This window comes from Meriones unguiculatus, chromosome 3 (genome assembly GCF_030254825.1).
Source record: "Meriones unguiculatus strain TT.TT164.6M chromosome 3, Bangor_MerUng_6.1, whole genome shotgun sequence".
Classification (NCBI taxonomy): Eukaryota; Metazoa; Chordata; class Mammalia; order Rodentia; family Muridae; genus Meriones; species Meriones unguiculatus.
The window spans coordinates 94,152,472-94,224,560 of NC_083351.1; the positions used below are offsets into that span (position 1 = coordinate 94,152,472).

Here is a 72,089-nt window from a genome sequence, read left to right on the forward strand (position 1 = left end):
TTAGCTTAATCACAGGGCTTTCCCTATCTGGTTCACCCAGCAGTTTCTTTAAACTGCGAACTTGAAATCGCAGTCCTGTGCCGTCCTCAGAAGTTCACTCAATCAAAAGCCAAATGCTGAGTAATCACAGATCTTAAATAACTAGAAGTTCTGACCCCAACCACAAGAGGATTAAACACCCAGTAGCCAGAACTCAGTTCTTCGATCCAGGGAGCGCCCGAGCATAATGAGAAATCCCCGAAGCCCAGATCACAGCCCTGTCCTCGGCCAGCGCCGAGCTAAGTGGAAAACCTCTTTAATTCCTTAGGAGATCCTATCTGCCTGATGGAAATAGATATTGGCTTCTGTGTAGCATGATTAGAGGAACCAGGCGGATTAGCAGAGATGTAAGGGAAAGCTCACTCCAGCTCATTTGCATGGAATCACCGCTGACAGGTGATTCAGGGGAGACAGACGCCCAGAGACAGCACCAGGCCTGGGCCAGACCCACACTTACTTACTCAAGTTAGAGGGGGATTAGGAGCCATTTATTTTGCCATATTCAATTTTTGAAATCTATTAAGCACTTTGATGCCTACTTATTTTCTGAAGCAAGAAGCCAAGCCAATTTGGAGAGATGTTGATTTCCATTCAAAACAACCTGTCAACTGATTGCACCTGAAATGTATGGGGATGGAGCTACGATGCTCTCTCTGAGTGTGACGGGATGAATAAAAAGTATTCCTATTTATTTAGAGCATGAGTACTTGAATGCCGCGAATTCTTTAGCACTATGCCATTGCTCGCTCATAGCTGCACAGTGAAATATGCACACACACACATACAAGCACATGTGTACAGTGTATGTTCCAAACATGTATCCACACAGATATGGTGCAACATAGTGTATCCGGTTTCATTTTATTGAACCTATTGCTTGTATTGGATTACTACACCTTAAACAGGCCTTGAATTTTCTGTCCTGTAAATATGCCTTTAGCAATGAAGTTCAAACTCCCCAGAGATGACAAACATTCAGAAAGGTCAGTAAGATTATAATTTTTATGATATATTGTGCCACCTTTTATGTTCCTATACCTTGCTTTCTCGGATTAAGTTAAAAGAAGAACTAGTTACAGAATACAGAATCACTCAAGTGGTAAGCTCCCACCCTCTGCCCTGCTACTGCCGTTTTCTGTCATTCACAAGCAGAATGCTTTCACACTTGGAGTGTTCTCAAAAATGACTGCAGCTTCCAAATGCAGACCATTCGAATATAGTATAAAAATTGTATTTTATAAAGGTCTGATCAATTCATGAATCATGTCCTCAAACCAAACAAGGGGCCTGCTCACTCACATTGGGATGAGCAAACAAATAACAACGTAGCCCCAAGGCCAGTCAGTGAGGCTGCATAGTTTGCACTAAACTGGGCCTCAACATGTTGAAAAAGCTTTTAAGGAGGAGATGTCAAAATCCAAAATAACTGTATATTTAAAATTAAAAGCATGCAATAAAAAGAATTATTAAAATAATTTTTAAACAATTTATGAGTAGACTACTACAAACAATGACAATGTGATACACATACATACATGAAGGCAAACACACAGACTCAGTTTATACAATACCAAATAGTTATTCTTAAAATTACACAAGTGCTCTCCATAGTAAATGGATTCAGCAGATTGTATTTATATATTTATATACATATTTCTTTGATTATAAAAGCAGGAAAACAACAGTGTAATACTGGAAAGCACATTTTATTTTGTTTGTTTTTCTGTTCTGTGATTCCTGAAATGGGCTCGCTCCCTGGCTCCAGTAACTTTTTGTTGATTCTGTGAGATTTCTACATTGATAATCATGTCGTTGGGGAATGGATGGCTTTAGTCTTCCTGAAATGTCTATATGTATCACATTTCTTTTCCTATTCTTACTGCATTGGCCAAACCTTTAACTTCAGATGTAAGTGGTGAGACCGTTGAGGAAGACAGAATTCATTTTTCTTTCTTGGGAGGCTGAGGACTGGATCCAGGTCAACAAGCATCAGCCATTGGCCACTGGTCTGTACCTCCAGCCCTTCATCCTTTTACATGAAACATGATGTCAGCAGCAAATTTCTTGCAGGCACAGTTTTAAGTTCAGAAATCAACTGTCTCTGTGTGGTGGGAACTAGATGCTAGTAGTATAAATTTGGAGAACAAAATTATTTGTTTCATTGGTTGATGTTAGAACTTAAAGCAGAGTTCCATCTCTGGCGTGAAGCCCACATAATCACTCAATAGCACTATTTCAATACTTGAGTTGTGAATAATGCATTGATTTCTACTTCAACATCCTTCATAGATACTGTTCTCTGGCTTTCCAGTATTACACTGTTGTTTTCCTGCTTTTATAATCAAAGAAATATGTATATAAATATATAAATACAATCTGCTGAATCAATTTACTATGGAGAGCACTTGTGTAATTTTAAGAATAACTATTTGGTATTGTATAAACTGAGTCTGTGTGTTTGCCCTCATGTATGTATGTGTATCACATGTGGACAGTGCTCAAGGAGGCTATGCAAGGCCATTAGATCTCCGTGGATTTGGAGACATGATGAGCACAAAGTCCCATCCTTACCTGAAAAGCTCTTGGCAATCAATAGCTGCTGGGAGAGAAAGAGTCAGTTCACTTTAAGAAATAGCCCCTGATAAATTGACCATGCTCCAATAGAAAGACACACATGCAGGAATAAATGAGCAGCACAGATTGGATGTGGAAGATTTCAAATATTTTAAGATACCACATACTTGAATCATAAAACATGGAAAAATCAAGCCAGTATTCACCTGGATGTCTCATGCCTTCTGGCAAGTTTTCATAGGGATGGCATGTGCCATGCATGGTACCAGAGGAAAAAAAAATGAATCATCAGTATCACCTGACTGTAACCTCCAAGAACTACATGCCCACTGTTGCAATAGTGGCATGAAAGCATGGGGGTAAACAAACGCTTTCTGTTTGGATTTAAGAAATACTCTAAAAGATGAAACCCATACTGGGCATTATTATTGGCCTATTATTGGCATATTATGGGATGAGATATGCCCCATGCCCTGGAAAAGAATGTGCTACTGTTATGGTGTGCAATGCTATATCTTGTCATTAGTGGCATTCTCTCAATGACTTATTCCCTCAGTTACTCTGGAAGTTTTATAATTTTATATTTTGCATATATTTCTATGATCCATTTTGAGTTAAAGTCTTGTGATAAAGTGATGTTTCTATGTATGTATCTTTTCATTTTGGGACTTATTAGTAGAAGCTCAGATGTTCCTTCATAGTCTGTGAAACTCTTCTGACTGTATCACATTCAGTGTATCGGTTCATGCCTATGTTTAGGCTCCAAGTAATCTTCCATCCACCCTGTGTGTTAACCTCCACCCCAGCACTGCTATCTCCATATCATTTCTTGCATTTTGGCTTAGAACGGATTGTTATAAGTTTTCCACATTTGTTCTTCTTCTTCCAGCTCTTGTGGATGGTAGTAGGCATTTTACTTTCACACAGAGCTCACAAATCAATTTGTCAATATGTGGAACAGAGCTTGCTTGATGAGATTTTACTCGAGATTGCTTTTTAGTCGGTATGTCAGTTTGGGGAGCATCCACATGACACTAACAGTGAGGGTGAGACCTCTGATCACCTGAACCCACCACACTGCACTAGACATTTCTGCTGTTCAGGCAGCACCTTTAGGAAAAGGAGAATAGCAGTCTTGCCTAAAGTGCTCAAACAAGTTCTTCCATGGGAAAAGTGGCAAAGATACCGAGAGATGTAATACTGTAAGATTTTAGTTTGAAATTGGTAGTGAAATGATTCATAAGCTCTGTGAAAGCAAACATAATAAATTAACAAAGCCAATGTTCTGGTTTTCCTCACTGCTGGGAACTGGAGCCACGGCCTTGGGTCTGCTGGGTGAGGAATCCACCACTGAGGGAGAGCCCCAGGGTGTTGAGGTTCCCATGTACCCAAATCAGTGGCATCGTATAATTTTTCAGTAGATATCCGATGTTGACAACCAAGGTTTTGCTTTAGAAACTGAATCAACTGTCACAAATAGCAAAAGGTCACAACTCAGTTTCTCCAGATATCTGAAGAGACTTCTGCTCCCTGTATCCCACCAAGCTCAAAATCATTCAGCCCTATTGGCTTAAAAGATGTTTCTTCTGTCTGCTTACAATATAGACCCATCTCTATGAGAAGCCCTGAGTTCATCTAAGAGTAAAATCCAGTAACACCCAGAGCCGTGGGAACATATTCACCTGTTTTCAGGGGATACTAGGGAGTGAAGTTGAGACACTGACCATATCCTCCAACGGACATCATTCCATTCTCCCACAAACTTTTAGCACAGACCTAGGTCTGCCTGGGCCTGACCTGGCCTTTCTTATGTGAATGTTCTCCACAAAGAACCAAATAAGACATATTTCAGGACAAGTCATATGATTCACAAATATAAAGATTACTTCAAAAATTATCACACAAACAGAACACTGTGGAGTAATTGGGAAGATGCTTAATTTTATCAGGGTAGCAGTCAAAATCTAGAATTCAGTATAACCCAAACTGTGGAGAGATAGACAGTTCTTTCTATCAAGGACCTTATGTATTTGCTCCTTGAGTGCACATTCATATTCAAGCTGCTGCAGCATAAGGTTCATACTTGGAGGCCTATCATTACTACTACGCACTACAAACAAGCAGTTGATGTTGTCGGGTGATGTCCAACCAGGACACCCAACAAACAGCCCTTGCAAGAAGTCCTTACTACCCAATGGTTAGCAGATCATATGCAGTTAATTCTCTCTTGATTGCAGGTAATTTTTCTCTCAGTTGGCAGAAGTTGTGAACGGAATAAATCTCTCCCTCAACAGTGCAAGCTCCTCTTGTCTTGGTATTGATATTAATGCCAACAAAATTAGTAATTTGACAATTAGTTCACCACTTACCTGAGAAGACATGAAAGGAAGAAAGAAAGTATTTTAACCAGATTAAAAAGTGGCTCTGACAAGCCAGGATCCTGTCGTGTTACAGTCTTCCAACTTTAACATTTTCATGTCTGCTTGGCAGGTTATTAAAATAAATGAGGGTGCAATGGGCTGCTATTCCCCTCTTCCCTAATGGGACTTGAGGAATTTGCAAGCCACCGATGTAAATTGACCGACCCAGAGACTGAAAGGATTTAGCTAAAGTGGACAATTAGGATCATTCTGCAGAGCTGAGTGAAATATTCCTTGCTATTTTAATAATTCAGGCCCAGGGTAATTTTCGGAGGCTGAGTTTGTCAAGATAATGTGCCTGGTGCTTGTCTGCTTGTCATTTTTAACTCAATCTCACATGTTACAGGTGCAGCCTAGCTTACCAAATAGCAAAATCATTCACTGGAGAATTTGCATATGGAATACAGATAAACTGCCCAGAGAAGAAGCAGAGCCTGAGATTGACAGGGGGCTGCAGTGTGGAGACTCCATGATGGGGACAGTCTGGATGGTGGGCCGACGCTGCTGAGCTCTGCTGATGCAATTATGAGCATTTCTGGGCAACACGCACGCACAGGAGTGGACTTTGAGATGTGCGTTGCCCTGTGGATCTCACACAGCTTCTGCCGTGGATTGTGTGAAGGCTGAGGTATTCCCTCATGGAGCATGCAAATACTTTCAGCTGAGCTTTACATTACCAAATGGTGGCATAATCCCTTTAACTATGGGTCACAATGTGTGCTTGGGGAGTCATGGCTGACTTTCACTTGAGACCAGCAAGTTCATCAGGGCAGCTCTGCATATTTCAGCAGAGTCTGTGGTCTCCACAGATGAAAACATCACTCATGATTACAGTGACTGTTATAAAACCAGAAACAGCCCATTCTGCCAGTCGTCTGGCAGGATGTGGGAAGGGTCACATTACCCTGAAATGAGGAAGTTATTAAAATAGGGTTCTCACTGAAGAGTCCCCCTCAAGACAGCTCTGTTCACAGCTTGTTGCTCAAGGACTGTGCTCACTGATGGCTGGGTGATGGGTGACCTCAAGTCAAGAGTGCTTTAACCCTTTTCTTTCTATGACGGTGAAAACAAATGTTAGGCTTAAAATGAATGTAAGGGGAAATGACACCAAGTAGGCAAGGAGTTAGACAGGGGTAATTGAAGAACTGTATCTGACCCTTGGTAGCTGTGTCTGCACACTGTCAGAAAGCCCCTCTGTGGTTATGCATCCTTGAGGCTGCGGCTAAGTTATTCCCTCTGTGTCAGAGCTTTGGGCTCCAGGACATTCTCCTGAACATGTGCTGACACGAAGCGTCTACATCCTGAAAAGCATTGTGTTTTCGACACACTTGCCTTTTGTGGAGAGCATGAGAGGAAATGCCCTAAGAGAAAACTGGTCTACCATGATTTGGGAAAGCAAAAGAATCAATTTACTCTATGAATATGCCACCCAGCTCAATGCATATTCATAAATCTACCATACAGCATCTACTCAGATGGTTCCTCCATTGAGCAGCTCCATGTTTGTTTGTTTTTTTTTTCGAGAGATTGTTTTGCTTTGCTCAATGAACTTCTGCTCAGTGTCTATGCTTCTTGACTGAATTCTTCCTTTCAGGAAGACAAGATTAGAAAGTCCCCACAACATCCCCATGGCCTCTATCACACTTCACTGGGACATCTCTTTCTCTGGCATTTATTTATATTCATCTGTGTGTGTGATACAGGGGTCATATCTAGGGCTCTCTGCTCCCTAGGCAAGTATACCACCTCCCCCCCCAGCTGTGTCTTCAGCCTTGTCTGATTTGTTCTAACATCCCCAGGTGCTGCTTTTTTTGAAGGTAAGATTTGTGGTGAATATAATAGCAACAAAATTTCAACAGTGTTGCTTTACAAAAATTTTTGTTTCCCAGAGTAAGGAAACCTAAGCGTGGAAACTCAGTGCTTAAGCATTATTAGCTCAGTGACCTTTGTATGGATTGTTTGTCACGGAGACACCACTCTGCGCCCTCCTGTGTAGATTCAGGAGTTGGCTCAGTCAGCAAAGCACTTTCCTCACAAGAGGATCTGAGATTGACACACAGAACTTCCACCAAAACAAACAAACAAGCTAGGTGTATTCGCTTGTGATTACAATCCCAGTGTGGGGCTCACCTCTACCTACATGAGTTTGGGGCTCAGGACATCATCTAAAACAGTACTTCTTGATGACCACCAGTATGGCTTCGTGAGCCAACTGAGGGGTGATATGCAGAAGGCTTCCTGTTCTAGAACAACAGAGGAAGGGAAGAATGACACAGTTGTACCCTGAGCAAACACAGAAGGGAGCAAAGGTCTCTTGAGACATCACTTCAGAATGTACGAGAAGGCTGAAAAGGAGGTTGGCAGCTTCCTGCCACCAGTGTTTTCCTTATTCAGCCCCCACGACCTTTGACATTCCTGCTGACCAATTCCTTCTTGACTCAGCGAAACAACTCAATCCTTGTGCTCCTCACAAACAACTTGCTTGCCCTGGGCCAGCTCTTCTGGACACTTACTCAGCAAGGACAATGCTGCCTCTGTGTGTCTTTGTCACCTCAGATGAACATTCCCACCCTGTGAAAAGAGAAAATGAGCTGACAACCTCCTGTTTTGTAAGGTGACAGAGCCAAACCGGACAGCAAACATCTTGTACACAGCCCACTGGCAGGAGCTCGTCCAGGCCCCAGCTGAAAGGGAGTCAGACAGGTAAAGGAGTTGTGTCTTCTGAAGTTAGTGAACAGAAGCCAGTCTCTGTCACATGGGTCTGGAGACTGGAGAGCCAAGTTTCCATACTGCACACAGGGCTGTGCTGCACTGGGTACCCAGAAGGGTCGGGGCTCTGAAAGGCACTTGCCAAATAGAGAGGAGACATGTAGTCCTGCAGCCTCAAGCCAGGCAATTCTCCAACTGTCCAATGAATAGCACCCAGAAAAGGGGTTTTTGGGGGGTCTGGCGGGAGTAGCATATTTAAAAGATTTAAGAATATTGGAATTGGAAACATTGGAATTTTAAGAATCTTCTCTAATGTATCTCCCATGTGCCTACCCACTGGCCAAACTACCACATATTTCTTGGGGTCAAGTTTTCCTTACATGTTACTATGTTCAATCCAACTCCATGATGTCAGCTGCCCCTTACAGAAACAGCTCTTAGCATTAGAGAAAGAATGTAAGTGTAATTTATGTCCTGTGTTCAGATGCATTCAATTAATGTTAAATGATTCATGGATGGTCAATAAATAAAAGGTATTGATTATAAAAAAAATTGTCTGAGCAACTCCTTATCCTTATATTTAAAATGTATGACCCAATTTATACTTGGGCCCCTGTGGTACAAGAGAAGTAAGAGTTATGGAGCTAACTTTGTGTGGTGGTCTAAATAAAAAAACATTCTTCATAGAGAAACATTCTTTATAGACCAAGTTTGAATACTTGGTCCCCAGCTGTTGGTGATGCTGTTTGGGGAGACTTAGCGGGTGCAGCCTTGATGGAAGAAGAATGTCACCAAAGGCAAGGTTTCTGTGTAAAATAACTTTGTGCCATGTTCAGCTCTCTCTCTCTCCCTCCCTCCCTCCCTCCCTCCCTTCTTCCCTCTCTCTGCATCGCTCTCACCTTCCTGCCACTGCCTCCATGGCTGCTCCTTCCTGACAGCTTCTTCATAGACTCCTATTCCTCTAGAACTGTAAGCCTTGTTTGTTTACTCTTCCTTCTGTACATTGTCCTGGTCATGGGTGTTTCATTGTAGCAACAGAAACGTAACCAAGACAAGAATGCTTTCCTGGTGTCCTAGGAATGAGTGAGCCAGCCAAGTTTGCAAATAGATCAGTTGTGCATCTCTCTGTGCTACAGAGCTCTCCTCAGCAAACTTCTCCTTCTTCCTCAGTGTCAATGACTGACAGCCACAGTGTATGACACAAAAGATCTCTTTCAAGCTTACATATACTTAGGCCATGGCTCTCCTGGTTCCTGGGTAACTCTGCCTCGTGGTCCTGGCCCTCTCCAGTCATGGGTCTTTCCCAGGCACATGATATACACAGCCCCAATGATGCATTCCCCTGTGCTGCTATACGCATGTGGCTGAAACAACACACCCATTAACAAACAAAAACTATGCACCTTAACCAAAATTGAAAACCTAAATTTTCATCTATTAGAACATTAATCTAATCTGGAACAGCCCCCTTGGGTGAACTATCCTATTCATGCCTGGAGTGTTTTGTAAACTGAATTTGACTTAAAAAAATGAACTGATCTAGCATTCAGGAAGCTAGGCTCTCCTTTTTCATCCTGCATTTATAGAAGAATATCACAAACAACAAGAGCGGCTGGAGCTGGGCCCCATGTTAAGCAGCGTCTCCCTCCGCTTTGAGCTGTGCTCCTCACTTGGTGTTGATTTAAGGCAGGGAACTTGGTATTCAAGGCGAATACTTATCAGAATGCAATTTATTCAGAATGGCTTTCAACTGCAAGCTCAGAGTGCTTGCCTGAATAATCAACTCACGCTAAAATATAGGGCAGGTGTGGGTGTTTCCCTCCACCAACCTGATACCTAACTCAATTCTGGCATTTTAATACAAATTGTAACTAAAACTGAGTCAGGTGCCTATTGCTTGTGTACCTAAATTCTCAAGTAGTCTATATCTTATTTAAAACTTAACACTTTAGTTTGTAGAACACAGTGCTCATTCATCTGGCACTGTCAGGCAGCCACATAGCTTCAGCCAGCAGCCCTTCAGCCACTTTCCATATTGGGGCTGCTGAAAGGCACTCTAAACACAGCTGTGTTCCCATTAACCCTCTGAAGCCAAAACTGAATGGCACAAGTGGATCCGCTGACCTGATCTCTCAGTTAGAATTGCAAACACTGTGGGTTTTAGAGATGTAATGCAGACACCTTTGACTTTCAAATTCCAATCTCTTAAAAATGTAAATACTTTTGAGATGGAGGAAGAGAAGGCAAGACTCCCAAATAAATAATAATCACCAGTATGTCCAAGTCATTTGTTCACTCTTTTTGTACAGAATGGTGAGCCTGGGCATGCAAACCCACATAGAAGCATCATGTATGCTGAGCTGTTGTCATCTACATATCCCCTCATAATTCCTTCAAGAGAATTAATATTTTGAGCTCACACCAGATCAGAGACACTTCATGATCCTAGGAGAGAGACTTGATTGCTTTCACAGAAAGCATCTGATTTAGGCAAGCAGAGCATGAACTGGAATGGAAGAAAGAAGCTCATGGCATGGCAAGAAATATGCATCAGACATGAATATTTTTCATTGTCGTCTAATCATCATAAACAGTCTTCAGTTTCACAAAGATAATTTCTTTCAAGTAGATCATGTACTTTGTCTATGTTTGCCTACTAACCAACCCTTCTGCCCTTTGCTACTTCCCCTTTATGCCAGTTTTATTTTTATTTTTTGCTTCCCCATCATCTCCCTTCTGCATACACTAATGTGGATGTATGTGCACCTCAGTGTGAGTGTGTGTACCTGAGCATGTGTGTGTGTGTGTGTGTGTGTATTTTTGATATAAGTGTGTCTATAAAAAAACCTAAAATCCACAAAAGAAATGAAAAGATGTGATACTTATCTTTTAGATTTTGGGTTATTGCATTTAATATAATGAGATAATGAGCTTCAGTTGTATCCGTTTTCCAGAAAATGAGTATGAAATATGTACAAAATTTATCTCACAAAGATAAGAAAGGCCTCAAGGTAAGCTCTGCAACTCGAAAGAGTGGGAAGAAACACAGGGGAAGCTCTTCAAGACAGACAGAGGCAAGGACTCTCTGAAGAGGACTTCAGTCGCCCAGGAAATGATACCCAGAATTGACAAGTAAGGCTGTGTGAAATCAAAAGGCTTATGTGCTGCACAGGGAATAACAGCAGAGTGAAGACATGGTCTGAGGAGGGAGGCAAGTCTTTGCTCATTACACACCTTATGGAGGACTGACATCCAACATACACTGGAAACAGTCACTGGGAATGGTCTGAGGAGTCACCAGAAAACCTTGGGGTACCTGAGCAATGGCTTTAGACACATTTGGTAGGAAGCAAGATGGAGGGCATACACCATGTGCATGCTGTAGAGAGTTTACTCCTGAAGGTTTGCTGAGGCCGTGGCCAGGGGAAGAGTCTGCAAGGCTTAGAAACTAGAGCTTTACCAACATCTTTGTTGTTGGTGCTCCTACTGAAGAAGTCAGAGAGCTCAGACATGGAAGAGGGCTGGGCTGGGAGCGGAAGAGCAGCAGGGGGCAGAGACCTGAGTGCTGTGTGGAGCTGCTGTTCTTCCACTCACTGAGGATGTCATTGTGCAATTCATCTGCTTCAGCAGATACATTGTGTCTGAAGTATGAAGAAGTAGAAGAACAACAACAAGAACAAGAAAACCAAGAAAATCAAAATCTATGATGAAACTACACACACACACACACACACACACACACACACACACACGCCCGCGCGTGTGCACGCACACGGTGAAACTGAAATACATATAAGCTGTATATCAAAATGGTTCACTCCTAGTGCTGAAAAATGCCAAAGCTGACAATATTTGAAACAGACTTTTTCCACTTTTTCCCATGTACTCGTGATGGCTGTGCTGTGCTCTGTGTGTGACTGTTTTTCAAGCTAAGACAGACAGGAAACCAAGGCTTTATAAATGCATACAGCTGTTTGAGTTGGGATCACAGTGACCACTAAGGTCCTGCTTCTACTACCTGCCACTTATTTGCTGAGGGATATTTCAGACCCACATAGCACCCTGTTCTCTGCTGTGTTACAATGCCTCTAAAGATGCAGGCATTGCTCAGCAGCAGAGAGCACTGGTTGGGAAATAGACGTCATTGTTCTTCAGCACAGAAGATGCCATCACAATGGCTTCTTCCCTTCTGGCCCAGCTTTTGAATGTTAATTTGAAACTGAGTGGTTTTAAATTGCCAAGAACTGAACAAACACCTTTGTCCTTTTATTGTTTTAAAAATATGGAAAAGAGTCTTCATCACTTGCCGTCAGGGGAAATATCAACTAATACATCAAAGCCTCAGGGACAAGATGTGTCTTAAATGCCACCTTCTGTTTGGAATCCCTGCCCTGTCAACTGGTCAGAAGGTCCCAGTGTTTGGACAACCTTGGCTAACCTGACATTGATTGAAAACTTGCCATTTACATGAAAACGCCAGTGCTTATCCTGAATGGGAGGGGACTCTGCTACGAGGCCCAGTCTGTGCTATCTCATAGATAAGGAAGGACAGCAAGAGCTGGCTCTATGAAAATACATGTAAACTATAGAGAGGGTTATGGGAGTGGGTTAAGATTGAGGTAAGATGTGGCTCGTAGCCAAAGTGCTGGCAGCAAAGCCCATGTGCACATGAGCAACAGGTACCAAATTTAAGCTGTGGGGGAAAGAGTCTGTACCCCTCCAAGACCACAAACATTGGACAGAGACACGGAAGATGAACTCCACCTCACCAGTGCCCAAGCCCAGAGAATAATGCTGGCTCTAGAACACATGGTAGTCCATCCATTTTCATTTTGCCTTGTGAAGTTTTGGACATGTTTGGGCATTTGTTGTCAATTGATCTGTTATTAATAATTTGTTATTATTGTATTCATCTTCCACCTTCACTTTTCAATGCTTCACTCTTCTAGAGCTGTCCTGCATTCTCCAGGAGAGGGAGCGTGTTACAGGAGAAATGTAGATGTTAAGGGGGTTAGTTCTTTGCTCTCTACCCCTTTAAACATGGAGAAGTTATATGCCCCATATAACTTTAGGGAGAACACAACCTGTCCCAACTGTCACATAAGCAGAGGGCAAGGAAGATCAGACACAGAGCAGGTCATGGGAGAAGCCAAGAAACCATCTAGTGATGGCAAACAGGGCTGGGGGGAAAGAGGGAAATGTGAGGTGTAGCCTTAGGTCTGAACTCAGTGGGTGTCACAAACGGAGCCCTCACCCCAAGGTGATGGTTTGAGGAGAGGGAACAATTGGAATGCAGTTGGACCTCGAGGGTGAGGAGTGCAGAAGTGGGGTGAGTGCCATTATATAGGAAACCTCAGGGAGAGCCTAGTCCTTCCACCTTGTGTGGGTGTGATGAACAGAGCAACAGCAGCTCACTCTTCTGGCTCCAGGATGGTAGACATCCAAGTCTCCAGCACGAGATGTCTGTTGCTCACCAGCCACACTGCCGTGTGCTCTTCTGTGCCAACCTGAACACAGAGAGAACACCTTCAACAGGATCTGACACTGGACTCCATAACAGGAGAAAGAGGTTGGCACCAGGACAAGGGCAACTTCATGCACAGGTGGCTTTAGCAGTTGCCCTGAGATCACTGAAATTCCTAGGAGGAAAAAGTGAACTTGCACTCCCAGCTCCTCTTCCTCAAGGAAGCTTCTCAGATAACTGGGAAACTGCAGTCTTTCACACACTGCTTCAGGAAGAGACCACAGCAGCCTTAAATCCCCACCCCACCCCATGTGCAGCTTAAGCCTCGAATAATAAGGTGTAATCACTAATGTCAGGGTAAATAGCAACATCAGTGTGCCTGTCTTGTGGTCATTCCATGATGTCTCCATTATTTACTATTGTCTTTTGCTAATGATAGAAATAAGACCTTTTTCCAGGTGTGGTACAGTCAGCAAAATCTCAGAACTCAGGAGTCTGAGATGAGAAGATTGTTAGTTTGGAGCTGGATATTGAGGCCTTTCTTCTAAACAGAGATGGGAGAAAGAGAGAGGGAGACAGAGAGAGAGAGAGAGAGAAAGAGAGAGAGAGAGAGAGATCTCAGTTATACAGATGTACCCTCTCCCTTTCCCAGTTGCTTTGATACAATAATATTACCTGGAAAAAGCACCTGAAAGCGAGAGAAGGCTTGCTTGACTTACAATTTCAGGTTATGGTCTATCATTTGGGGAAATCAAGGCAGAAATTTGAAAAGGCTAGACATCCCAGAGTCAATAGCAGAGAGAGGTGGGGGGAGGAATCTGCTTGTCTTGACTTTATACAATGCTTGTCTTGACTTTATACTACCCAGGGCACGGTGCCATTGACTGTTTGGCTGGGTCTTCCCACATCACTTCACATAATTAAAGCCAATCCCACGGACATGCCCATAGTGTTGTTGAATATTAATATTTACTATTGATTTACCTTTTAGTTAAACTGTGGTTATTCCTAAACCAGCTGTATACCCAAATCACCACACAGAGACTAGGATTTATTTAATTAACCTAGAACACAATGCTGGTCAATAAATACTCCATCCTAAAACTCCAAGCCCACATAGCTTCCTCCCATTCAGATTTCCCACATTATACTTGCTTTTAGTCATATCTTAGGTCTGGTTCATCTCTCCTGGTGGTCCACAGGCCTCTTCCCCAGATCTCTTCTTTCTGACTCCTATTGCTTGCTTCTTTCTCTTCCCTATGGACCAGCATATCCCACCCTATTCTCTTTATTGCTCAACATTGGTTGGTTGTTTTATTGACAATACAGAGAACAAATGGTAGTATGTTCACACAAACTTGAGACAGATGATGCTTAGACTAAACATCACAATTAAATGTCCAGATTGAAACCCAATAGAGGGGTAGATAAATCAGCATTTGAATGAACAAGTGTAAGGTGTATACATCCCACAAGAACATTATACCAACACCAACATTATACCAACATTATACCATTATATGGTACAAGCACCGTAGCTTAAGGGTAGCTCAGGTAGAGCATTTTATTCCCTCCCACACATCTCTGAAGTCCCTCACTGTGCCTGGCTATGGGTCTTCACACACAGATCAGCACCAGATCTTTTGCACTGTTTTTTTTTTTATATTATACTATATTTGCAACATTCCTCTTCTCTTTTCTCCCTCCAAACCCTCCCATATACTCCTCCCTACTCCCCTTCAAATTATGGCCTTAAAAGAACTACTTGTAACTGTATGTTTATATACATGTGTATGTTTATATATATATATAACATAATATATTATATATTAATATATCAAATTATATATTAATATATAACATATAATATATTATATTATATATATATTATATATTATATATCCATAAATATAACATATCCAGTCCATATAATATTACTTGTATGCCTGTTTTCAGGGATGACCATAGGTACTGTTCAGCCAGTTGGTGCGCTCTGCCCTGGTGGAGACCATTTCTGCCGCTTCCAGCTTTACTCAGTTGCCTCCAGTTCTTTGTGTGTGATGGAGGATACCTCCGAGGCTTTTCTCATCCACTTTAGCATGCCCTTTGGTATCATCCCTATTTAGCTCACGTTTGGACAGTCATGATGGTGGGATTTTATGGGTGTAGTTTCTGATATTACTAGGAGACACAATCTCACAGCAAACTCCCTGACCTCTGGCTCTTACACTCTTCAGCTCCCCCTCAAGAATGTTTTCCAGGCCTTACCTGAAGCAATCCATGCCTAATCCACATGACTCACAGTGGAAGACCATCTGCAGCTAGTTTTGATATTTTCCTGTTGACTCCTGGAACTTTCATCAAAGTACTTTCAAGGCTAGCCAGTGAATAGACAGCAGACATGTCAGAGAGGAAGATGGAAAAAGATGTGCAGACAGGGGCCAGGGCTCTATTCTCAAACTCTTTTCTCAGATGTCACAGTCCCTGCAGTAGCATTTAACCTGCAGAACATAACACTAGACCATTTGATCATACATATGGACAAACAAGGCTCCTAAGAACAGATATTACCAATCCTTGTGAATTCTATGAACCCTGTGGAAGATCCAAGCAACTACCTCTTAAACTCACCTCAAGGACTCTAGTGGTCAGAATGTCAAGTTCAAATGGCCCTTCATAGGATAGAAACAAAACCAAAAACTTTCCTACATTCTATTCCCAACAGTGAGAAGACAAACCTCTTTAGTTTCTTAAAGCCACTACTCCTACTCCCAGGATTGTAGATTTGGTGATGTGGATAAAGGTCAGATGCCACAGAAAGGTGACATCTTTGAGATGTGCCCAAATCAGTAATGACATCTTAAAAGCTTTGTTATGGTCCCCCTAGATAATCATTTTGGAATCTCAACTTGATTGACACTGTCGTTGAAGAAGAAGGCATCAATAGTAGCATGAGATGCAAGAAGGAATTTAGGACAAGCCCAAAAAGGATGCTTACAACCCATGACACTGAGGCCTGGAATGGAGCCATGGCATACATGACTTACAATAGTAGGTCTCTGGGGAATGCCGTGTCATCAGCTGGAGAGTGAAGTTACAGTGTGGACTCAAGCTGATAATGTGTGGCACACTCAACATCCAGACAATGTGAGATAGGAGTAAAAGACAGTGGAGGGAGAATATCTTCCCTGCGATGTCCCTGTGGGCAGTGCGCCTGTCCATTGCTTTGTATGTAAAGGGAGAATATGTACAGACTTCTGAACAGTGGCCAACAGCCTGAAGGGGCAGGGATGTCCAAGAGCCACAGGGTCAAACCATAAGCACAGAGCATCATTTAAACAAAGCATGAAGATATGTGTAGCTTATATTAATAGAGTTCATAGCAGTGAAGGTATAGATAAGATACTTGACCAAGGATTCCCGTGAGTCCTCACACCGCACCACCCAGGAACAACCAGCCTTACATAAACCTGAGTGAGTAATTGTCTGTCTTTCTGTCTCTTGTACATGTTCTGGCTATAATAGAGTAGTCTTCAGCTCACTAAATGAATTATGAGTAATTACCATTGCAAACAAGGAATTAAGTTGCTTGTCCTTCATGATTGGGAAAATTGCTTATTGTCTCTTGAGTCTGTGATAGAGGCAGCGTGTAAATATTTTCTAAACTATGACTTCAGGCTTGACCACTTATCAAGATTATTGTGGTGTGGTAGAGGCTAGTTTAAGCTTCAACCTGGGGTTTAGATCTGGTCATCTAGTGCAGGTCTCAATAATTACATGTGTAGCACATTCTTCACATGGTACCTGTCCTATTACAGTCTGGCAGTCACATTTGAGAGTGACTGGTCCCAGAATGTTGTAGAGATAGCTATCTCATTTACATGACCTTCTCTCCTTATTTTTGCCCAGTGTCCACTCCCGTCTTTGTTATATAAATCAGCAGGGCTCCATCTCAGACAGACAGCTGGCATGCGATATCTGATCGATTACTTCCTTCTGGAAACATAGAGTTCAACTTAGAGAGAGCAAGATGAAACTAAAAACTGTTTGAAAGGTCCAGTGACAGCTGGTACTGTAATAAAAGAGCATTACTGGCCCCATCCCCATTCTAGGTCTAGATGATTCTGTCTGGCAGCACTGTGAAGAGTGAAATCCAAATCTATTCTCTTGTAGGACTGAACCGTTTCAAATTTCATCAGTTGAAGTGGAAGTGAGAAAATGTAGGACAGTCATTGAGAGAGACAGCGAGAGATAAGGAGGCCATGTAGAAGCAGGCAAGAGTGAGGCAAGCTACACGGACAGCTGAAGTTTAGCTAGGCATGGGAAAGACAGGCTGCTCTCCAAGAGCTACAGTGATTCCACCTGCCCAAACTCAAGGACTTTGTTTTATGATAAGATGATCATTTGTCTGTGTTCCCACAAGTGGAAGAGTTAAGAGAAAGTGTTCAGTGTTAAGAGAAAGATAGGTGAGTGTTGGGAAACCTGGGGCTATTGATCATCCTATTTGTGGCAATTTATTAATATGATTGATGTCAATTAATAGTCCTACTTACCTGTAAAGCCTATGAACCACAACAATTCTTCATACTAGAAACCTAGCAAACTCCTTGTGGTTAGTGAGGTCGTAGATTTTTTTAATATTTATTTATTAATTACAGTTTATTCACTTTGTATTCTGGCTGTAGCCCCCTCCCTCATCCCCTCCCAATCTCACCCTCTCTCTCTCTTCTTCTCCTATGCCCCTCCCCAAGTCTACTGATAGGGGACGTCCTCCTCCTGACCCTAGCCTACCAGGTCTCATTAGGACTGGCTGCATTGTCTTCCTCTGTGGCCTGGTAAGGCTGCTCCCCCCTCAGGAGGTTGTGGATCTTGAAGGAATATCTATTACTGCTACTTTACTAAAATATTTTTCCTTATACTGGTAGGTGTTTATAGTTCTCACCCCTCAACACAGAATTTTTTTTTTTTAGCAGATGAAGTTCGTTGCTGAAATCCACAGCTGTCAAAATTCAGAGAACAGCTGACTGTGTGGTGCATCTGCAATACAATCCCTCTGCCTAATGCTCAGGGAACATTATGAAAGAAATGATGCAATTATTTTAACATTCAGAGGATCAGGAAGTTTTCTGCCAATCAACGTCTATTAGAGTCTACAGAGAAGCCACACACATTAATTGCAACAAAATGATAGCCTAAACAATACCTGAACAATGACAACATAGATGGAAAATTTTTCATGGAATCCTCCCCCCAATACCTCAAAGAACTAGAAGCAGTTAATGGCTGTTGAAATTGGAGATGTTGTTTTTCTATGATGATCCCCCTAACTGGTTATCCAAGCGGTCAGCCCTAAACAAATACATACAAGCCACACTGAATGAACTCATAGGCTGTATTTATTTGTTTTTATAGATATACATGTAACAATAATAATTAAATTAAAAAAGACAATGTCTTTGGGGGAGTCAGGGTAATTTGAGAGGAGTTGGAAGAAGGAGTAAGAGATGGAGAAATGATGTAATTATATTTTAATTAAAATATATTTAAAAAGCAATTAACATCTGGTTTAAAAAAAAGCCACATGCAGACTTCTACTTTAATATTAGTGAGCTGCGTAAATCAGATACATCTTCCCAGAAGCCAAATAAATAGGTAGACAAGATTAATAAGAATACAAGGCTCTTAGAATTGAACATTTGATAAAGTAGGATGCTATCAGAGTGATACCTTTCCTTGGAGTCTCTTCCTCAGAAGCTGACTCTGAAATGAGGATTTGTGGGAAATGCTTCCTTCATGAAAGAATTGCTACTGATAGTGGAGATGAGGGAGGAAGGGAGGGCGGGATTGACAGGGAATGAGGGTGGGTGGGGCTACAGCTGGAATACAAAGTGAATAAATTGTAATAAATAAAAAAAATTTATTAAAAAAGAAATTAGGTATCTTGGAGAAACGATTTGTGATAAAACTTAATTAAATGCCAAATGAATATAAATACTGTAATCAAGAAAAAAAAAGAATTGCATTGAGGGAGTCAAAACGAGCATAGGGAAGGAAGCTAAGCCATGTCCTACAGATCTCAGAAGATGCCTTCTCCCAGTACCAGAGGCTGTTTGATTTGGGCCAAGGCATGATTTCTTAAGCTTCTATGTAAGCTAAAGACCATGCTAACTGCCAGAACTCTTGGTTAGAGCAACTGAACTTAGACTTGTGCCAGGAGCAAGACATTGTCTCCAGAGCACTGTGTTTCTCCTTAGAAGTAACATACTGTATGACCAAGATGGGCCCAGAGAACAGGGTGGGGCATCCAAGGCAAGATGTCAAGCAACAGGACTCACCATCAGAGACGTGCCAAGAGAAAGGATGATGAACAAAGCAACAGAGTAGCCAAAACTGGAGAGGAATTATTAAAATTGTTACAGTTTGTAAAAGACCAAAGACTAATAGAAAGTAGCTAGAAGAGAGAAACATTTCAGGTCAAGAAAAGGGTAATGCAGAACTTTTTACCAGGGATCATGCAAACAGGAGATAAAGGATAATAATCTGATAACTTGGTACCTTGCATCCATTAAAATAATCCTCTCCAAAAGAAGGAAAAATAAAGACTTTCTTTGAAGCAAAAACAAAGGCACTGTGAAGCTAACAAACTGGATTCTTAGGGGGCTTTAAAAAGATTTTAAGAAAGAAGTAACATTATTGACATATGTAAATCAGATCTAATTAGAAAGAGATGTCAGAAAAGAAAAAAATGGAAATGAACTCAGTGTTTCAACTTTACTTACTACATTTCTTTTTATAATTAATGCTTTTCTTAGCTAATAGAAATTCTAAAATTTTTTACACAGAATGAAATACTTTGCAATGCTTCATCATGTGCAACCATTTTATAACAGTTGAATTAGAATAAATATTTGTTCTCATTTATTATTTCTTATTGTTTATTGATACACATAAAACCTTTCAAATAATAATTGCAAAATATGCTGCATCTTGCATATGGATAAGAGTGATGCAGGACAACAGTGTTGTTATAGGGGAAGTAAGGGGAGGGTTCTGAATATACAGTTTTGTAAGTGAAGTTCCTGAAGGTCATGGGTAATACCATCTTACCTGACTGTGTGCTTCCCAATTCACTCATGTCAGTCCTTGAGCTAGTACAAAATGACACTGGTTTATGATAGACTTCAAATATCCTATGTGCATGCTGCACAAATAGGTGTGCAACAAATATTGATAAATACATTACTGTTGAACACTTGACAATTAGTGTTAGTGCTGTAACCCAGAGCTTAACACTCAGAGGAACTGCCTCATGAGAGCTAGAGAGGGAAAGTGAAGGAGGGAGGGAGAAAATACTTCTACTACTGCTGTTAATCTTCACTTCAGCTTTCTGAGTAAATATGACCTCTCCTTGGATCTCCATAAGGTCAGCTGAGTGTCTGTCATGAGGAGCTTGGCATGCTGGATACTTTCCTCATAGAAAGCAGGCTAGGAGATGAACTCTTTTCAAGGTATTTCATAGGACAGATATGATAAATACTCAAAGTTCTGTCTCAGTGCTCAGTCTTAAATTTATTGGCATATTCTAAAGGGTCTTGGAGTTGGAACTCACTTTTCTTTCTCTTTGCCTTTATTGAATAATAACTTGGAAACACCCTTGTGAATTATAGACAGGCAATGAGATGGTAGATACTTAGAAAAATAGATTTTAAATGGCTTTTTTGTCCTGTGAGGTTGGGGTGATAAAGACAGCCCTTGATTGGAAGAATTGCAGGACAAGGGGGAGGAAAGATATTTTCTCAGGAATATAGGGATTTCTTTATTTGTTTTCTCTTATTTTCAAACCCACTGTGCCTACGAGGGTTTGCCTTGGAGACCCGTAAGCTGTCAGGATTATAAATGATTATTGTGCTTGCCTATCAAGTACTAGTCTTGATTGGCTCTTCTGAATAACCGCACTGACTGAGAGTCATGAAAGGAACTGGCTAAGCAAGGACACCTCCTCAGCTGCTCTCCGAGGGCCCCAACCTCCCACTTCTCATCTCATCTTCTCCAATCTGGTCATACTGGCAGACAGATTGGGCCCTGCCTTTAGTGCAGAGGCCCAGGCATATCTCTGGCTTTCTTAGCCATCCCTAAGAGCTTTTGTAATTTCATACATCAGGCCAATTACAAATCAAGGCAATGCCAGAGCAAGTGCCACTCTCATGTGGAACTGGGCGGCTATCAACGTGCTGGCTCCGTTCTTGCAGGGCAGAGTGCTGTGGGAGGCGTAGGGAGGTTAGCTGATGTAAGCTGCCCTGACCAATTTTTAAAGCGCTTCTCATGCACAGCTGAACTCAAACCCATGCAATTTTTCTGGGCATCAACACATTAGCATACATTTTCTGTGACAAATGATGCCTAACAGGAGCAGAATTGGTGGGTGTGGCCATGTGGATGTGTACATAATCTACATGTTCGGGAAATTTTACAATTTTGACAAAAATAATGTCTTGTAAGAACACTGAAGAAAGGTGAGAAGGGTGTGTGGGGGTGTTGAATTTCCTTCTATGTCACATAGATGCAAACATGTATAGCACTTGTTCATATTACCATGGAAACCTGCAATTTAAAACATTCCATTGACTTTTTACCTGTCTGTTGTTCTTTCAAAGACAGAGTAGTTTTTAATCAGCCTGCACGAACCCTTTCCACCTCCGATTCTCATCTTTCATTTTGCTGGATTTGTGTAAACCCTGTATGTACATCCATTTAAATAAAACCTAGGCAGTCTTACTGGTACCTGCATCGCATAAAATTACAAGCAGGTTGGAGCTAAACAATTAATGGTCCTTTTTTCTCAGCGGTGGCACAAATGGTGCCAATTTAATGCTGCTTAAGCTTATTATCTAATTGCACGCTTGCGCTGGCTTCAGAGCCGGCCTGACATAAAAGCAGGCCAGTGCTGTGTTCCCCTTACAGTGGAATATTCAATTATTTGTTCTGACTTGTGTAATTCCCTGTATTCCAGGCTTGTTAATGTCATTACAGCGCTGAAATAAAGTGATTACTCTTAATGAGTATTTATCCGATAGGTATGCAACCCCAGCACCCTCCCGCTGACAGTGGACATTTATGGGTTTTGCTTAACCGTCCCTGTACCCTCCCCCACAAGCGCCTTCCTCCACCCCTTGGCTTCCCTGTCAGGGAGACAGCACCGCAATGCGGACTTCTGTGAAATACTGTCAGATGATGGGAAAAAATAAAAATCTTGAAAAAGAAGAAAAAGGAAGAATTTCGGGCTCCCTGGCAGAGCTCGGCTAATGACCACTGCGCCCGCTGGCTGGCACTGATGACAGCACGCACTAACTGATAATGGCGTGCCTGCTGTTGAGTTTACCCACCTTATGTTATTTCTCTTGACATGGTTCTGGGGAAGGCCTAATTTTTTTGACATTTGACCATGCAAATTTGAGTCCTGATACATTATTCTGCATTTACGTCCTCCCAGTGTTGCTGTTTAAAATGTGCTACAAGCTCCGGGAGCTGAGCTAATAAAGGCCAGGAATGAAAGAAAGTTAAATATGAATGCAAGCAGACCTCTAAATGAAGGGCTGGCTTGTACTGCTCACTGGTGACCTTCCGGAGAGGAGCGAACCGGGAAACCCTTAAAGCAAATGCTGAAGAATGTAATATCCATTTTTTGTAGAATATTTTTTAAAGATTTTTTTCAAATAAATTAAAAATAAATATCAAAAAGAGAAAAAGCGCCTCTTATATTGAGTGTGGGGACTTTCCCTTTGTTACCAAAGGTCGTGGTAATGACACTTTGAATCTCACTCCAATGCTGAATTCACAGCCAACAAGGAAGACTCTGAGCTGCTTGTCCTCACCGTCCTCTCAGTCACTAAACCCCAGGAAAGCTCTCCTGGGGCTGACGCGGACTAAGCCTGTTTCTTCCCAAAAAAATCATCCCTGTATGTGAACACTGAATCAAATGAAACTTGATTCTGTCTTTGTTTAGTTTCTTATCAAAACTGTGTGGGACAATAAACACGTAAAAAATTAAAGCATCAACTAAGCCTTTAACCATGCAATATTAATTTAAAATCTTCTAAAAATATCCATCTTAAAAAAAATTAATATCCATAGATTTCTTTGTAGGTTTTGGTGTAAAAGTGCAAGTTTGTTTTAGCATGCTAGTAAAATGAATAAAGTACTTACTAATTATTGTCCACATGTATATTTTATTCACTTATCACATTTTGTAAATTTTTATTCATTCAGGCATTTAGACATGGTTTATTGTGTAAGGACCCTTTTGTGGCAAATGTATTAAAATGAAGTATTTAGTAAAGTTAAACATTTTGGACTTTAGTTTTGATAAGTATCAAGATGTTATATTAAAAAAACTTGTTTGAAATGGCAGAGAAGATGTTTCATTTGGCTTCTCCCTCTCTCTTTTTATTCTTGCCTATTTTCTTCCTTTCCCTTTCTTGCTTTCATTTTGAATCCTCAACAAATCTGCCACGTGTCTACAAATCAATCCACCTATGTCCATTTGTATATGCTACATATTTAGGTATTCACCTATCACATATCTTTCTATTTATGTGTTGTATGTACATCCCTGTATGCACATGTGTTTAGATAGATGTAGTGTAAACGTCTCTACACATCCCCTAACCTGTCACAGATCGGATGCTATTGAACTGATAGAAATGCTTGTTTTTAGGTCAGAAAGGACTGGCTCCTGAAGAGGTTAAAACTTCATGTCCCTTTCTGTCTGAGTGACCCTGTGCCTGTGGTACTGTACTGACTGGAAAACAGAGTTCCAAAAGTCTGTTGTTCTGTGCTCTGAAGTTCTAGAATACACTGGGGAACTGAGCTTTTCCTCGCCAAGCCCCTCTATGGGTGGCAGTGAAGTAGCCACGCTGGTGTGATGCCATCGGCAAAGCTCATGGATATGACATCTGGAATGTGATCTATGCCTTATGCAGAATTCTGACTCCAAAAAGCAGGCATCGAGATGGAAACCTGTCCTTCAGCTTTTAGATTTGGGGAGGCATGAAGTCTATTTTGTTTCATTCAGACACAAAATAATTATGAGACAAAATAGAATTAAATACATGTATGGTCTGTGCATCTGGTTAATGTATGGTGAAAGTAGTGATTTCATTACAAAATCTCTTTTCCAGAAAAAATGGATAAAAGTGATGAAAGCCATATTCTTACAATGTGGCTGGAAGTGGTTACTCTTGGGAGAGCTTGGGGACATACCAACCTTCCCTTCAGTCATCTGTAGACTTATAAGACGAATGTCCTGTGTCTGCTGCGTGAAGCAATACTTTGCTATTTGGTAGCCTTAGGAGGTCTGAGGCCAGTCTCAGTACGAGAGCTGAGGCTCAGCAACTAAATCCACAGGTCTCTGAGGCCTGAACATTCTGCTCAGATTCATTCCCCTCTACTCTGCAAACCCAGGGGTCTTGTGCATTGTACCTCAAAACCTTGATTAGCATTTCCAACAGTACAGGCTGCCTGAGGCTTTCCGCCCCACCTGTAGTTCTGAAGGACAGCACTAGCTGTACAAACACAGCTTGCCAGTCTTCATCTTTCTTTTATTTGAGCATTTTAAGAATTTTACTCTCTTTTGTTTGAAGTCTGTCTCTACTCTTCAGGAACCATCTCTCATTGTTTTTGAGAAGCGTGTGACCACAGTCTGTATTCCTGTTTTCATGTTTTTGTTTTGCAGTTTTACAGTTTAGCTTTCATGTTCCATGTGGGTGAGAACTTATTTCTCTGACTGAACTCGAGGTCCTCAGCTTTCTTTTTCAGACATTGTTTTCAGGACATTTTGGGTTGAGATGAGGATTGTTCTTTCTTTGGAATCAAAATGCCCATGATCCACATATGGCACTTCCTGCCATCCTACACACCTGTTATTAGTGTTCATGTGTGTATTCCCGGATCTGTGCTCTTTACTTACTTTCCTTCAAGTTCTCTAATCTGTTTTGTGCTGAGTTCCACGAAACCTTTATTCTACAGTGAGCAGCTACTGCCATTCATCTACTTTGCAGCACAGCAATGCTCCCTGCTTCTTGAATGTTCTAATTTTTTAGCATGCTCCATATGTGCATATTATCCAGTGTTTCCTTTATTTGAGATGTCAGCCATTTTTTTCCTGCTCACTCGTTGTCTTCCCACATTGGCCATTGAACTTCTTTTCCCACCACTGGCTTCCATTACCTGTGTTCAAATCTGTCTGAAAGTACTAAGTAGAAAATTCCAGAGTCAAAGAACTCATATAGTTTAAGTAAGTTTTATTACAGTATGTTACTGGAGTCTTTCTGCTTTTTTGTGTTTGTCTCAATTTCTCTCTGTACTCATCTGTAAGTTAAACTCACCATCATGTGAAAAGCTCAGCACACATGACGTACTGTCTGGTCTTAGCCATGCACAGAGAGCCTTGGAACATTTCACCATGTAAAGGAGAGGGGGCTGTGCCTGCCTCTTCAATTAGTCACCTTTTCAACTTTTGTGGAAAATCTAGACTTTTTGTTTGCATGCTTCACCTTATAGCAATATTGAAATGCATGAGAGTTGTATTAGTTTTTACACCTAGCTTTTTCTGAAATAAATTAGTAAAATGATTAATGAATTAAGCATTTTGGTCATGTCATAATCTCATTATTATTATTATTATTAATTTTGCTCATTCACAGGAAATATTTAAGGCCTTCTAGAACTGTCCTTCCTGGCTCCTAAGCAGAACACCCAGCTGATCCTAGATTGTGGCCCCAGCTCCACAGTCTGCCTTTGCAGGTCTGGATTACTGAATTACTCCTGCTTCCTGATTCTAACAGGAAAACAGACTGTGTCTTGGCACAGCTGTGCTGTCAGTGTGCCTCTCTGGATGCTAATTTCCCTTCACACTCCCTGCAGTGGGTTCATGGTAGGGTGGGGCAGAAGCACAGGCAGCTTATTCACTGCTCTGCGGCTTGCAGTTGTGCAACTTTTATTCCTTCTGTTTCAAATAATTTAGCTCTGAAATGTCATCCAGTCATTAACACGGACACTGCACTTTATTTCCCGCTGACGTTTTCCTTGTTTTCTTGTGCCAGCTCCCTTTATCTCCTTCCTTCTTCATTTCTTTTTTTTATTTTATTTTTATTTTTTTATTTTTTATTTTTTTTTATCAGTTACATTTTATTAACTCTGTATCCCAGCCGTGTCCCGATCCCTCATTCCCTCCCAGTCCCTCCCTCCCTCCCTCATCTCCACCGTGCCCCTTTCCAAGTCCACTGATAGGGGGGACCTCCTCCCCATTCATCTGATCCTGTTTTATCAGGTATCTTCAGGACTGGTTGCAAAGCCCTCCTCTGCCTCCACTCAGATGTAGCCTGTGGTAGCTCAGTAACCAATTGGTTTCCCAAAGTGAGGGGAACAGGGACTATTTCTAACAGGAACTCAATGACTGGCTCTTTGGTCTCCCCACCCCCGAAGGGAGGAGCAGTCCTTCTTCATTTCTTGGGTGCATGAAAATACTTCTTTCTTCTAAAGCATCCAGATATTTTGTTTAATTTGAAATTTCATGTCCTATGATTTTAGAAGTAAATTAAACATCTGTACATCTACTCTGCTCACTCAGGCTTCTAACACTGTTTATGTTGATTATTGCTCGGTTTTTACCTTCTCCCTTCCAATAATGTTCAGGTTTGTTTACCTGCCACCATTTCCATTTTCAATGCTCTGTTCATTGACTGAAAGTTCAGTGACATTTATCACCTTTGCTAAGAGGCATCAAGGGATGAACGTGTGTTCTCCTGGGAGGTATAAGTGCTGTGTTCTTGGCTCTTTCACTCTTTCTCCTGAGGTCACACCTGTAACATATGTGGACTGTTCTTCGGAGTCTCAGGCATGTCATACTCACTCCTGTGACACCTTAGACCAGAGACCCGGAAAATTGCCCCTTAGTGTAAGAGCTACTTGTTACTCAGGTAGAGCCCTCCTGGGTCTAGGGAGTTATACTGCACGTATCTCTCACAGCTGTTTCTTTTACAAACAGTCTCTCCCCATTTTAAACCTTCCTCTTGATTTATTATCTGGTTTTTTAAATACTTGATAAAAGAATTTATTAAGGATGATAATTCAGACAGGAACTTTCCAGTCTTTATAAAGAAATAACTCCCAACAAATGATGGTCTGGAAATGACTGATAAACACCCATTTTCCTCATGGAAACTCCACATGACAGAAGTCCTTAGATTTAACTGTAGAAAAGCCTGACCATAATTTGTCCCCCTGTACACTGAATGTAAATTGTTTTATATGAAAAAAAACAAACAGAGAAATGTGTGTGTGTGTGTGTGTGTGTGTGTGTGTGTGTGTGGCAGGCATATACTGTTGAGTACAAAAATCTTTCAGGGTATGGCTGAGTATTATATTTCTTCATGACTATTTCATTTTAATTAAAAAACTTTCTTGACTGGAAAACATGGGCCTCTTTTCTATTAGTTTTTTTTGCATTATTATCATTATAATACAATTACTATTTTTTTTTTTTACCAATAGGTACCCCATTTGTTTGTGTTTTTTGGTTTCTTTTGGTTTGGCTTTCTGCTTTTTCTTCTCTTTCTCTCTAAACTATTGATAATTTTCAATGTTTTCCACCTGTCTTGCCAGTGTTTCAACTTTATACTAGCAACCTTTATTTTATTTGAACTCTGCTTCACTGGAACTTTTTTCAATTACATTCATACAAACTTTATTGAGGTTTTTATTTATTTATTTTTACAAAATCCATTTTCAGTTCATAGATTACATTATTACATTAGTTGTATTTTAAATAGTTTTATTTTGAGTTGGAAATGTGTACAAAGTTTTATGTAGAGTCTTAACAGTTTCTGTTGAATACATGTTATTTTTTTAACTTATATTTTCTTAGTTTGTGCCTTATGCCCTTTGCTCTGTTGTTAGATCCTAAGATCCGAGAGGCACAATTTTTGGCAGTCTCTTTAGAGCACGACAGGAGTGTTTCTCTCCTTTTCTGTGGTGACCTAGGCCAGTTTGTATTCTGGACCAGCGTTTGATGGACAGCCTCACCTGGCATTTGGCCTGTCGTCAGGTTGAAGTCGCTTGTTCTCTGAAGTCACACCAGAAAGACAGGATCATTTAATTCATCATCGGAAGCACTGCCCAGCGGTGGCCTCAGCTGCCCAGAGGAGGTGAGCTGAGAAGATCGACAGCACATGGTTTTGTTTCACTGCAGCTTGTGGACAAAAGTCAGTATTACAGTTCAGATCTTAGTGAAGGACCGTGTTCCTTAATTATTTAGAATTTTTAATTCCTGTGCACAGGGTATCCATCTCCCTGCTTATTTATTATTTGTATAGTCAATCATCTAATTATATAATTTTTTCACTGTTTCGTCATAAACACTCTATTCTTTGGGTTATAACTTAACAGATCTCTCCCTGTCTCCTCTCTTCTTTCTCTCCCTCCCTTCCTCTCCCTCTCTCTCTCCTTCCTCCTCTCTTTTCTTTCTCTCTCCCCCTCTCTCCCTTTCTCCCTGTATCCTATCTCTTCTCTCTCTCCCTTGCTTCCCTCCTGTCCCTTCTCCACTTCTCATCTCTGCCCCATCCCCTCTTTCCAATGTGGCACAGGACATTTCTGTAACTGGTTCCACTTGACAGTTTCACTAAAATTGTGGTTGGTTTATTCACATTTTCTTACTTTCTGCATTGGAAGCCACACCAGGCCCACCTTGCACATATCTTACCCTAGTCGGCAATCAGACATTTTTGCATGGAATCATGACTCTTATTTTTAACAAAAAGGACACTAGAGACCAAGATTTAACTGTGCTTGTAGGTAATGGATTGTCATTGTTTCTAGATCAAATCCATCAAGAGGATTTGAATATACTAAAGTAGTTTATAGACCTATATGAAAATAAATTTGCAAATAATAAAGGGGTTTGTGGAAAAAAAAGGTGAGTGAGAGTTTATCCTGTTCTCTCCAGTAACACACTTGAATTCATTCTTTCCAGGTATTTTGTGTTTGGTGAGACCGGGATGTGGCTGGCAGTTTTTGAGGCTGATTGTATAGGAAACTGGCAAGTGAACAGGGCACACCCTGGAAGAAATTCTTCAAAATGTGCTCCTGTGACGTCCCACTGTCTCAGAGTTTTCAAGGGATCAAAAACAGGTAGAAGGTTAAACTCCCCCTGTTGAGGCAGGATAGCAGCCCCTCCTGCCCTTTGAACATCAAATCTCCAGGACCTTTACTTCCTCCTTACCGGTGCTCCTTGCTCCCTCCCCCAGCTCTTGTGCTTTTAGCATTAGACCAAGAACTACATTCTTGGATTATCCTGGTCGTCAATCCTTTAGACTTAGAATATCCACTTACTGCCTATCTTCCTCCTGCTCCCAGGTGGACAGTTGTAAGTTTGAAGGAAACGGGTGCAAGCGTTGCTAATGCTGGCCTTTTAACTCTTTTCTTGAGAGTGCCCTCAAAGGCCAAGTGGGATTGTTTCAAGTTCAAGCAGGTCTTCATGACAGTAGAAACAACAGGACAAAATGAGATACATAAGCTTGTTTTGTTTTATTTATTTAATTTGCTATCCCAAAGAAGAAATGAAGCCAATCATACTTTCTTGCTTTATTTTGTTTTATTTTGTTTTGTTTTGGTTTTTGCCATTGACTTCCCTTTGTTGGTTGCAAGTCCATTCTGATCACGTGGCCGTGTTTAGATGGCTTGTTTTCTTATGCACACTATTTAAGTGTTCTGAACATGTTTTGTTTTTTTTTATAGATAGATTTTTCAAAAAATGTTCTTCTCTCCTTTTAAATTTTCAACAGTAAGTTACAAAAGAAGCTTCTAATCTCCTAATTATCACACCATTATATTTCATGAATTGGTTGGTAAAATAATTCACAGACCCTAAAGTGCATTGGCTCCACCTCCTGTTGACTCTGTGGGTTCTCTGGTATCTCACAGTGAAGTCTATACTGAGTTTCACATCATTTTTATTTTATGAGTATGTCTTCTAACCTCACTTTTAGTGTGGACACCTAGTTTTCCCAGCAGCACTGCTGATAAACACTCTTCCACTCTGAGCATCATCATCTTCTTCATGGAAGAGTGATTCAGTTTGTGTAGGACACTGGGTTCTCTTTCCCGGTCTATTAACTACATGCATATTTTTCACCAGCCCCTCCCTGTCAATATTGCTGTAGTTTTATGAATCTTGAAGTATGCTAGTGTCAGGTGACAAGCTCACTCCACGCCAATTGTTCACCACAGCTTCTGCCTTTCCACATACCTTTATAATTTGAGTACCATGATGGCCCAGAGATACTGTGAAGTAGCTTGCTGGCATTTCAGTAGAGATTACACTGAATGTATCAATAAAGTGGAAGAACTGATGTCTTAAAATTACATTTAATAATTACAAACACAATCCATTCATCCATTATTTTTGGTACAGTGTTGAGGTTTAGGAGGAGTACGGGTCACCCCGATTCCTGGCACTTGGTAAGTGAATGGGTAAATGTCCCTCTATTCACCTTCATACTCAGCCAGGTCTGGCATTTGTATACATACTTTACGTTTTGGTGTCAACATAGAGTTATGTCTATAATTGCAAATTACAGTGGAAAATATGTCATGAAAGAGTTTCCAGCTCCTGTTTTCACCTGAAGTGTAAGATTCTACAACCCCATGGCCATTCGCCTATGAGCATGGCATCTATCATGCACCCTCTTTCCTCTTCTCTTTCCCAGCAGTCCTACTAAGCTTTTCCTGAAGAGCCTTGATCTTCTGGTTCCAGCTAACCCTAAATCAGCAGAGCGACACACAGACGCCAGCACACACTGCTGAGACGGCTCCGGCCCAAGCCCTGATCTCAATGCAAACAGCTGGTGTGCTTACAAATCTATGGATATTTGTTGACATTATCTGGCATTCTATCTTAAAACATTGATTTTTGTTTGTTTGTTTGAGGGTTTTCTCACTATATGGGACCCATTTTCTAATTGATAAGTAAATTTAACCCATAAACCAGTTCAATGGTGTAATTTTAGAAGTAAATATTTTTTTCTTAAAAACAAAATTTACTTCTATATTTTAACTAGATATTTATGTGAAGAGATGGCTCAGAGGTTAAAAGCATTTTCTGCTTATGCAGAGAACTAGGGTTTAAGTTCTATCACTCACATATAAACTCACACTATCTGTAAATGCCAGTTCCAAAAAGCCTGGTGTGTTCTTCTGGGCCCTGTGGAGGCCAGGAATGTATATGGCATATATACATACATGCAGACAAACAATTCTCATACTTCAAATAAAAATAAATTAAGTCTAAAATAAAAATGAATCCCAATGTGACTTTGACCTTTACTGTCTTTGACTTCTGCTGCATTGCTGTCCTCTGCATACAGCCAGTTCTGGGACAGGACACCAGAATGAAGAATGGCACTTAATGACAAAGCCAATTTGCCCAGATTTCCCAGCAGCTGTAGCTAAAGTTGACACTTGGATATTGCCATGTGGTGTGACTGAAATGCAAGGGGTTGGTTGAGGGACTCAGTGTTTCAAAGCAGGTGAAACACATTGAAAAGTTAAAAGGTAGCAGGCCAAGAGGAGTCATAACTGAAAATCAAGGCTGGCTTAACCCAGGTTTGAATATCCTCCATGACACTTTTCCCAGGCAGGCTGTCCTGAGGCTCTGTGTTCCTTCTTCACATCATTGGGCAATTTATGTCACAGCACATGTGGGTCCCGGTAGCAAGGCTAGGGTGCTGCCCAACTGATTCCAGCAACAGCAAGCATAATCCTGGACCCCTATAGGAATTGCATGAATATGTATTCAAAGAGTAAGAGAATGCTCGATGGAGTGTGTAAAGGAATGGTTTGTAAGAGAGTTCCAATACAGTTAGCTCCATTCCCTCTCAGGTAAATTGCTTTTGACTCATTTCCTCCAAGGAAGCAGATCCTTGGTTGAGGAGCAGTGTCAAAGAAATATCTCAGAAGTCAAAGCCTACGCCTTGACACTTCAGGAAATAGGCTTCTGAGACTCCACATTCCTTCTTAGGGGAAAATATCACAACTACACACCCTAGAACAGGTGGCTCATCTGTGATTTGTCCATGTTCATTTCAACCCTTCAATCTATAAAACAAATGCCACCTGAATATATAGCTGATTTTTAGTGATACATATATCACATATATTTATCCAGAGTGTCTCTTCCAGTTCCCTCTCTTCTGTAGGAAAGCAAGCTGTGGTTCTGGCCACACCTGTGGCTTCACCTCTTTCCTCAAGGCTGGAGAAGTTTTAGAAGTTTAGAAGTTTTTTCTCTGCTGATTTTTAGTGATACATACTGTAGCTTGCATCTCTATTGCTGAGATAAACGAGGCCAAAAGCAACCTCAGTTTGCCTCAGTTTTGTATCTAAACTTGAAGAAGAAAAGGTGGCAGGAACAGAAAATAGTGACTGAATGATAAAGGTGAACAAAATTTGTGGTGTCCTTAAAACTAACTCAAATGCACTTAAAAGTTGACAGATGTGAGTCTTAGTGGCCAGTGGGTCCAGTGAGCTAGTTCAAAGAGAGTGGAGATCACATTTTGATTTTAGTAGCTGTCATTTCAGATGTGTAGTTTGCCTGTGAAATTGCTTAGATTCTGAAATCACTTTTTGCATAAGACAGAATGCCACACAGGTTCACGGCTTGCTGAGAGGTGGGGGTTTCTAATAACACAGGAAAGGAATGTTTATAAGGGCGCAACATCCATCATGTTGTCACCAATTTTACTGCTAACACAGGTTGGAAAAGATCTTCAATAAAATTTGAAACCTAAAATGTGGTTCTGAAAACATATTTCAATACATCAGCATTCTCCAGGATTTCATCAGGGGTTATTATCATGGTGTTGGCAACAGGGGAATCTGCTTGTGAGACAATATGTCATCATGCCAGATTCCTGGATGTGCTGAAAACCCATCAGAAACCTAAGCTGAGCGAGACATTTGGGTCCGTGTCTACATCGGGGTGGGGGGGAGGAGAGATATGAATGGACTAAAAAAATAATCACTCTGATTATTGACATAATGTGTGACTAGGTAAGACTGTGAGAAAGGCGGAAGTTAAACACACACGTGTATATGTGTACATGATAAAATACTGTAACAGAGAATTGCCATCCAATCACTTTTCCAAAGCTTATGCCTCTTCAGAATATCCTTAGGTTCAAAATTAAAAATCCAAAATGACTGGACATACAGGCCTGCAAGAATCATTGAGATAGAAGCTGAGTGTACAGCTGAGTGGCAGCCTATTTGAGACAGGTTCTCACCATGTATTTCAGATGAGATTAACAAAGAAAAAAAAATCACTTGAAAGAAAACATCAAAATTTGGGTCATTTTAAGGTAAATGTGAATTTATAGAAAGAAAAATTCATATGCTTGTATGTCAGGAGTTGGCTGACATAACAGTTGTTAGTTACTTTGTGAGAGTGATATTTCATAAACAAAATGCAGACAGATTCCATATAATGCCTCCTGGCTTAATGTGGAAATTTGGGGTGGAATTTCTTCCTGATGCCACAGCCAACTGGTCAAGACATCAAAGACACCACCTATTGTTCAGATCTGGCCAGAATGCTACACTGACAGGAAATAATGTCTAGACACTCTCCATGTTCTCAAGTACAAAAGAAAGGCCCTATATGCCTCCCTCAGACTTCAGATGCTGTCTCAATTCACTTGTCCTTTTGTGCCAGGAAGCTGTGGTACCCCAGGGATGCTTGAGGATATGTCCAGATGAGAACTCATGAGTCCCTGGTTGTCTGATTGCCACTGGACCAAATGTTGAGGCTGTTGATCACTATGACATCACTCACCACAATTACAGGCTGATTGCTGTAACTCAAGACAAGCTCAAGGTCTTCTCTGCCTAGAACCTCTTGTATTTATCCAGCGTGTCTCTTCCAGTTCCCTCTCTTCTGTAGGAAAGCAAGCTGTGGTTCTGGCCACACCTGTGGCTTCACCTCTTTCCTCAAGGCTGGAGAAGTTTTAGGGAGCCATGGAATGTGTCAGGATTCCCCAGTATCCCTGTTCTTGGGGGTCTTGAGGAGGCAGTGGTGACTTGTGTAAGCTGAGGGTGACAGATGGAAAGAACATTAACTACAGGTTTCCCAGCATCACTGATTCTAGATGTCCTTTGCCTCTCAACATCTCATTGCAAGGACATGGGTTTTTTTGTTTTGTTTTTGATCTTTTTAAATGACATTTTAATGGTTCTGACTTGGAATGTTCATTTTCAAACAGGTGCCATTTCTTCTGGTAGGCAAATCATCACTGGGGGGATAAATCAGACTTTTGAGAATCAGTGTGATGAATGAGTGAATCTTTAATTATGCCGAAGCATGCTGTGTGTTAAAGAACTGTGTGTTTTGGTACACTCATGTTAGTGGGGTGATCTTATTACTTAGAAAGTTTGCCTGCCACAGACAAAATGGTGGAAACAGTAGGTATCACATCCTTGAACACACTGGCATTTCTTGACCTCTGGTAAATCCTTACTTTTTTAGGATCCCCACAAGTCACCTAATTAACTTCTCAGGTGGTCATAGACTGCATGCATATTTAATGATATTTAAATAAGTTTGGTCAGGCAGGACTGAGCAGTGCTCAGCACACAATTAAGGCAATCCATGTGGCCTCACTGCAGAGTGGGGCCATGGCTGCTCTGACCCAGCAGAGAGCTCTCTGCTGTCCCAGAGTCCTCCTTCCCTTCCTTCTCCTTCTTTTTCTCCCTCCTTTTCCTCCTCCTTCCTTCCTGCCTCCTCCCTGTTTCATCTTCTCCCTCTATTTGTTTATTTCACATTGGATTCACCTAATAGCTTTGACAGCTGCATATTCAAAAATTAAAATATCTCCTGAATCCACCAACTGTTTTTTTCTGAGAAGTAACTGACAACCATTTTGTTTAAAAGATGCAGCTCACCTAGAGATATGAAGCATTGTTGTTATGGAAAATTTCTGCATATTTATTGTGACTTGCTGTAGCCACAAGCCCACAGAGGGGCAGGGTTACCGAGTAATGCATTGAAGTTTACTGGAGGGATTCAGTTGTAGCTTTCCTGTGTTAACAAAAATTTCACAAGCACTTGGTAAGGGGCTTAGGATGGGGGACAGCAGTCCCACAATTTGATAGCATAAGATCACTTAACATTTGAAATTATTGTCTAATTTTCTCTTTGTTTATATGTAAACAGCCTTCTGATCTCACAAGAAGGTATATTTGTTTTCCCATGATATTGCACAAGGTTAGATTTTGAATTCAGCCCTCTGACTTTACTTCTCACGTGACCTCCTCACTGCTTTCTTCTTCTTCCTCTTCTTCTTCTCCTCCTCCTCCTCCTTCTTCTTCTTCTCAGAACACCTGATTAGTATAGTCCACACAGGGTCTGGAAACCTCCAGGCCACCCTTTATAACGATACCAGTCACACCTGACAAACTCCTAGAGATAACCTTGTCATCTCTTCTCTTCCGCCCTCCTTACTTCCCTCTCTCCTTTGCTCCCATCTTCCCTCTTTCCCCACTTCCTCTACCTGCTCCTGCCATTCCCTCCCTTTCTTTGTCTTGGCAGTATTTTAACTTTTCTTCAAAGCCATCACAAGACTAACACAGACAAAAAAACATAGTTAATTTGTTTGCATGTGGGGTGTGTGTGTGTGTGTGTGTGTGTGTGTGTGTGTGTGTGTGTAACTGATGTCAGATGTCTTTCTTGATCACACTCCTGCTTCTACTGGGGCAGGGTCTCTTGAACTGAGACAGCTATCCTGTCCTGGGGATTCCCTTTCTGCCTCCTGAGTCCGGTGATTATGGAAGGTGGTGACATCTGTCTAGCTTTTATTTTGGTTCTGGGGATCAGATTCTAGTCCCAACACTTACATTGCAAGCATTTTTCCTTAAACCATCTTCCCAGCCCATAAAATGTTTTAAATAATGGATTATCCAAATTTTCATCATGATTAGCGGGATACTGTTTACAGTACTGCCCCTGTCACCCCAAATACAGTGATGTCATCCCCTTTTTGGAATAGACATACCAGATAGACAGGCCGTTGCCGGGCAAGTATGAACTCTGTCACATATGGAAACATCTTTCTGACAATTCCTAGAGTCAGACATGAAACCTGTACAAGCCTGTATGGGGACACATGTACAAGAGCATATTGTATGGGTATGTGTAAGCATATGAACAATGAGTGTATGCTCAGGAATGTATGTGTTTGGCTGTGTATATGGCAAGTATGTATGTATGTGTGCATGTGTACACACATGCATATCAATGTATGTGTATCTCTGTATGTAAGGTGTTGGACCAAGAAACATCCTTCATGCAATTTTTCCAGTTATAACTCCAAATGTGGAAGAGGGATCTTTGAATATTTCTAGAAACAAGAGAAGAGTGATTGGGCAGGAAGGTGGGCCTTAGCAGCAGACTCCAAAGAAAATCCCTCTGACAGAGCAGCAGAGGAGGTTTCCTGGGTCAAACTTGGCTGAACAGAGCTCTCTCTGGGGACCATGGCCCTGGTCTCAGAAAGAGGCCTTTCCCATCAGGCCACCTGCTCTACATTTTGAAACCATTTGTTAAGAGAGACCATACCTAAGCTCTCTCTTTCTTTTAGTTAAGGGTGTGTGTGTGTGTGTGTGTGTGTGTGTGTGTGTATAAAATTTTCAGCCTTTTAAAAAACATAATTCATCAGAAGAAGAAGAAAACAGGAAACAAGTTAGTAGCCTGCCACAGAGGGCCTCTGAAAGGCTCTTCCCTGCAGACTATCAAAGCAGATGCTGAGACTTATGGCCAACTGTTGGGCAGAGTGCATGGAATCTTATGAAAGAAATGGGAAATAGTAAGATCTAGAGAGGACAGGAGCTCCACAAGAAGAGCAACAGAACCAAAAAATCTGAGCACAGGAGTCTTTCCTAAGACTCATACTCTGACCAAGTAGCATGCATGGAGATAACCTAGAACCCCTACTGCCATGTAGGGGTTCTACAGATGTAGCCCATGGCAGTTCAGTGTCCAAGTGGGTTCCATAGTAATGGGAAGAGGGACTGCCTCTGACATGAACTGATTGGCCTGCTCTTTGATCACCTCCCCCTGAGGGCGGAGCAGCCTCAGAGTCAGAGGAAGACAATGCAGCCACTCCTGATGAGATCTGATAGACTAGGATCAGAAGGAAGGAGTGGAAGACCTCCCCTATTAGTGGACCTGGGGAGAGGCATGTGTGGAGAAGGTAGAGGAAAGGTGGAGTTGGGAGGGGAGGATACAAAGTGAATAAAGTGTTAATAATAAAAATTTTTAAATCTAAAAAAAACCCCTAATTTGTTAATAGTTTTCTATAAATCTTCAAACCTTCAAAAGAAGACAACTTCATTCCTTGTGTATGTTTTACACTGGAAATATTTTGAAAATGTTAACAAAAATATTTTGTTTTGTTTGTTTGTTTTAGCTCAGAACCTTGATGGAACCAATGATTTTTAATGTAAAGGTATTTAGTTTTAGGGTTTACTTTATTTTCTATACAGACGGTGACCAAACTGTGGTAGAATTCGCTTTGCTTTGACTGATTCATCAGTCTCCTTAGATAGTTTTATAAGCATTCAAGGGAGTGCTGTTTGGGATGAAGCCATCAATGGATACATCTGGTTGGAGATGCATTTCCTCAAAAAGGAAACATACATGGGGCTTGGGTGTGGCTGTGCCTGAAGGAGTAGGATGGAGAGCAAGCTGGAGCTGCAGCCCTGCCGCCTCAGAGGGGCACGGATAGGAGTCAGGAGACAGGGGAAGGAGTGGCAAGACACAGACACAGACATAGAAAAGGCTGCAAGGGAGTAGACCATGAGGCTCCTCCCTTCTCACCTTCTTTACATCCTTCTTCCTCAGACCCTGCACAACATCATTATGCCATCTACCACTTTTCGTCCAACTATCGGGTCCATTATAGTGTCTCATATATCTATATATGTATGTATATATGTATATAGAGAGATAGATATGAGACATGCATATACACATATGCACATAATAATACATATGTCCATATGTATGTGTATATATGTATATTTGCATATATGTGTGAGAGAGAGGTATGAAGAGACTCTCTCTCCCCAACTTCTTGACACCATGCTCTTCTCAGTACCCACAGAATATCAACGTCCTTCTGTTTCTCCTGGAAATTTCTGTCATCTCCATGATTTCTGCAAACTCTTTGACTTGGTGCTTAGATGATATGAGATCTCAGAAAATAAAAGGAGCCCAGAGCCGACTTTTATGGAGCAATATGTGTGCATATATGCCCTTATGTAAAGGTCATAGCCAAAAAGGAGGCAGGCAGGGGTGAATGTGGGAGGGAGAGAAGAAGAAGGGGCAAAGCCCAGGGGTACCTGCAAACTGGTGACTCCTAACCCCAACTTGCCAGGCGTTACTCACCCATAATTTGTCAGAGTGCCCTTCTTGTCACAGGTAGCACCTGCCGTGAACAAACCTGCGAACACACTTCCGGAAACACAAAGAGTTAAAGGAAAATGTGGGTGAAATAAATACTAAGCCGGCCTGTGAATGGAGAGTGGGAAAGTAAGATTTCACTTTGAAAGGGAATTTAAAATCACACTACATTATCATCTGCTTTAGGGCTCTTTAAAACACACATTGGCTGAGGCGCTGAGAAGTATATCCCCATTACGGTAAATTCCACTCAGATGGGAATGGGGATTACCGAAGCGGAGCCCGAGCCCTGGTTCCGTGTGGAGCACAGAACCTTCGCCGCAGCCTCATTTCCACTAATCTGAGGCTGCTGTGTGATCTTTGATCACACCAAGTATTACAGATGGAAAAGTCCTCCTTTCAAATCCCCAACGTGTTTCCAACTGTCAATAAAATCCTTTTTAAGTGTCAAAAGCAATTGCAGTGGTTTACATTCCCCCTGCTAACTGTATCCGTGCGTCCAGCTCTTCCAAAGAGGAACATCAACAAACAGTACGACCCAGGGTCCGAATTCTGCCAAGAGCCTTCACCTCAGTTTGAGGCATTAGGAATCCATTTCTAAAAATACCCATTTATGTAAACTGCACTCTAAAGATTAGATGTTTTGCTCAGAAATGCCTTATCTGGGAGGCGAAACAACCCCGACTCCATCCTGATTTAAACCAACAAATTATGCATGTTACCCATCTAGCGAGATGCTTACATTTGCACAGTGATGAAGCGTCCCTACAAAATGCGATAAACATTCTAATATTTAGAAGCCTAGGAACAAAGGACGCCTTCAGTTAAAAGGTGATCACAGTGAAATTGGATTCTTCCCTATAAATTATACAAGAGGGTGGTTCTAGTAATTGCTGTAATAAAGTACGGGGCAGAAAGAGGCACAGTTCCCTAAACTAGATAAAATGAGCAATTATTCGAGCTATCTGGAAGGAGACGTTGATGCCGACTATCTGTGTCCGAACCCAACCACGGAACCCTGTTGCATTTCAGCCTTAGAAGTCGTAGGGCCATTATCTTTCGGGAATGAGCGTGTGTAATGAGTTTCTCTAACAAATGAAAGCGGAGGGTATTTCTGGCAAAATGGAAAATGGCGATAAACTATGTCCAGACGATTAATTCAGTGAAAGCCTCCATCACAAGGCGACGACATATGCCCCTCTCCTCTGTTGTCCCCTTGGAGATTTCCCTACTAAACGTATGTGCATATTTTTCATGGCCACTGATATTTGAATTGCAGCTTGCTCCCATGCAGAACATGAAACACTTCAAACTGCATAATGCTGACTAAATTATAAAGTCTCCAGTGGCCTGAGGTAGCAATAGCCATAATAATGAGTGTGCTTAAGTGGTTTGTGCAGCTTTCCCACCCCAAACCCCTGGGCTTTAACACCCTTTACCAGGATGGTGTCTTTTCTCCCCCATCCACTGTTACTGACCACTTTGTATTAGGGAAAATACAGAGGTTTGTTTTTAAAAGCACCCGTGGGAAGGGCTGGCCATGTTGGATTGGGCTGTGACGGACCGGAGCAGCCCTTTGGCGTGGTGGCTTGTCCTTCTTTAAACACAGAGCACGGGATTCGTGCACACGAAGCTCAACACTGCTGGGCCACACTGTTCACCTTCAAACGTGAGCACATGGACCCCAAGTGTTTCCCTACTTGGAGATGGTTTGAATTACTCAATTTACGTAAGTTAAAAACTAATGAAAAGTGAACACAGGTTTAAAAGAAGCAAAGGTGTTTAAGATTTGGTAATAGTAATATTTATTTGCAAATAATGATAATGACCATTCTGTGGCATCTTTTTGTTAATTGGCAGATAGAATTTTATGTTTTATGGATTGTATTTATCATTTGTCTGTGATAAGAACATTCAGGTTTCACGTTTCCACTCTCCTGTACTGTGCAAGGTGACATGTAATCCAGTGTGGCCTGCTCTTACCTCTTCTACAAGGTCCAGCACTGCTTTCAGCATGCCATCTGACAGCAACAAGCAAGAGTCATCCATGGTGTACCAAGCTGTGGAGAAATGGCTGTCCCGCAGACTCTGCGATGCATTCGCTAGGCGAGCACCACGGAGCACCACGGAGCACCACGGAGCACCACGGATGGAGGGTCAGGCAGAGAGGACCTAGCCTGCGAGAGGAACGACACCACCTCGTGAAGAGCAGATGGAGCACTAAGCTGGAAGGCTGTGGCGGCGACCTGAAAGTCCAGAATGTGTATGTGCATGCAGGAGTGTTCCTTGTTGGCTCTCTGGTGTAGGTTTGTGCATGCATGCTTGTGGACATACGTGCACGCACGCCTGTTTATGTGTAAATCACGTGTATGAATGCTCACACTGTGTCATGTGTGCTGTGCATGTGAGTGCATGAATGCTCACATTATGTATGTGCTTGCATGTATAATCTATGTGGATGAAAGCTCATGATTTTGTGTTTGTGTACTTTGTGTATATCTTGTGTTTGTATGCTTATATGTGTACATGAGTATGTATGCATGTTCAGGCTTTATTGTGCATGTGTTGTGTGCATATATGCTCAAGATGTACATGTGTACTGTATGTTCTTGTGAGCTCATACTGTGTGTGCATATGTATACCATGTGCATTAATATGTGCTTGTGCTATATGTATGCATTTTTGTATCATGTTTGCGGATGCAGTCTCACACTCTGTATATGCACACACAAGTATCATGTGTGGATGAATGCTAGTGCTCTATGTGTGCATATATGTGTGCCAGGTGAATCATATGTATACATATATGCTCCTGCATGTATGTATTATGTATATGCATATATATATTATATGTACATATGTGCTCTTGCTTTATGCGTGCATATGTGTATCATGTGCACATATGCTCATGTATGCATGATCCTGTGTATGCATGCTTTCATCATATCACGTGTGTGCTATGCATATGTATATCATGCATGTATATTTGTTTTATATGTCCATATGTGCTTGTATGCTGTATACTCATACTATGTGTATGTGTGTGCATGTGTTTATATACTCATGCTTTGTATGCATGTGTGTATAATGTGTGTGTGCATGCTTACACTACATGTGCTATTCACATGTGCACCTTGTGTGTGCATGTCTGCTTACACTGTATGTGTGTGTGCACTGTTTTTGAGAGACACTTTATAAGCCACCTTCCCTCACCACATGCCTGTGACTTGGGAATGATAAACCCAGCCAGTATTTCCCCTAGTGACATCTCCCCATCTCCGGCCGCAGCAGCCTTGAGAGCTGGGCTAGCGGGTGGGAGCACTCGAACCCAGGGCAGAGGTGCCCTCTCCTGTTGGCACGCCGAGATGATTAGCGATGGGACTGAGACCCAGGAAGAGGCAGAGCCCTCGACTGCTGTGCGAGCTGAGCACTGAGGCGACTGGCGGAAGCAGCAGAGCTTCAGCTCCTCAGCCTGTAGATGCCCCCATTGGCGTCGGTGCTCTGCCCTGGGACCACGATGGCCCTGCTGCTGCAGTTCCTCTCTCTCACTTGCATTCCAGGAGAACTCAGGATCTCAGAGCATCTCAGTCATGGTCAGCAGGAGGTAAGTCCCAGAACACAGAGCAAAGTGAGAAAAATCATCTCTCCCAGCCCAACGGGAAGAAGGCGGCAGTTCCGGCCAAGACTTCTGTGAGAGAAACGGTTTGGGCAACAGCATCAGACACAGAAACATTTCCAAAATTTTTTAAAACTTTCCTTCAGTTCTCCACACATACCGTCCGAGGATTTTAGTGAGCAGATTTTGCACTGAGCAATCTTTCCGCAGATGCTATCAGGAGATGAGGATGGGATAAACAGGCCATTCTATGACAGGAGAGCAAAACGTCAGTTCTCTGATGCTAGGGAACAAGCGTGGTGCCGTAGGCTCATGTAGATTGTGTTTGCAGGTTCTCCATGGTCGCTGTGCAGGTTCTCGGTCCAGTGCTGAGTCAGGGGGCTGCTGTGTCTGACTAGACAGGTAAGGAGGGAATGTGTGGGGATGCAAGGAGAGTTACACAAGTTATTTTGATAAGTCTCAAGATTAAGGTATGCCATTGTCAAAAGAGGAAGGAGAGCAGAGCCGATGGGCTTTAAGATGGGCTTTGGGAGTGAGGAGGAAAAGTCCCTTCAGCCTTGGTAGCCGCTGTGTCTTCTGTCTACCCCAGGTTACCCTAGAAAAAGGAATAGGGAACAGTAGGCTAGTGACACACCTCCCTAGCTTCCAACTGCTAACCCAGGCTGGTCATAAAGTCTCTGCCATCCCTCCTGTTGATGGATACCAAGACCTCCAGCCTGTGAGAGGGTTTCCAGACTCAGACAACTTTTGGATGAACAACTTACATGCAAAGGCAGCTCTCACTCCTGAGGCTGAGTCCTTGCTTGATTTTTCACCCAGCGACCCCCAGGCTCCTAAGGTAAGGGCAAGAGTGTGCTTCTCAGCCTGTGAGACGTTTTCATTCACTTGGGCATATGTGCATCAGGAGTTCAGATGTTTCTTCTTTCTCTCAAGTCATGGTCACAAGTAGGAGAGTGGGCTTCTCCCTGCTGGAAGAGCTGCCTTGACCTGCTTCCTGGGGACAGGTACTAAGGTAATAGAAGCTTGTTGATAATGAATGGAAACCTTAGAAACTTGAACTAAAAGAAACCATTGACCTTTGCAAGGAAATTGCACAATAAACGCTAACAGGCACTCACTTAGCACCCTGATTCTTCCTCATCCCTGCATCCTTTCATCTTTCTATTCTATTGCAGTTCTTTTCTATTCTCCTCAAACTTCAGGGAGTCTATAACTGTTTTTTCCTGAAGTAGGAAAACCATGAATGATTTCATAGACTCAAAAGCCTCTAAAAGGGAAGAGACTGTCTCCAGGCCGCCTGCACCTGCTGCCTGTTGCTGCCCTGAGTTACACAAGGCCAGACCCTCAGCAGAGCAGCCACAGCTGGAGTATCCAATCTCATGAACATAGAATTGTTGGGGCAATGAGTTTACATTGAAAAGAAGATTGACATATACTCTTCCATATATGGTGTGGTTCCTTGACTAAACAGAACGCTCTTTTCCTCCCACCACCATCAGTTCCCTTAAATACCAGACCTCGCGATCTGGCCCTGTAAAGATGCTGTCCTTTTATTTTATTTGCATTCATTTATTTTTAGAAGATTTATTTTTATTGCTTGTAATAATATGTAGGTGTGTGTGTGTGTGTGTGTGTGTGTGTGTGTGTGTGTGTGTGCATGTGAGTGGGCATGTGCGCGTGGTTGCCTGTGGAGGACAGCGAGAGCTGTTTGATGCCCTGGAGCTGCAGTTACAGACTCGTGTGCGCCACCTGACGTGGATGCTGGGAACTGCACTCTGGTCCTCCGGGAGAGCAGCAAATGCTTGCTCCTAAAGATGGAGCCATCTCTCCAGATCCTGCGTTTGTCTATGAAGAGCCATTTAGCTAACGTCCTGGCAATGTCTTCTTATCAATATGCTACTCATATTGTTTAATAAGTTTTTCACTGTGTCGGTTCTCTCTTACTGATTTATGGAGACGCCCCGTGTGCTAACGAGCTACGGGTGTCCCCATCTGTGATCAGGTGTCTGACTTCGTTGGTTAGGACTCTGAACGACACTTTGCTTAATAGACTCATCAGTTTTGGTGTTTCTGACTGCTGAGCTTCACTTCAACTTTTAAAAATGCCTTTCTTGTGGTGCATCAACATCAAAAGCAGTAACTGGGTAAAGTGTAGTCACAGAATACTTGAAAACAGATATACATCTCCATATATATGCAAATTGTATATACTCATGTTTGCTCAGATAAGATGTTTCTCATATTGTCTTTGTAATGAGAAATATCTCACGTGTTTAGGATTGCTATTTATTTATTTATTTATTTATATTTCTTTATGTTCATGAAATAGATTTATTGGCGAGGAGGATACACAGAATGGATGTACTGAGCAGGGATGGACACAGCAGCAGGTCAGGCCATTATGATGGGCTTTATAGGGGGTTTGGAGCACACACATAGGGAAAACAAAGCCCTGCTGGAAACAGGTCACACTGGCTGTTAGTGATGGAGAGGCACTGACATCGAGTCGCCGGAGGTAGGCTGGGGAGTGGGGGTGGGGGAGCTCGGAGAAATCTGGTTCCAGAATGTGGGCAGTACTTAGGATGATCAACATCCCTCCCTTTTTTTTTTTTTTTTTTTTTTTTGTAGCAGGTAAGGAAATAGGAAGGTTTGAGTGGTGAGCTAAGAGTGGTGCCATGCCTTTTAGACTGCTTCCTGATGTCTAGTGGAAGGGCAGTCCAGCTCTGCTCATTCATATAATGCTTATTGAGTATTTATGTTTTTCATAATATTATCATATTTCTATGTAGATTTTCAAAGCTGATGCAACAATGTATTTTCATTTTTCCAGGATATTTTTCTGGGATACAGTAATTGTCTTTATATATAAATTGTAGAAACACAGATGCCTATGCCTTGATTTGGTGGAAAAAATAGGAGGGTGTACTTTTCACAAATGCACATTAATTTTCTAATTTCAAGGCCACCTATAAAAATTATACTTTCTTGTAGTCACATTTTTATTCTTATCTCTATAACTTTATGTAGGTCTTAAGCATGTAGCTTTTCCTTTACACCTGAGTATGTCTTCCTCCTTTACACATCTTACCATCATAAGTTGAGCTTTATTATAGTGAATTGTTTTGTTGTGTGCACATAAAAAACATATTCATTTTGCATGTGGGTCTTAGGTAGCTGTCTTCCTTGCTCTTGACATCTACAAGCATCCCCACTATCTCTGGTAACGCCAGAGAAATGGTATTTCAAGCTTTTCTTCTAGTATTAGAAAGCCAGAGTTAAGTTAACTTTGCTCAGGTTAATTGGTGACGCTTCCCGGTGTGTGCTGGGTACTCAGTTCGCTGACCCATCATCAGTTCCTTGCCCATCCTTTCCTTTCTTTAATTTATTCACATACATTTGTTGTTGGCCAAAGCTGTCTTCTGTGATAACTACCCTGCTTTGTTAGTTAGTGAGGAGAATTTGTAATTCCCTGGGGAACCTCCCAGGTTTTAACGGTTAAGCAAACAGAATATTTTTCATTTACATCTCTGGTTTACGCATCATCACTTTGTAAATGTGTGAAATCATGATTTAATCTCACCTAATCCCTTCAAAGCGTTGGCCGATTTATAATGACTCTTTCTTGTCATTGGCCAGGCTCCGCATTTTGTGAATTTTACTGGTTTGTGACCCTGCGTTTGGTTTGCTGGACTTGGTGTAAAGTGGGCACTGCAGCAAGAGCTTACAGCTCTCCTGTGCTTCCTGCTGAGAAAAGCCACTCGTGGGTGAGCGAGTGGAGGCTCAGCATTCCCAGGGGCCCTCTGAAACCGCATGGGGGCGTAGGAAGACGGCATTACCTCAGCTTCCCCTGCCACCCTTACATTATTTTCATTTCTAATAACTATCTCTCTCTCTGTGTAAGCTTTTACAGCTTTATATATGCTGTCTATTGAGAATTTTCAGGGCTACATCAGAATTCTCAACTGCTCCATTTCTGTAGCCACCTTTGCTTATAATGTGCTTCATAATTTCACTTGTGACTAAGACGTCACAAAGGCTTCCTACCCCTTGACTGTTTATTAATGATCAGGTCATCAAAATCAATATTTCCTGTTTCCAGCCTGAAACTTTCCTTAATGCACTAGCGTATTTTTAACTGTAACTTTTCTTCCCCAGAGTTTTAGTCATGTTCCTGGAAGACACATTTTAGTTCAGCTCTGTTTCCAGCTCCCAGCTTTACTCTTTACCTATTTATGAATCCAAAACATCGAATTTGACTAGATGCTACATCATTTCATGAAAGAATTTTCACAGAGTATTTAATTTTCAGCTCTACTCTTGCTAGCTTATAAATAAAAGGGGCTTTCGTACATCATTTATTATGTCATAAAACTTGATGCAAATCATGTTTTCTAGAATTCTGTCATGTTCATTCAGTCATCAAAAATGGCTTGGAGATATAAATTTTATATACTTTGTGGGTTGTTTTCCTTTCTTTGAGCTAGAGAAGATCAGAAAGTCTTTTCCATGTGCAAGCAAGTAACATTTGCTGCTCTTCCTTCTGTGCAATTAGTCTGAGGCCAGGATAGCCTGAAATGTGGTAGAAAAAATTAAATTTTCACAGGTGCAGAATATATAAATTGGAGGACTCTAAGTTCACTAAAAAATGAACTTTTATATTTCTAAGAACACTGAGTGGGCCCACCTGTATTCACATTAGCCAGAAAGGTATCTCACTTCTCTATACATCCAACACTTGCTACTTAGTGGAGAGAAACAGCATGTCATCCTGACTCTCAGCTGAACAAAGAGCCTGATCTGGCTGATGATGGCGTGTGACCTGATACTTTGATTTATTTAAAATAAAAAGTATTTTTAATAAACCTTACACTATAATTTCTAGAACTATATGAATTCAACCCAGATGACAGTCAATGGACACATAGATTTAAAACATGGCTTAAATAGATGTACACTAGGTATTATTCAGCCACTAAAAATAAAAACAATATTGTCATCAAACAGTTGGAACTAGAGGACATTATTTTAAGAGAAATCAATCAGACACAGAGATACAAGTTCCATGAACTCTGTCATATGGATGTCAAAATAGCTAGTGATAAATAAATAGACATGTGGGCTTCCCTGATTGGATAAGTATGTATTATACATGTATTGAGATATCCCGCTGTATTCCATGAATAGATAAAATCGTCAAAGTTTAATAAAAGTTTTTACATGTTTAATATTATAGAATTGGCAACTAAGCTGATTTGATAATTACATGTAACATGTAAGAGTTAACATTATGCTTCACCCTGAAATTTTGTTGAATTAAAATAATGAGCAATAAAAAGAATCCCTTATATGATGGGTGCATAAGCTTTCAAGTTCTCTTAGGCTTGTACACAGGCATGCATAAGACTGTTACATTATTAAAGCAACATTAAAGCTAAATAAGTATTATTGTGGCTTCTGTTTTTAATCCTGCATAAGAGAGATCATTCTAGCATGTAATCCACTGCTGGTTCAAAGAATCTATATGGTAGGTAAACTTTTCTATTTTACCTTCTCCCTGTCTAGACCCTGACTGACAGCCTTTACCCTGCCCAAAGTAGAGTGACTCAGAGAAACATTTGGGTTGCTGATAGAACAAGTACCCTTTGAGCTGGCTATTCAGTTTGAAGTTGTCATAATAGCTGGAGTGTCTCTTGTAGTCATTAGATAACTCTTAAATTTTCACAGAGGGTAAAATAATGGCAGCCTTATCTGTATGGCATGTAATCTACTGGATAATTTCATATTATTTAGGGTCATGTTCTTGGTAAACATAACAAGCCACCACTGTGTTGGAGTGATAACATTTTCTCATGTGAATTTCCCTGCGCTTTTTAGGAGTAGCTTTAAGGCCAAGCATTTGCATGACTCTTGGAAATGAATTTGTTCTCTGTGTGGTCACACCTGGGCTGAAGTGTGTGTGGCCATGCACACACTGTTATAACACCATAAATTTAGAAAAAATGATAGTTGCAGTGCCATTTTTAGGGAATAATCCTGCTGTCATCAAGATAGCTGAGTATCCTCAATTAGAGATTGCCATCTGACCTTGAACAGTGTGGTTCCACATACAATACATACAATAAATATCAACAGAGCTTACCCAGGGGATTCATGCTGGAGATTCAAAATCTTTCGTCCTCCTCATGTGTCTCACTGGATCCAGAAAGTCAGATGATGGCCACACCCTTATGAAGGTGCTGGTACACACTCCTGTCACATGGAAAAAAGATAGTTTACATTTTCAGGCATGAGTATTAATACAGTCATGATGACCCTGGCTCCCAGTGTAGAGTTGAACATCAACCAAAGGGAACAAGGAGATACCCCATGAGTGGTAGGGCATCAATACCACCTTCAGGTGGAGCAGGTTGGCTTGTATTTTCCAATTGTGGTAACTCATGAACATTGTCTTCTTGTGACATGGGTTAGGGTACTCTTCTGGTGTTTTTAGAATTATGTCAGACCCATCACAGGAGAGGCCTTTCACATACCTACTCTGTCAATCATTTAAAAAAAAAAAAACTAGTTCATAGAAAGAGTTTACACTTATATTTTTCCACTGAAAAAGTCCCTTGTCTGAGCTACTAGAAGTGATTTTCAGATTTTGTAAAGAAACATAGACGGTCTTATGAATTGACTATTTAATAAATGGTAAAGGGATCAAGAGGAAAACCAAGAGATACACTCAACCGTCTGACTCAGGATAAGGATGCGAATAAGAGAATAGAGTGTTGGGGTAAAGAAATAATCTAGTGGAGTTAAATTCATGCTTGTTCCTCATTACCCCTAGATCACACTGTCCTCCAGGGCACCAGCTTGCATCATCTTATCCTTTATAAACTGAGCAAGATAAACAATGTGCTAGGGCTTTCTGGGCTTGTTGTGACAGCTAATTTCATATGGCTTGACATAGCAGCTGAGCGTGTGTATGGCTGTTCATTCATTTCCACCGGACTCCAGACACTGTAAATTGAGGACCTCTGGAAATTCACGTTGTACTAGCTGACAAACATCCCTGCCACCCACAAGAATGAAAAGTTGTAAGTCACTGAGCTTCAGTGGAGAAAGTTAGGGAGAACTTGGGGTCATGTATCTTCTTAATGACACCGTGGCAGGAATCTTGCACGAGTTTACTATGACAGTCTACCAGAGGACGCAAAGGACGCCTAATGAATCAACCTTAGCCCTGATGGAGTTTACATGAGAACTGACAGATGAGAGCCTGTCAAGCTGCAGCCCTCCACACAGCCACCCACTGTGACTGAAACCTCATCTTTGATTTCTCCTTACCTTGATCCCTTTCATATATTATACTCCCGTGGCATGCAGTCGTTCCTAAAAGTGCCACAGGACACCTAGTCTGAACAAATCTCCTTTTATGGAAGCTGGCCATTCAAAATAAAAAGTCCTTTTAAGCAATGTTTCCTCTCCAAGATGTGTTCGTAAATAAGTTGATGCTTATTCACAGAATTGCATTTGTAAGATTTTAACTGGGGTTGTAGGCAGATTAAAATGTAAACCTGAAGACAAAAATACCAGTTTTAAATATCATTTGTTGGACTAGCACACACAGTTTCTGAGCAGTGGGATACCTGATCTTATGAGTTGGAGAATGGAAGGACCCCCAACCCAGGAAAACCACAGCGAGGCTTTCTGAACACCAGAGAACATCGCAGGAGGTGAAAACTTTGGCCTCCGGTCACCCGGAGACTTGCTTGGGGAGGGAGAGAAAAGATCCTTTGTTCTTGCTGCACTCCCTTCCCCCAGACCTCCTTCCTCCTCGGCACAGCGGCACAGCGGACTCATCTTTCTCAGCGCAGACCTAACTGCCTGGGGTATACAACCGCTGAGACGGAGCCCCAACCACTTTAGCGGCAGACAAAAGCCAGCAGTACGTACCCCGGAGTCCCAGATTCGCGCAGCGGCTGCACCATCCTCCCAGGGCGCGAATCTGCTAGACACCATACTAGCTCCGCAGGATCGCCATCACTGACTTACGACCCGCCCAATCCCACAGTGACAGAGAATACGCTATATACTCACCGAAACCAGGCAGAAACGTCATACAACCTGGACACACCAGGTACTGGGCCTCCCAAGCTTGGAGAGCACAACGAAGAGATCCCAGGACTTCCCAGAAAGCATTGGGACTAGCAAGCCAGTCTCCAGTTACAGCAGGACGTGGCAGCGGAGCAGTACTGAACTGGCGGGGCACCACAGCCCTCCAGTTTAAGACTAACCAGGGCCAAACCAGAGAACAGAGAGCCTGATTACCCCATCCCTGCTGAAGTGACCACCCTGAAATCTCCAGCTGCAGCAAGACCTCAGAACCTGGCAGTGACAGCAGCACAGAACTGGCGGAACACATCAAAGAAGCAGGGCCAAACCAGAGAGCAGAAAGCCCCGGATACCATGATCTCGGCCAAGAGACCTGCCTGTAAGTGAGTGCACCCTTGAGAATCTGCAGTTCCCCAGATCCTTGGTCCTTCTAAATCAGAAGCCAGGCATCGAACCCCCCTCCCACCCACATACCCACTTTGGGAAACAGAGGGGCACTAGGGACATTGAAGTTCCTGCCCTGTGGGCCTGATTGAGGAGCTAAGACAGTTAATACCAGAAATTGCGCTGCGATCATCATTAGCGCCTGCGACATATACAGTACAGAGTCCCTCCCACACACTCAAGGGTTCAACATTAGCCATCACTCTGTCCCTCGAGAAACTCATCCACGCACACTTACACACACAGACACACACGCGCGCGCGCGCGCACACACACACACACACGCTTGCATTTGCCCCGTTTGCGCCTGCGTACTTTCCTCCCACAGGTACAGCTAGTCCTCAGCACACGCTGAGAGTGCTCAGCTTCCTGAAGAACTCTCCAGACACCAGAGAGAGACAGCACCAGTCTGATCTGCAGAATCCAAAAACAAACAGGGAAGGTTTCAGATAAGCCAATGGCCAGAGGTAGGCGAAAGAACACTTCCAACATAAATCAGGACATCATGACTTCACCAGCAAACCCCAAAATCGATGGATACACCAATTCAGCAGAAGCACAGGAAAATGATTTTAAAGCCATGCTTGCCCAATTATTTGAGGCTCATAAGGAGGAAATGAACAAGTCTTTCAAAGAGATGGCCAGTCAATTGGAGGCAAAGAAAGAAGAAATAGACAATATCCTTAAAGAAACACAGGCAAACATAGCCAAACAAATAGATACACAAGTAGAGGAAAAATTAGTGGCATATAAGAAGGAAATGAAAAAAGAAATAGAGGCCATCGTAGAGAGACAGGAATCCAAATTCAAACACATGAAAGAAATGGTGCAAGGCATGAAAACAGAATTAGAATCAATAAAGAAAACACAAAATGAGAAAACCCTTGAGCTGGAGAACTTGGAGAAAAGATCAGGAACCACAAAAGTAAGCATCACCAACAGAATACAAGAGATGGAAGAGAGAATCTCTGGAGCTGAAGACACACTTGCAGAAATGGATACTTCTCTCAAAGAAAAAGTAAAATCAGAAAAGTTCCAATCACAAAATATCCAAGAAATCAAGGATGCTATGAAAAGACAAAATCTAAGAATAATAGGAATTCACGAAAAAGAAGACTCCAGACTCCAAGGTCCAGAAAATATTTTCAAGAAAATCATAGAAGAAAATTTTCCCAACTTAAAGAAAGAGATGTCCATAAATATACAAGAGGCCTACAGAACTCCAAATAGACTAGACCAGAAAAGAAACACATCACGTCACATCATAGTCAAAACACTAAATCTACAGAACAAAGAAAAGATATTAAAAGCAGCAAGGGAAAAAGGCCAAGTAACATATGAAGGTAGACCTATCAGAATCACGCCGGACTTCTCATCAGAAACTATGAAAGCCAGAAGGGCCTGGGCAAGTATCATGGAGACTCTAAGAGATCACAAATGTCAACCCAGACTACTATACCCTGCAAAGCTTTCAATCAACATAGATGGAGAAAACAAAATATTCCATGACAAAACTAAATTTATACAATATCTACACAGCAAACCATCCCTACAGAAGATACTAGAAGGAAAACTCCAATCCAATGAAAACAAATTCACCCAAGAAAACAGGGCATACAGATAATATCCCAACAAAAATGAAAAGAAAACAAGCAATGAATCAGGGTTAGATCATCGACTCCATTACAAAAGGAACTAACATGCATTGGTCACTATTATCTATCAATATCAATGGACTCAACTCACCAATAAAAAGACACAGGCTAAAAGAATGGTTAAGGAAACAGGATCCAACATTCTGTTGCATCCAAGAAACACACCTATGCAACAAAGACAAACACTACCTCAGAGTAAAGGGCTGGAAAACTGTTTTTCAAGCAAACGGTTCCAGAAAACAAGCTGGAGTAGCCATCCTAATATCTAATAAAATAGACTTTCAACCCAAGTTAATGAAAAAAGATAAGGAGGGCCACTATATTCTCATCAAAGGAAAAATCCACCAAGAGGACATCACAATCTTGAATATCTATGCCCCAAATACAAGAGCACCGACATTTGTAAATGAAACATTATTAAAGCTTAAATCATACATTGATCCTAATACCTTAATAGTGGGAGACTTCAACACTCCACTCTCACCAAGGGACAGATCAACTAGACAGACACCAAATAGGGAAATAAAAGCACTCACAGAATCCCTAAATCAAATGGACCTAATAGACGTCTACAGATTATTTCACCCAAACTCAAAAGAGTACACCTTCTTTTCAGCACCCCATGGAACCTTTTCCAAAATAGACCATATAGTGGGCCACAAAGCAAGCCTCAACAGATACAAAAGGATTGAAATAATCCCTTGTATACTATCTGACCACCATGGACTAAAGCTCGATCTCAACAACAACAGAAACAACAAAAAGCCGACACGCACATGGAAACTAAACAACTTACTACTCAATGACAGCTGGGTTAAGGAAGAAATAAAGAAAGAAATTAAAGACTTCCTAGAATTCAATGAAAAGGAAGGCACAACATACCCAAATTTATGGGACACACTGAAAGCAGTGCTCAGAGGAAAATTTATAGCACTAAGTGCCTGCAAGAAGAAATTCGTAACATCACATACAAACAACTTAATGGCCCAACTGAAAACCCTAGAACAAAAAGAAGCAGATACACCCAAAAGGAGCAGACGGCTGGAAATAATCAAACTAAGGGCTGAAATCAATCAACTAGAAACAAATAAAACTATCCAAAGAATCAATGAAACAAAAAGCTGGTTCTTTGAGAAAATCAACAAGATAGACAAACCCTTAGCCAAACTAACTAAAAAGCAGAGAGAAACTATCCAGATCAGCAAAATCAGAAATGAAAATGGGGACATAACCACAGACATTGAGGAAATCCAAACAATTATTAGGTCATACTACAAAAGCCTATATGCCACAAAATTTGAGAATCTAAATGAAATGGATAATTTTCTTGAAAGATTCCATCTACCAAAACTAAGTCAAGATCAGGTAGAAAGACTGAATAGCCCTATATCTCCCAAGGAAATCGAAGCAGTCATTAACAGTCTCCCCTCCAAAAAAAGCCCTGGACCAGATGGCTTCAGCGCAGAATTCTACAAGACCTTCAAAGAAGTGCTAACTCCAATTCTCCTCAAGCTATTCCACAAAATAGAAACAGAAGGAACACTACCAAACTCATTCTATGAAGCCACAGTCACCTTAATACCTAAACCACACAAAGACCCAACAAAAAAAGAGAACTTTAGGCCTATCTCTCTTATGAACATTGACGCAAAAATACTCAATAAAATACTTGCAAACCGAATCCAAGAACACATCAAAGATATCATCCACCATGACCAAGTAGGCTTCATCCCAGGCATGCAAGGGTGGTTCAACATACGGAAATCCATCAATGTAATCCACTACATAAACAAACTGAAGGAGAAAAACCACATGATCATCTCCTTAGACGCCGAAAAAGCATTTGACAAAGTCCAACACCCATTCATGTTTAAAGTCTTGGAGAGATCAGGGATACAAGGCACATACCTAAACATAGTAAAGGCAATATATAGCAAGCCTATAGCTGACATCAAACTCAATGGAGAGAAACTTAAATCAATCCCACTGAAATCAGGGACAAGACAAGGCTGTCCATTGTCCCCATATCTCTTCAACATAGTACTTGAAGTCCTAGCCAGAGCAATAAGACAACTAAAGGAGATCAAGGGGATACAAATCGGAAAGGAAGAGGTCAAAGTGTCACTATTTGCAGATGATATGATAGTATACATGAGCGACCCCAAAAATTCAACCAGAGAACTCCTTCAGCTGATAAACACCTTCAGCAAAGTGGCAGGATACAAAATCAACTCAAAAAAATCAGAAGCCCTCCTATATACCAAAGACAAAACGGCTGAGAAAGAAATTAGGGAAACAACACCCTTCACAATAGCCAATAATAACATAAAGTACCTAGGTGTGACTCTAACCAAGCAAGTGAAAGACCTGTTTGAGAAAAACTTCAAGTCTCTGAAGAAAGAAATCGAAGAAGATATCAGAAGATGGAAAGATCTCCCGTGCTCATGGATTGGTAGGATTAACATTGTGAAAATGGCCATACTGCCAAAAGCAATCTACAGATTCAATGCAATTCCCATCAAAATACCAACTCAATTCTTTACAGACCTTGAAAAAAAGATTCTCAGCTTCATATGGAGAAACAAAAAACCCAGAATCTCCAAAACGATCCTGTACAACAACAGATCATCTGGAGGTATCTCCATTCCTGATCTCAAGCTGTACTACAGGGCAACAGTAATAAAAACTGCATGGTACTGGCATAGAAACAGAAAGGAGGATCAATGGAACCGCATAGAAGACCCAGAAATAAATCCACACACCTATGAATACTCGATATTCGACAAAGAAGCCAATTCCATTCAATGGAAAAAAGACAGCATCTTCAACAAATGGTGCTGGACCAACTGGATGTCTACATGCAGAAAAATGAAAATAGATCCATATTTATCACCCTGCACAAAACTAAAGTCAAAGTGGATCAAGGACCTCAACATAAAACCAGATACCCTAAATCAATTGGAAAAAAAAGTGGGGAACAGCCTAGAACTCATTGGCACAGGAGACAACTTCCTGAACAGAACACCAACAGCACAGGCTCTAAGAGCAACAATCAATAAATGGGACCTCATGAAACTGAAAAGTTTCTGTAAAGCAAAGGATACCGTCATCAAAACAAAACGACTGCCTACAGATTGGGAAAGAATCTTCACTAACCCTTTATCTGACAGAGGACTAATATCCAGTATATACAAAGAACTAAAGAAGCTGAAAAGCAGCAATCCAAGTAATCCAATTAAAAAATGGGGAACAGAGCTAAACAGAGAATTCTCGACAGAGGAATATCGAATGGCAGAAAAACACTTAAAGAAATGCTCATCCTCATTAGCCATCAGGGAAATGCAAATCAAAACGACCCTGAGATATCACCTTACACCCATCAGAATGGCCAAGATGAAAAACTCAAGCGATAACACATGCTGGAGAGGTTGTGGAGAAAGGGGAACCCTGCTCCACTGCTGGTGGGAATGTAAACTGGTACAACCACTCTGGAAAGCTATCTGGCGCTTTCTAAGACAAATAGGAATAGTGCTTCCTCCAGACCCAGCTATACCACTGCTAGGTATATACCCAAAGTTTGTTCAAGTACACAAAAAGGACACTTGCTCAACCATGTTTATAGCAGCTCTATTTGTAATAGCCAGAACCTGGAAACAACCCAGATGTCCATCAACGGTGGAATGGGTACAGAAATTGTGGTATTTTTATACAATGGAATACTACTCAGCAATCAAAAAGGAGGAAATCATGAAATTTGCAGGCAAATGGTGGGATCTAGAAAAGATCATTCTGAGTGAAATATCCCAGAAGGAGAAAGACAAACATGGGATATACTCACTTATATAGACCTATAAGATATGATAAACATAATGAAATCTATACACCTAAAAAAAGATAATCAATTGAGCGGACATGGGGTAAGATGATCAATCCTCGTTTAGAAAGACAGATGGGATGTGCATTGAACGTATGACAGGAGTCTACTGAGCGCATCTGAAAGACTCTAACTAGCAGTGTTTTCAAAGCAAAGACTCATGACCAAACCTTTGGCAGAGTACAGGGAATCATAAGAAAGAAGGGGAGTTAGTCTGATGGGGAAAGGATACGAGCTCCACAAGGACCAAATATATCTGGGCACAGGGTCTTTTCTGAGACTGACATTCAACCAAGGACCATGTATGGATATAACCTAGAACCTCCACTCAGATGTAGCCTGTGGTAGCTCAGTAACCAATTGGTTTCCCAAAGTGAGGGGAACAGGGACTATTTCTAACAGGAACTCGATGACTGGCTCTTTGGTCTCCCCACCCCCGAAGGGAGGAGCAGTCCTGTTAGGCCACAGAGGAGGGCTTTGCAGCCAGTCCTGAAGATACCTGATAAAACAGGATCAGATGAATGGGGAGGAGGTCCCCCCCATCAGTGGACTTGGAAAGGGGCACGGTGGAGATGAGGGAGGGAGGGAGGGAGGGACTGGGAGGGAATGAGGGATCGGGACACGGCTGGGATACAGAGTTAATAAAATGTAACTGATAAAAAAAATAAATAAATAAACAATAAAAAAAAATGGTCACACAAATTTTTAAGGTTACAAAAAAAAAAAAATATCATTTGTTAAAGGGAATGTTAAATTAGCCCATAGTTTGTTCATCAGAATATGAGCAACTACTTAAAAATGTTTAAATTTCTCACTCATCATGGGATGACCTTTGGTTTTCTTTGGTTATATTCTGAATATCTTTAAAAAATGAAAGATTTTAGGTGTATTAATTACACAGAAGCAATCGCACTGTGCGCCTGTCACATATGCTTCCTTTTAATTTGAATATAAAACTTGAAATATTTATATCATGCTGAAGAGTGTAATAACATGTAAGCCTTTTAGATTTTTCCCACCAACCCGTTTCAGGGTCTCTTACAAAGTTTTGCATCTTTTTGGAATGAATACAGAGTCCAGAGAGATTAATCCACAAATTGTCACTTTGAAACCAACTTCTGTATAAGGTCACATACACTGAAGTAGTTTGTTCATTTTGGGGTCAAAGTTTCTAATTACACTGGGAATATATATGGTAGAAATACTACTGATACCAGAAAGAATATTTTGAAGGTTGATCTTAGATGAAACTACTTTTCTTGAACCATTCATTTTTGATGATTTCTGTGATGGTCATAATTTTAATATCTGTTGGTTAATCTGAGCAATTTTATAACTAAGTAAAAACAATTTAGAGGGAAAGGCTACATGCATGGCCAAGAATGCCAATCACTATATAAAACATTCTCACATCCATCCTTCAGGAATTCTTCTTTTACTTCATCTCTGGCAATGTTTCATAAACACACAACCTAGATGACCTTTCATCAAAGAACCTCCAGAAACATCACTCTTTCATTCCCATCCGGTGAGTTGGTTTGAACATCCTCAGAGACTATCAATAGCTGAGGGCTTGGCCACAGAGGACAGCAGCAGCTGCTTCTTAGCCTTGTCTGTTTCCAGGAAGGAACTTATCCTTGTCTGCTTCCAAAAAGGAGGATGAATTTGCAAAGCAGTTACAAGGGGGAGAGTAAAGCTTGTTGGGTTCATTCACTCCTTTTTGATAAAGAAAAATAGCAGCTTGAATTTAAAAGCTGAGGTTGGAAATGGGACTTGGTATGAACATGGCTGAATGACTGAATAGCCAATGTGAAAAAAGACATATTTCCCATAAAAATCAACATATACTTTAATCCTAGGGAGATCTGATTGCCTGGAGCGGAAGGAAGTTTTTTATAGGAAAGTTGTTTTAAAATGTAGAATATATATATATGACTATGAAGACAATGAAGCAACAGCACTTAAGAGCTATGACTCACAGGTCACATACCATGATGGTCTTCTTCCTAAGATCATCCCCAAATGAGCTGTGCTGAGTGACATTTCACACTTATTTCCAACACAGAAATGGCTAAATGAATCTAACTGAAATCTCATATGTACTTTGATGGATTTTCCTTTGTACTTTCCTATTTCTTTCCTTATATTCTTGAAGAAATATTTTAATGAGAGACAGAGAGGGGACACATGATGGTTATGAATCAATGCAGACATTGGAACAGTCGGTCTGCGATGATGCAGAAGAAACAAGGGAATATATATCTTTGAGAAAAGTATTAATACATGAAGGACAAGTTGAAGAGAGAAAGAAAGAAAAGAGAAGGAGAAAGTGAGGGATGGAGGGAAGGACAGGAAGGAAGGAGGATCTATCTGATGACAGTGGTATTAATGGTGATGATGGTGATGACAGTGGCAGTGATGGTAATTATTATGGTGATGATGATGGAGTGATGGGGATGATGTGGACAGTGGTAATGATGGTATTACTGCTATTGATGCTGTTGGTTGTTGTCATGATGATGATTATGATGATTTCAGAGTCAAATGCAGTGGTTTTAAATGAAAAAAAATCACTTGATGACGAGATAAGATGCAGTATTAAAAAGGGAGTTTGTATTTTCGCCAGTGCCTTATAATTACTTAATAATGTGTCTCTGGTCGCCTATCATAAATTACCTACTATGACCACATAGATCACAAAAAGGCATGTTTGCTTGTCCTACAGGTTTGTAGTCTATTCTTTTATTTAGACACACTTGGATGAGCCCAAATTTTACAGTGTATACTTGGTCTACCTGTTGATTTTATTAAACCAAAAACAAACAAACAAAATTTCAATGATTGTAGATGTGTTCTCAAAAAGTCAAAAATGTAGAATAATCTAAGTTTTTTTTATTATTGGATAAGAAAAACATGGCATAACATGGATGATAAAGGTGATTTTTATCCTGTTCTTGATTGCATAATTAAGCTATTTATTGTCTCCCAACTTCGGCATGTATTGTGTGTATGAATTAACCAGCTCCTGCAGCTCTTCCATACCATATGTACATGTCTTATTTTGTCTTAGAAAAATGTTAGTGAATTTTACTTTGAAGTTACCGCATTTTCTTTTTGATTCTCCTCATCAAGAGCATCAGTTGTTAAACATGGTCTCTTATTCCATGTACTCAGAAAACTGAGGCAGGAGGATCAAGAGTTCACAGCTAGTCTGGGCAACCTGGTCAGATACTGTTCAAAACAGAAAGTAAAGAGAGAGCTAGGAACATAGCTGAGGAGCAGAGCTCTGTTATAATGTGCATGCCCTGGATTTAAACTCTGATGGTTCAAAAGAAAAAAGAAAAAATGCATAGGAAAGAAAGGAAGGAAAGGAGAAAAGGAGGGGAGAGGACAGAAAGATGGAGGTGGGGAGACAGAGAGGAAGAAAGGGGAAAAACACATTTACTTAATGTTTCACATACTGGAGAATTCTTTCCATTCCCCTCTTGATTCCTTCAATCTCCCTCGTGATGATCTGACTTTTCAGATGATATTTTGTTTACATTTTCTCCAAAGCATATATCCTTTCTGGAGTGGATCGTTTAGCTGAGATTTTAGGGATGTTCAATCTCACCATTCTTTGTATCTTTGAGATTTTCATCAGGCAGGTGCCAAAAGTTTACAAAAATGTTTCCTTTATCAGAAAAATTATATGTATAGGCTTTCTTTTCAGTGACTTGTAGTTATTGTTTCTCTACTAATTTCTTCCTTCTATATTCATAACTCTTAAAGGAGATGTTTTTAGCAAGGAGCATGGGAACACCTGCCTTAACCCCAACACAGAGCACTTTGGAGGCTGACACTTGAAGGTTGTTTGTTTGAAGCCAACCTTGTCTACATACTGAGTAGGCCAGCATGGGCTAGAGTTAGAACCATTCTAAAGAAAGAAAGAGAGAGAGAGAGAGAGAGAGAGAGAGAGAGAGAGAAAGAAAGAAAAAGAGAAAGAAAGAAAGAGAGAGAGAGGGAGGGAGGTAAGGAGGGAGGGAGGTAAGGAGGGAGGGAGGGAGGAAGGAAGGATGCAGGGAGGGAGGGAGGAAAGGAAAGAAGGAGGAAACAAAGGAGGAAGAAAGGAAGTCTAGAGTCTTTTCTCCTGTTGTCTACAAGTGTCTTTATTTTATGTTTTATATGTGTTGCTCATATTTAATCAGTTCTGCTAAAGACAAAGTTTAGATAGAATTTTATTGATTAATTTGTTTATTTATACAATATATTAATGAATCTATTTATGTAAACCTCCAATTGCTATATCTCTATTTGTTGGAAAGACAGCTCCTAGTTTTCTTTCCTGTCTCTGTCTAAGCCAGCTGGACATGTCTCTGTGATCCTGTTAATGTGCTTTTCACTCAGATTCCTTTATTTGTCTCCCGTGTTCCACAGTTTTGAAGGTTGCTGCTATAAAAGAATGCTTTTCTATCGTAGAACCTACTGATTCTTGCCTTTTTCTCTTTCTCAAAAAATTTCATGTATTCTAGGTCATTTGCCTTTTGTCACACAGAAAAAGTTTATCTTTCTGTCTAAAATTAAAGTCCTGAAGAAGAGTTTGATAGATGTTGTGTTAGTCCTGAACACAGAACAGGGTGTGGTGTGGGACATCTCAGCAATGCTAAGTTGTCACATTTCATGTACAAAATTTCAGTTTACTTTTCACTGCTGCTTTTTCATTTTCAACATATAGAGTTCTCAAATCTCTTTTGATTTATACTTCACATTCTTCTGTACTTACTTTCTACATTTATGTTGCAAAGTGAGAGGAGTCACTGGTGAATAACTACTTGGCCTAAGTTACACAACTAGGGGGAAATGAAAGCCACACTCAACCAGCAAAGCCTGCCACCCCAATTTTGGTTTACTCTGCTGGTCCTGTGACACCTCACAAACACATAGAAAGCACTGCACAGCAGCACCCCTCCATGCTGGCCCTGTGACTCCTTTATAGAAGGCACTGCACACCAGCACTGCACTATGCTGCTGAGGAAACCATACATGCACAAACCACAGTCCATTCTGCCCAGCACACAGTGACAGAGCTTGGGGCCCTGAGTAGGGTCTCCCTCAAAGCAGCACAGGCTTCACGCCAACGTTTTTAATTTTTTAATTTTTTTTATAACATCACCATTTTTGTTTTCTCTTGTAGACTCCCCAGACTGTGTGAGAGGACCCCATGCCCCCACACAGACCTTCACTAGTGCGTCATGGGGCTGTGGTGTTTACAAGAGAGAGGTTGCTGCAAGGACCTGGGGAGGGAGCGTCTCGTCTCCTTAACTATCTTGTCTGGACTTGGAGACACTGGAGCCAGAGTCTCATAACAGATGTGCTCCAGGCCTACACTTCTTCTGTGTCAAAAGACACACAGGGGAGTCCCTCTTCTGTCCACAGTTATCTCACTCAGCAATGCCTCCTGAAAGCGTTTTTGGCAGGCCATCTTCTGCCACAAGGAAAGATGAATACCCTGCACTGTTTGGGGTCACCCCTGTTGCCTGAAGTAGGAATGATGACCCGTTAGCCTGAGGCACGTCCTCCCTTCCTGGGAGTTGCAGAAAACAGAACTGTGTAGTCTGTACATATGCACATAGGTTCTATTTTTGCTCCATTCACGGGAGCATTCATTTTTATTCAGATTCTCTTATCATTATCAGGCCTCCTCTAGTCTTTCCTTATGGACCTGAAACCTGACCCTCATGGTTCTAATTAGTAATATCCAACGGGAAAACCACGTGTTCTGTCAGTGTCTGCCACAATAATGCTCTCTAGAAGTTGATGTACTCCACAGAGTCACTTTCCATTACTCCGAGTGTCTTCATAAACAGATGTGACAGGCTGTGTGACCACACAATTCATCAACTTCAAAAACAGGTTTGGATGGGAGCTAGTAGATCAGCAATGTGCACCACCTTAAAGTGGGTAAGTAGAACGAGATCACATGACTTCGTAAATAGTTAAACACTTTGATATCCCCACCATAAAAAACTGTCTGCAGATCACCTCTTATCTGAGTGAGGAAACTAAACAGAAAATCCATGTGTGCCTTGTAGGAGTCAGGGTCAAGGAAACATTGTGAACAAAAATTAAATTTCCTATGGACTTTAGGGAGAGGGAAAGTCTCTCTTCCAAACTGTCAGTTTAAAGCAGCAGAGAGATTTTCATTATATAGAAGAATGAGAAGCCAAAACACCCCATGTCTTCTTGAGAGTCTCCAGAAGTCTCTCCTGTGAAGAAAAATGAAGAAGACAGACAATATTCACACTAATGTTCGTATTCTGGAACCTAGTTGTTGGTATTTTAGAATGGCAAATTGCATTTTGGCATTTATTTTGGTATTCGGATCAATATATTAATAAAAGAATAAGTATAACATTAAGAGATATCTTGATTGGGTATGTTTAATGTGACTTATCTAATGAGGCACTATTAATAATTATATACAGTTTACAGGTAAGAGGCAGCTATAAATGAAAATTATTCTCATGGATGCCTCATTATCACAAGAGATAGCTGCCCATCAGTCTCATACAAAGATTCCCATTACTTACTAAATTGATTTTCAGGTGGCACAAGGGTCATTGTTCTCCTGCATAGAGAGATTCCTCAGAGGTTAAAGGTCACAGGACCACTGAAGAAGTGGAAATTTTGGAACAGTTAGTGATTATCATCTATGACCTTGAATGAGTTTTTTTTTTTTCCTAAAGAAGAGCTCAGTTCTTAGTTAATGAAGGTTTTCTAATGTGAAAGTTAATATAGAAAAGTTTCAAACCTCAGACATGACAGAGATGGAAAAACAGGAAAACGAGGCACCTCCATGCACTTCTTGTCCTCAATGATTCACGTGGTCCTTGAAACCCATGCTCTCTCCCCTAGCTATTTGTTCTGGAACCTGAGGTCAGGGCTTCCAGAGTGATGTGGGTCAAGGGTGCAGAGCCTGGGGTCTAACCAGTGTGCATGCCTCGTCTGTCTTGTCTCTGTGCTCTGTGGGGTGTGAGCTGCTTACATCATCTTTGACTTCTAGTACTGTGCCTTATGGATGTCCCCTGCATATTCTTGCACCGATTTTACTCTGATTTCAATGACTCCTGCACAGTTCCATGCAGGTTGTCTGCTCTTGACCACATCTCCAGCACTACCATTTCTCTTGATGAAAGTGTCCTTTAGGCTGTCTGCATCTGACCTCATAGTTGAGTTTCCCCTCCCCCATTGCATAGATAGCTATCATGTCAGAGAGCTATTCCTTCTCTGTCATCATGAATCATTCTGCTGCCTCTTCAGTCCTAAGCAAACCTCTTTTCCTTGTTCCATGCCCTCCAGGTCATTTGCATGCATTTGTGTGTTGCCTGTTGTTTGATACCACTGTGGATGTAAGCTGCTCTTGATGGGAAAGTGCATGATGGGAAAAACTGCATGATGAAACTAGCATCCCCTGTGGTACTTCACTAGTTATCTCCTTTTTTTCAGCCTGATGAAAAGATAGGCATCTCTTTCTCCATGTTGTCATCCCATGGTACTGATCTGTCAAATGACAATGCCCAACTTAAGGCACTCCTGAAATCATCCCTTAACTTACTTCTCAGTCTGATACCTCAAAAATCCTCAAACTTTAACCTGAGTGACATAGTCTGCCTTGTGCGTTGTCATTTTTGTACTTCCAGAGATAATTCCTGCCCCTAAAGGATAATTCACAACTTCTCTTTTTAAGACTTAAAGTTCTAAACATAGATGTGAATCTTCTCAGTTCCAGAAAGAAGAACTGCTCTAACAGCTGCTACCTGGATTGTTGAAGCCACAGTTCTTAAGGGCAAGATGAGCTTCTGGAACAAGACCAACAAGACAATCACTCTTCTGCCCAGGACCCCAAGCTGGTCAAGGAACAAAAACACACTCATTATTGCCTTAGAAAAAGCCAATAGAAGAGCAACAGGAAGGAGAGTGAGGCACTGTCTTGATCAGCACCCAGGAGAACTAAGAACCAAGGGCTCCATAGACACCTGTTTCATCATTTACATACTCACTGACAGTCCTTGGAGTGTCCCACACTTGCGTGCGTGCATGCGTGTGTGCACTCACACACACACACACACACACACACACACACACACGTTTTTAAAGAGAATATCTAGGTACGCCCCTTCAGTCAAAGCCAGGAGAGAGTGAAGATCAAAATTGAGTGAGTAAATCAAAGAGCTAGAAGAACAAAACCATTTCAGAACAGAAATGCACAACACTATGGCTGAGTATTTAAGGCCAAACAGGGAGAGTGGAAAAACCTATTGAGACATGGGAAAATAAGTATTAAAAGTATAAAAAAGAATTGTGAGTGCAGTGATAATTTGTAATGGAATCAAGACAGAGTTAACCTCTTCTATCTGCCAATAATAAAGTTGAAAGCAGGTATGCACTGTGGCCCCCACTTACAAAATATCTCAACATCATGTGACGGTGACAGGAGAGAGGGAGGGATGAATGGATCTTACAGGTTGAGGGGGAAATGCATGGATCTGGGATTCTGATGCCATTTAAACTAGACTTCACCAAAAAGGGGGAAAAATGGTGTCACATTGCAGTCCCTTTGTGGAAGGCAATGCTATGACACAAAACTTATCAAAGATGAACACACAGACACACACAAAAGCTGCCAATAAAACCTCCCCTACTAGTCAAGTAAAACTTCTAATACACCAACAAAATGAATTAATGTATGCTTCAAATATTATTACATGAAAGCAGTAATGTTCATGGATATGAAAACTCAACAACCTATCTATTAAGTGATGGGTCATAGATTGGTGTTAACAAATACAAATCATAGTTGATGCTAATGTGGCACTTGGTGAAGTGTAGTGTCAATTTATGACTAAATATGCTCCTAAAATGAACATAAGAACACTTTCTAAAACACAACTGTGCAGTCAGATGAGGAAGCTATTCTTGAATGTTTGAGAGATGTGTTTTCTGTTTCTCTAATCCCACAATCTTCCCTGGCCTCCCAGAACTCAGAAGATGAGGAACAAGGAGGTCACACATTCAAAGACAACACAGCAGGAATGCTGAACACTGGAGACTCAGGAGACATGCAAGAACCAGCCTCATTTCAAGTAACCAGAGTTCACACAGGTCACCTCCGGAAGGAAAAGACTCAGGAGGCTAGAGGCAGAAAAGTGATTACAGGGTGACCCAAAGTGCCCCTGACTCAGCCAGAATCAGATCCTGAGTGACAGAAGCCTAGACATGGCACCTAGGGAACAGAAGGATGCTTCCTCACTTATTGCCCGGGATCCTGACCAGAAGCAACTGCAGCAGGTGACGGTATGCATGGGAACTGATGTCATAAAAGGGAAATGGTAGCAGATGAACACGAACACAGATGGTGCCTCAGGTCCCTCCCTTCCCAGTCATCGGTGAGCTCCATCAAATGTTCCCATTGGTTTAAGGGGGATGTCAGAGCAAAAAGCAGCAGAGGAAAATTGCTGACACTGGGGTATCAGCACACATGCTTAGAACTTGATGTGTATTGGAAACTATCAAAAGTGTTTTACACAGAAAAATGCATAGTCAACAGCAAGACTATGCATGCCACGCCTACTTCACAGGTTCCTACTCACTACCTTGGCACACTCATTGTAATTCTGCTGGCCCAGTTCTCCCCTGGGGTCTGTTCTGTGCATATATCTGACCTCTGCTTCTGTCCAAAAACAAATCTCTGCTGTCACATCTCAAGTTTGTAGCCCCTCTTGTGTCTGTGCTCCATTTCAGTGTGCGTGGAAGGCATGTGGGCCCTGGGATTGCACAGTCCACACCAGTCAATAATAAAGTGAGGCTTACCATCTCAGCGGTGAAAGTCATCAGGTGAGGGTCACAGCCATCTTGAGGACCATAGACTGGTTGTCTGGACTAAATATCTAGACCAGGGACTGTTTTCCACCCTGATATTTTGTCAAATCAGTTTGAGATTACATCTTCTTTTTGAATGCCAGCCTATTATTCACATCAAACAAATATGTATGGTTCAACAACTCTGAAATATGAAAGCCCACTTTCTTTGGTGCTCAAGGAACTGCTGGGCACGACACCATGATGAGAGGTTTTATATACAATACATCATTAGTCCTTAAAAGGACTTTCACTGGCCCCCATTATTTGCAATCATACAATGGTGTTCCAATTTTATGCAATATTTTGAAGAAAATTTCACTTTAGGAATACAAAGATATTAACCATTCCAAATATAATTCAGGATATGAATGATTTAATAAATACAAAAGAATGTTGTCCCTTGGGCCACTTCTGCTTCTCCTAGAAGCTGTCAGGTGTTTTAAAGGTCATCAGTCTAGTTACAGACAGTTTTAGGTAAGGCTATGTGTTTTCTTTTCTTTTTGGTTTTAAATGTGTGAAGCTTTTTTTATTCTAATTAATCAATTATTAATTAACTTTACATCCCGGTTGAAACCTCCCTGTCCCCTTCTTCTCCAAGTCTACCCTTCTACCTTCTCCTCCCTTCTCCCTATTTCCCCCTTCCTTTCTTCTCAGAGAAGCGGAGTCCTCCCATCGATATTAACCCACCTTGGCATTCAGGTAGGAGTGGGTGCATCTACTATTGAGGCTAGACAAGGCTGCCCAGCTAGGGGAAGGGGTCCAAAGGCTGACAGCAGAGACAGAGGCCCCAGCTCCTGCCTTCAGAGGTCCCACATGAGGACCAAGGTCTACATCTAGTACTTATGTGTCAGGGCCTGGGTCCATCCCATGCTCTCTGGGTCCATCCCATGCTCTCTGGGTCCATCCAATGCTCTCTGGCTCCATCCCAGGCTCTCTGGTTGGAGGTCCAGTCTCTGAGCCCCTATGGGTCCAGGTTAGTTGATTTTGTAGGATATTTTGTGGAGTGCTAGAGCTCTCTGGCTCCTTCAGTCCTTCCTCCCCTTCTTTCATAAGATTCCCCATGCTCAGTTTAGTGTTTGGCTGTGGGTCTTTGCGTCTGTTTTCATCAGCTTCTGAGTGAAGCCTCTCAGAGGACAGTTATACTAGTCTTCTGTCTGTGACTGGTCAGCTTGTTACAAAAAAAAAAGAAAGCAAAAACAAAACAAACAAACAAAAAACAAATAAACCCAAAATATATTATCTACCCTTAAGTTAAGTCTTTGATTAGATAGTCATGATTTTAAGGACCTCGAACCCATAAAACAAATCCTGAAACTGTGACCTCTGAGATAAGGGGCATCTTGTTTGGAGCAATTCAGAAACCTGGGTTTTCTCATTTGTAGATAAGCCAACTGGAGCATTTTCAGGGCATGCACACCTTCACACTTCTCTAGTTTTCTAGCCATGCACAGTGGTCTGCTGTGAGAAAGGTAACACTGAAGCAGGGCATGGTACATGGTGGTGCACACCCTTAGTCCCAGTACCAGAGAGGCAGAGGCAGGCAGATTGCTGTGAGTTCAAAGCCAGCCCGGTCTACAAATCCAGTCCATGACACTCAGGGCTACACAGAGAAATTCCTTCCTGGAAAAAAAAAATCACATTGAGTTGTAAACATCTGAACTCTCTCAAAGAATTAAATCATTCAAAATTTATTCCAGTCACCATAATATTCCTTGTGTGGATGGGTAGCAGCCTGACTTAAAAACTTTAGCCAACAAACATGATAAACACTACATCTATTACTTCCTAAAGATATCCAGGTGGCTTCTGCCTGGAGAAGTATTGATTATCAGGAAAGAGAACACTGGATGGGTAGGTGAGGGTTGGCCAACTCATACTGTACTTTCAAGGTATGCATGTGTGTGTGTGTGTGTGAGAGAGAGAGAGAGAGAGAGAGAGAGAGTTAGCAAAAGCATTTCACATCCATTTATTTGTTTGTTAGTAAAACACTGTAGATGTTTTCACTAAATAGACATGGTATCAAAAACAAGCACTTGTTCTTGTCTTAACTTAAAACTAATCATAAAACCTCCCAAAGTTTAGCTCAGAGTGCCCTCTCCTGGTTACACACACACACACAAAAACCTTACTCAATAGCCTGCTGTGCATCAAGGGGTTGCACTTGTTTCCCAATATTTTTATTTTTAAAATTTATTGTAGTTTATTAAATGTCATCTTTATTTTTTATACTTCCATGATACAGTGTGCTAATTCGGTGAATGTATTCAATACATAATTACTACAGAAGAGTATTTAGATTTTGTCTCCAAACATTTTTCCTAAAATTCTTTTCATGAGCTCATACTTGTAATCGCAATGAACATATTACAGAATGTCTAATAACTTCAACTGTATAATAATGTATAGCTGCTATATACTAGCTTCTCTGGAAGGTGTTAGTTGCCAATAAGAACTCTCTCTGGAAAGTTGGCAAATTAGAGAAGAGAGAGACAGAGGAAAGAAGTCAGAGATTGGCTTTTCAATCAAGATACACTCAAGCTTGTTTCTCTGGCTCTTGATTCATACCATCCCGTCCATTTTAGGACACTGTTGGATACTATAATGGATATAAAGATGTGGCCGGCATTCTGCCCAACCTTCACACAAGAAGTCCTATCTCTCATTGCTGCAGGATGTGACCTCCTTTGAAGTTGGATTGGTGTAGACATTAGCTGAGATGAAGTCAGGCTGGCATGGGTGGCCCTAATCCAATAACTTAGGAGCCCTTAGAGAAAAGAAGGATTTGAACAGAGACACCCAGGAGAATCACAGGTAAAGGAGGAGTCGGGATGATGAAGATGTACCTGCTCTGTAGTACATCAGTGATGGCAACTACACTCCAGCAGCCAGGGAGCAGCCTGGCACCAAGTGTCCTTTATAACCTCATGAAAAGCAAACCAGCCCTGACAGCCTTGCTGGATGGAGGACTTCCAGCCTATAGCACAACGTGGCCATGCTTCTGTGCTGATTACAGATAAATGTGTGGTGCATTGCTATGGCAACCCTGAGGGATGGGTCCAAACCAAGGGTCAGAAGCCCAGTTTCTAGACTGTTGAGATTGCAACGCCCAGGGACATAGTTCCATTATACCCATGCTAGACTACCAGCCCTGCAGGGCCAGCGCAGATGCCCCCACATTCCTGAAGTTGCAGCACTGTGGCTACTTACCATGCAGGAAAAACAGTTGCTCAAAGGCATAGCAGCCAGGTCTTCCGGAGTTCAAACCTGGGTCTCTTACACTAATTTTAGCCTGGCTCTTTATGCTTGAGGTTGTTGTCTCACAGCTCATGGCCAGTGTTTCTGTGTGTGTGTGTGTGTGTGTGTGTGTGTGTGTGTGTGTGTGACTGTGTTGATGTGTATGTACAGCTCAGGTAGGGTATTAATTTCTAGGAAACCCTTCAGACAGGGCTGGGCACCAGGGAATTCTGACTGAGCTTTAGGGAGTTGCAGTGAATGGCAGGACACTCATGGTTCACAGTCTCCCAGCTCTTGTCTGTGTGGGACAATCATGGCTTTCAGTATCCTTCATATGCTTCCCAAGTCCTACTCTGCAGTGAAACATCTCAAACTCAGTATGAGCAGGACACATTTATTGCTCCCCTGTGGTCGACAAAGGGTCATCTATCTACCCAAAGCAAGAAGTCAAACAGTAGGGCACCACTTCTTTCCACCTTCCCCTGCTCATCTGCTTGTTGCCTAGGAACAACTTATCACTGGGTCCCTAGCATCTATATTCCCCCTCCTGAGCTGGTTCTGCAGCCTGGTCCAGCCTGGTCACTTCTTTAGCTAGTGGCTTTCTCTAGCTAGTGGCATGTTCTGTGCCATCTTACAGCCCTCAGTGACTATTGCCAACTCACCTACAGCCCTTTCCCCAAGGGCCACACTTCCTCCACACTTCCTTGGGGGCTTTTGGACTTTCTCCCATGGATTCTGTGATCCTTCTCACTTTAGCACCTTTTCAGTTTCCATGTCCTCTACCAAAAATGGAGAACCCGCTTATGCCACTTTGATCAGCCAAGTTGGCCACCAGGTTAGATTCAGCAATTGTGCCTCCTTATTTACATACTTACCATTCAAGACAAGATTGAAGCTGGGCTAGATGGTAAATGAGTAGTCCCTACTCAGGAGGCTGAGGCAGGAAAATCACAAATCCAAGACCCATTTGGGCAACAAAGTCAGTTCACGGCTAGCCTGGGCAACTGAGTAAGACCACGTACAAATTAATAGTAGAAAGAGGACTGGCAATGTAGCTCAGTGACAGAATGCCAGTTTCTGCAAGGTCCTATATTTCATTGCTTTGCCAAAAATAGAGAGTATTCATGTTAGCTGTTACTGAGAGCCTTACTATCTAGATTATTTGATAAGGATTCTCTCCCCACCTCCAGTCCTTACTATGAATCATACGAGACCAACACACTTGTGTCTAAATGGTAGCTCCAATCTTTACTTGTTGTCTGACCTCCTGTGGATTTCTTTGTTATGATCTGCTAGATGATTCTATTTAGCTAAGGGGTCAGAGAGGAATATTCCCATGGAAAGGCACTCTGATTGCTACATTGAAACACCTCAGGCTGATAATTTTCTGATAATGAAAAACAGACTGTATCTCTCACAGCTCTCTGGTGGCCAAGTACAAAAACCAGGGGTCATAGATTTGGGGTTCTGTTACCAGTGGACTCAGGCTCACACACGGAGCCTCATGCTGTGTCCCTGTGTGAGGCAGTTCTCTGGGTGTCTTTTATAAAGGCTCCAACTTCGTTCATGAGACCTCAACCCTTGGAACATCGTCACCTCCCAAAATTCCACCTCCCAGTATTTCTAATTAGGAGCTCAAGTGTCATCACATAAAACTTTGTAGACACAAACACTCAGACCACAGCCATGGTGTGGAATATGCCTGGTGCCATGACCTGACCAAACAAGGCTCTAGTTGTCAGATATTAGTGTTCCCAGAGCAGTGATTTTCTTTTTTCTCTTAGAAAATCTGGTTAGTTTTAGACCAACTTTAGACCGTGATCTTCTGGGAAGAGTGAACGTCAGCTGAGGAAAAAAAAAAGTCTCTATCAGACTAGCTTGAAGGCAAAGCTATGCGGCATTTACTTTATTTATTTATTTATTTATTTGGTTGGTTGGTTGTTTAATGATTGATATGGGAGAGTTGAGCCTGTTGTAGGTGATGTCATCATTGGGCAAGCAGCCCTGAGTTGTGTAAGAAAGCAGGCTGAGCAAGCCCTGTGAGCAGTGAGCAGTGTTCCTCTATGGTGTCTACTTCAGTTCCTGCCCCCAGGTTTCAGCTCCTTTGAGCTCCTGCTCTTGAGCTCCCGCAGTGATAGAATGTGGCCTGGGAGCTGGGAGCTGAAACCAACCCTTTTCTCCCCAAGGTGATTTGGATGGTAGTAGTTTCACACTAGCAAACTAGAACGGGTGGAGGTGAGGCTCCTGAGGGGGGAGTTCAGAACCAGGCAGGCCCATGACTTAAGGACTCTGGGGTTATTCACAAACATCTGGACTGACACAGAGCTAGCAAGAAGACATCTGTGCCCCAGCCAGCCAAGCGTAATGGGTGTTCCTGGGAGGATAAAACCTCAAAAGGTGAAGTAGCTGAGTCCTAACTGAGCCCACCCTAGGCCTAGAGGTGCACCATCACTCCCTGGAGCCTGGACGGAGTGCTTTGGAGCCAGATTAGCCAGCTGCCCTTTCATGTGATGCTTTAACCAATTTCACAAAGCCTACAAATATATCCAAATAAGGGCGGGG

General features: G+C 41.6%; 1 long non-coding RNA gene across 4 annotated transcripts; it reads right to left on the reverse strand.

The window, feature by feature from the left end:
* Nucleotides 1-40,501: 40,501 nt before the first annotated feature.
* LOC110557766 (uncharacterized) lies at nt 40,502-50,523 on the reverse strand. Of its 4 annotated transcripts, XR_009590817.1 has the most exons (5): nt 50,262-50,501; nt 48,463-48,572; nt 43,088-43,330; nt 42,484-42,918; nt 40,502-42,395 (listed from the first exon to the last, which is right to left on the reverse strand). It is a non-coding gene; the product is annotated as an uncharacterized LOC110557766 (long non-coding RNA). The 4 variants fall into 4 exon arrangements; XR_009590815.1 differs by having other exon boundaries at nt 40,502-42,918; nt 50,406-50,523; XR_009590816.1 differs by having other exon boundaries at nt 40,502-42,918; nt 43,088-43,317; nt 50,262-50,505.
* Nucleotides 50,524-72,089: the final 21,566 nt, after the last annotated feature.